Source organism: Chamaea fasciata, unplaced genomic scaffold (genome assembly GCF_029207755.1).
Source record: "Chamaea fasciata isolate MVZ Bird 193981 ecotype frontalis unplaced genomic scaffold, bChaFas1.0.hap1 SCAF_7, whole genome shotgun sequence".
Lineage (NCBI taxonomy): Eukaryota > Metazoa > Chordata > Aves > Passeriformes > Sylviidae > Chamaea > Chamaea fasciata.
Window position 1 is genome coordinate 57581601 of NW_027094092.1, and position 71877 is coordinate 57653477.

General features: G+C 42.1%; 1 protein-coding gene and 1 long non-coding RNA gene across 5 annotated transcripts; both read right to left on the reverse strand.

The window, feature by feature from the left end:
• Positions 1-11675: 11675 nt before the first annotated feature.
• Positions 11676-13699, reverse strand: LOC136291845 (uncharacterized). Its single transcript, XR_010721772.1, has 2 exons — positions 13535-13699; positions 11676-13055 (listed from the first exon to the last, which is right to left on the reverse strand). It is a non-coding gene; the product is annotated as an uncharacterized lncRNA (long non-coding RNA).
• Positions 13700-29201: 15502 nt separating this feature from the next.
• PPM1A (protein phosphatase, Mg2+/Mn2+ dependent 1A) lies at positions 29202-59303 on the reverse strand. Of its 4 annotated transcripts, none has more exons than XM_066189021.1 (6): positions 59048-59300; positions 44118-44969; positions 42295-42412; positions 37187-37295; positions 34526-34583; positions 29202-32187 (listed from the first exon to the last, which is right to left on the reverse strand). In XM_066189021.1, the coding sequence occupies exons 2-6, from the start codon at positions 44949-44951 to the stop codon at positions 32158-32160; spliced, it is 1149 nt and encodes a 382-aa protein (XP_066045118.1). In that variant the 5' UTR covers positions 44952-44969; positions 59048-59300; the 3' UTR covers positions 29202-32157. The 4 variants fall into 4 exon arrangements, with proteins under 4 accessions (XP_066045118.1, XP_066045116.1, XP_066045117.1 ...); XM_066189019.1 differs by having other exon boundaries at positions 32170-32259; positions 59048-59301; XM_066189020.1 differs by lacking the exon at positions 59048-59300 and adding an exon at positions 58305-58833 and having other exon boundaries at positions 32170-32259.
• Positions 59304-71877: the final 12574 nt, after the last annotated feature.

Here is a 71877-nt window from a genome sequence, read left to right on the forward strand (position 1 = left end):
CACAGATGTAATCAAATAAACCCCAGGGTTGGACATCACCACCCTCCCAGAGCTCACTTTGGATAACCACCTTTCACACCCCAGCCCCTGGCAAATAAATGGCAAAGGAGCAGTTAGTAGATTTGCTGAAAGGTGCAATTAAAAGCAAATAGGGACATTCTGCCTGCTGAAGGCAGCGTATTCTTTACTGCTTGTTTGTGGAGAAGGGAAAAGAAAAAGAAAGGAAAAGATTCCTCCCTTCCCTGTAGACCACCCAGGGAACTTTTTGTCCCCTAATTCTGACACCAGAAGAAAAAGAGGTACTTGTTGCTCACAGCTCCTATGCACACTCCTCCCCATACAGTACTTTGGGAGGTAAATTGCATTAATGTGTTCCCTGGGTAAAAACAGGTGTTGTAACACCTGCATTTTCTAAAGCTGGATTTCACTAAGAATGTGAATTTTCAGAGGGTTGGAGCAGGTGGTTTATAGAGAGGTGATATTTAAGGGACTTGGGACAGCACAGAAGAACGAAATTGGGATGGTTCATAGCTTGTGCTAGGAAATCCTGCAAATTATTGATGACCAGAGCTAAGCCTGGACAATGCCGAGCTGTCTGCAGGAATTCAGCATGGGTGTGATTTTCAGGGAGTGGCACTGGAGCCCCTGTGTGTGATTCCCCTTTCGGCCCATGCTTCAGCCCCTGCCTGGACCTGACAAGGATGTTCAGCACTTTCCAGGATGCAGCTCCTTAGACAAAGCCCCCGAGCCCACGGGACTGAAGCCTGCAGGCTCCGTGCCACCATCTCCATTGAGGAGCCAGCCCAGAGTGGATGGGATGGAGCAGCTTTTAGGGAATTAGAGTTGTAAAGAACATGACAGCAACAGCACCACGGCTGGAAAGCCTCCTGGCACGGAGGATTTTCTAGGAACAGGGAGCAGCTTACAGGCTGCAAGAGCTGAAGTGGAAGATCTGCTTACTCACATGAGTAAGGGCTACTAGGAGTAGGAAGGATTGCAAGATTAAGCTCTTAAGGAATGAAGTGCTAATGGGTCTGACGCTGAAGTGGCCCTGCAGTTGCTTACACCGCTGAGGAGATGGCCTGTGACATAACACGCTCAGCCGTGCAAGCTTCATGTGTACATGTCCATGTCGTAACACCAGCAACCTGCTAAGTGCACATCATCCCTCCCACCAGGGACACGAGGGTTGCCTCCTTGTAAAAAGCATGTTAAAATCCCGAGGATACCCACTGCCTTGTGCCAACACTCATCCGAACATTGAATCATGGCAGGGGGATGCATCTGGGGTGAGAGGCCCTTCCCTCAGCCCTCCCCCCCACACTTCTCTGGGTTTTTCTGTGCACCAAAGGGTCAGAGCCACAGGAAAGGGTTTGGGAAGCTCTGTTAAGGGCAGGAAGATGATTCCTGCGGTGGAGACAGCAGAAGTGGCAGAGCTTTCACATTCCAGGGACAACTTCTGGTGCTGAGGGTGTGCAGAATACAGAACGTAAAGAGGCAAACCACTGAACAAAGCTGAGTGATAATTAAGACAACTTAGAGAGCTCATTCAAATACAAGTGGAATTGGGGCTTTCCTCATGGTTTAGAACATGCAGAAAGTATTCAAAATCTGCGCTGCCTCAAATGCAACAGTGAGCATGAGTCCAGCTCTGTGTCCTTCTAAGTACCACGGCCATGTTTCATGCAGTGCTTCAAATTAATAATTAATACCTAATTCTATTAGATATATTATCACGACTGCTACCATTATTATTATTATTATCCCTGCTCACATCCAGCTTTATCATACTCTCATGTTCTGTAAATAAAATGCTGTGTGATTTCATTCCAACTCACTACAGTTTTTAGTCCAATCAAACCTTCTGCAGATAACTGCTTGTTGCCTGCAAACACAGAGGGAAATGCTGCTTTTTTTTCCCCCACTGGGTGCACTGAGTTTCCCGGCTGGAACCCAGCACTTCCATAGGATGTTTTGTTGTCCTGGACACACAGGCTAGAAACACAACACAAGGGAAATAGTTTAAATGCTGGTGTCAATCAAAACATTTAGTTCAAATGTTTCAGAGCACAGAAAAGCAGGGAAGGCTCTAAGTATCTCCTCCAGAAGGCAGATTTGCCTTGTAATGAAGGTGGAACAAAATTTTCCATGGGGAAATGAGAGATGAGTAGCAGAAATGACTGACATCCGTTTCCTTCCTTCTGTTGTGGGCTATTTTCAGACACGGGTGACAATGCCTTTCCCTGCTTCTTCTGAAGTCCACTCTAGTAAATTCAGAGTCACAGAACTGCAGAATTGTTTTGGTTGATAAAGACCTCTAATACCACCGGGCCCAGCCATTAACGTGGCATTGCCGAGGCCACCATGTCCCCAAGTGTCACACCCACACAAGTTTTAGACCCCTCCAGGGAAGGAGACTCCACCACTGCCCTGGGCAGCCTGTGCCAGTGCTTGACAAACCCTTCAGTGAAAAAATTACTCCTAATATCCAAAGTAAAACTATCCTGGCACAGCTTGAGGCTGTTTTCTCCTGTCCTGTTGTTTGTTCCCTGCAAGCAGAGCCCGACTCCCAGGTGGCTGCACCCTCCTGTCAAGGGAGTTGTGGAGAGTGAGAAGGTGCCCCCTGAGTCTCCTTTTCTCCAGGCTCAGCTCCCCCCCCCCCCCCCCCCCCCCCATCCCTCAGCTGCTACTCGTTCTCCAGCCCCTTCCCCAGCTCCATTCCCTTCACTGGACACACTCCAGCCCCTCAATGTCCTTCTTGTCGCAAGGAGCCCCGAAGTGACCCCAGGATCTGAGGAACAGCCTCAGCCGTGCCCAGCACAGGGGGACAATGACTGCCCTGCTCCTGCTGCCACACCATTCCTGACCCAGCCCAGGTGCCAGTGCCCACCTGGGCTCACCTTCAGCCACTGCTGAGCAGCACCCCCGCTTTGACGGAGGGATTCTGTGTCTTCCTGAGCTGGGAGCCTGCTCCCAGACAGCCTCAAAGCCACCTGCTGTCCTGTTTTGGGACAGGGCTGCTGGCAGCACACCACGGCTGGGGCCGGTGTGTGGGGAGCACACGGGGCTGGGTCGGGCTGGAGCAGCCCGGGCGAGCTCCTCCTGGCCTCTGCGGTGTTGGAGCACAAAAGCCGAGGCTCTCGCAGGCTTTCATTCACCCTCACGGATGCTTTCACGCTGCGGTTGTTCCAGGTGTTCCTGCTGCCATCCCCCGGGGAGCCGGGCACCGGCACGGCATCTCCTGCCAGCTCCTCCTCACCGCGCTCCGGCGCTGCCCGCCAAGGATGCTCCTCTCAGCCTCGCTGCGCTCTTTTCACCAGCTGGGATTGGGTTTATTTTTTTTTTTTCCCCCCTGACAAGAGGAGCTGGAGCCCTCTTGTGTTGAGTTGTGCAGCGTGCAACGATCCCTTCGGAAATCCCTTCGGATGAAGCCGGCCCGGCTTCACCGGGATGCTGCAGGCGAGCTGCTATTAATAGGAGCCCATCTGCACTGCTTGTCTTTGCTTCTGTAGCAACATTGCACGTAATAATGGCAGGAAATGGATTTCAGCTTCGAAAGCCACGTGTTTAATTGTAAAAGATAAATAATCTTATTTTTCAAAGCCCTTCTACTCTAATCTCAGCTTCTGAAAATTATGGCTTTTACATAGACTCAGAGAATCACAGAATGGTTTGGGTTGGAAGAAATATTAAACACCATCCAGTTCCACCCCTGCCATTTAGAGGAACCTTTCACTATCCCAGGTTGCTCCAAATCTCATCCAATGTGGCCTTGAACACTGCCAGGGATGGGGCAGCCACAGCTCCTCCAGGCAACCTGTGTCAGAGGGCCTCACCACCCTCACAGAGAAAAATTTCTTCCACAAATCTAATCTAACCCTTCCCTCAGCCAGTTTGAAGCCATTCCCCCTTGTCCTGCCACTCCATGCCCTTGTCCAAAGTCCCTCCAGCTCTCCTGGAGCCCCTTTAGGCACTGGAAGGGGCTTTAAGGTCTCCCCAGAGCCTTCTTTTCCCCAGGCTGAACACCCCCAGCTCTCTCAGCCTATCTGCAGAGCAGAGGAGCTCCAACCCTCTGTGAATCTTCTTGTCCTCCTCTGGATTTGCTCCGACAGGTCCACTTTTTTAATCCCTGCTGTTTAATTAGTAGGATACAGTATGTACCATATAGGTAAGCAACATAAGTTAGAAAGACAACTGCAGGATTTGCAATTTCACTCGGATTTCGAAGATGCATGGGATAAATCAATCTGCTCACATCTGCTGCAGAGGTGTGCAATATGACTGATTTCCACTGATTTCCACTCAGTTTGTCTAAACCTGATCTTCCAGTTTGTGGCTATGGTAAAAACAGCACACACTTGGGAAGGGGCAGCACTTTGATGGCTGAGAATTCCCAAGATTATTGGAATCTGATGCAAATTTGGTGCTACTTTTCATCATTTTTATGTACAAATAATGCTTTGCCCCCTCATTTAGTAATATCAGCTTGACAGTGAAAGCTGATGTTGAAACCACTTCAAAGAGAAGCATCAGGATTTTATTTTGAGAAGCTATTACTTAAGCAACCACAATCATGTCATTTGTTCAAAGCTGGGGAAAACCTGGGATGATTTTTGCTTTATGTTAGCATGTTTGGAGATACTTGTATATGTTGTAATTCCCTTCTGATAAAAGATTCTCTGCAGCAGTTGGAGCTTTCTGAGCTGATAAGGCAACACAGTGACCACCCCTCCCAAAATTCGGGTCCTTTAAGATGCTTCAAGCTGTTTATTCATGAAAAAAAATAAATCATAAAAAAAAAAAAATTAAAATGCCCCCAAACATTAATCACTAAAACAAAATCCATCTGCAGTTGGTTGAAAACATAGATAAATTCAGTACAGGTGTAGGTCATATTTGATCTTTCTCCATTTTGCCTCCTGGTTCTCACCGCATGTCAAAGCCCTTGATTACAATCTGCCACAAAAGCGTCATTGGCAGGTGATGCATTTCCTCTGCTTCTGGTTAAGCACAGCCCCTACAGGCAAAATGATCTTTTGCAGTTCAGGACTGCCGTGGCAACAGCTGGAAGAGGTGACTGGTTGGTATTTCAGCTTTTCTGGTCTGGGTTTCAGAGCCATCAGGGCCTGAACTGCAGTGAGCAGTGGCTGGGTCCCACCCCGGCACAGCTGAAATGGAAATAATTGATGCTGATGGTACCTTTAACTGAGAGAGAGTCCTTAATACCTCCTGCCAACAGCAGCTGAGTGTCTGAGCCAAGGCGAGGAGGGAAGGCTCTGACAGAAGACATTATGGTAATGTACTCTAATGGGACTTGCTGATTTGAATAAAGTAGCATGTTAAACACTCCACAGTCTCCTTGCTGCGTGCCATGACCCTATTTACAACTCTGTATTTAAGATATTTGCACTCAATACAACCTGAGACAAGCCAACACGCCCACATTACAGTATTTTTCCATTTCTTTTATTCTTGAAAATTTAAAAAGGGTGCATAGAAACTTTGTCCCTTGGTGGAAACCCGACAGCTCAGAACAAGCTTTGCAGCAGCGTTCCCTTCGTTTACCTCTTGGATGCATCTTCTGCAGTGAAATGCTTGTCCCAAGCCCAAGGTCAGCACAAGGTCACCTGTCACTTGTAGGCAGCACTGCTGATCTCAGGGAAGAGCAAACACTTGGGTTTGTAGTTGTTGGAGCAATAAACATGCTTTATTATCCATTCATAATGGAAAAAAAAGAGGTAATATTAATAACTGTACATACGAATGGCTGCAGAGCACCATAACCTGTGTTGCACACAGACCCTGGAGAGCACAGCCGAGTCAGAACAGCAGCCTGGGATGGATGTGATGATAATGTACACATTAAATGTACACATTAAATGAACATATTAAATGTGCACATTATTAAATGTTGTGCTCTCCTGCTGCTCCGCCGACCTCTGCAGCACTCTGTCCTTCAAACACCCTTTGCAATCCAGCCTCTCCTTTCACATCCAGATGAGAGCATCCATTCCCCCTTCTGCTGCTGCACAACCCCTGTCCCAAATACCTCCCTCCACCACTTTCACTTTCTTAAATCATGGCTGACTCCATCACCAATGGGCCAGGGGCTGTAGGTGTCTGTCCTGTGCTAAGCTGATGGAGCTGCTCCTGCTCAGCCTCTGCCTTGCTGGTCTTGGATCACAGGAGAATTAGGGCCTGATCCTCTTCCCATCCCTTCCATCTTCTCAGATTGCAGCCTGCATTTATAAAAAGTCAGGGTTTCTTTAAGCTGCAAATGTCATTTGTAGTTTTAATTTTATCTTGTGTTTAACTTGAAATGGGAAGTCTTTGTTTTCTTGGAAGTTCCTTGATGCAATTTTCCTTAAAATTAAGGAATCATAAAATGAAAAATTCTCACAGAAATCAAAATGTTCAGTATTATTTCGGCAAAATGGCTTTTATGAACAGCTTAATTGCATCCATATGATTCACAACTTTCTGAAATATTTGGACCAGTGATTATTTGTTTACTCATTAGACATTCACCTCGGCCAAGATATTTTGAAGCTAAATCTTTCTCCTTCTTTTACCTACAGATAAACAGCTGCTGAGTTCTGCTGCTCAGAGCTGTGTGCCACACAATGATGGAATGATTTGGGTTGGAAGGAACCTTAAAGATCATCTCCTTCCAACCCCTGTCAAGGGCAGGGACACCTTCCACCAGGCTGTCCACAGAGGTTGTGGCTGCTCCATTCTTGGGAGCATTCAAGGCCAGTTTGGATGGGACTTGGAGCAACCTGGGATAGTGGAAGGCGTCCCTGCCCAAGGCAGGGGGGTTGGAACAAGATGATCTTTAAAATCCTTTCCAACCCAAACCCTTGGAGTCTGTGATCCTAATTTAATGGCCGAGGATTGTCTCTGGTGACTGCAAATGGGTAGCTCTTGTCTTGAGAAGATCAGTGTTGATGAACAAATTGTTGAAACCTGCTGACTGTGGCAAAGCAAGAGGAGCTCTGTGTGCAATTTTTCTGCCCCTTTTGAGGGGTGCAGAGGTTTTACAAACCAACACCACCCATCACAGGATGCCATGCCATGGGATGTGAAGCTGAAAAGGACAACCACCCCCAGAGCCCACGGTGGGGCAGTGCCCAGCTTCTCCCAGCCTTCTGCTGCTCCAGGAGCCCTCTGCAACGGGAATGGTGGGATGGGAAGGCAGGCAGGGGCTGGCGTGGGGGCAAGGGCAGCTGTGACACCACGCTGCAATGTCACAGGCTGCTTCTGCTGCTCGTGGGGCCCTGGAGAATTCATGAAACTTGACAGTGAGGTCAGGGAGATAATCTGAAGGAGCTAAAGCAGCTGGAAACCTGGAGAGAAAAATGACAAGTTCTTTTGCACTTTTTGAAGCTGAACATTATTTACTTCTGGGGACAGATCATCAGAAGGACCGATACACACCAGAGGCTAAGGTAGATATTCCAGGAGAGTAAGAGAGCATCCCTTTAGAAACATGAGGGTAAGGAGTAGTAGAGGTATAAGAGGCAAGGATAATTTTGGATCTGAGATCAATGTTACTGGAATTTTTTTTCTTTTGATTGAAGAAAATTTGCAGATTAAAAAATAAATAAATAATTTTTTCAAAAACCCCAACAATACAGCCAGATGCATTCAAGCATGACTAGATGTGAAGTGTAATTCTCTCAGTGGCACGACTGTCACCCTGGGATTTTTTTAGCATATGTGGGGCAGGAAGGAGACAGCAGTCAGGAAGCAGCTTCCCTGAAAAGGCAAATCTTTCATTTTGCATAAGCCTAAAGTAATTCCTTTCTTGTCGCTGAATTCCTGGTTCATAGCCCTCTGTGAGAAGGTGTTTTAGGGCACAGGTTAGTTCAACACAGAGAGGACTTGCTGAGTGTCCCAAGTTTAAGTGCATCATGTTTTAGGTTCTGTAAACACAGGAATACAAACAGGCCGACAAAGTTTTGTGAATCGGACCATGAGTCATGATTAATTTATCAAGCTGCTCTAAATGCATCAACTAAAATAACAGAAATATAAACAGAAGTTATGTAATTCCTCCTTGCCTGTGCTTGGACCTTGCTTGCGATGGTGGGAATATAAACTGAACTAGAGCGTATTAAAAGATTTCCAAGAAAAAGCCTTTGTTTAATGTTTCCTATGCATCAGATATTCCACTTGCCTCCCAGATGCATATATTCCAAATCATGCTTTTGCTGTCCACAAAAAATTCCTCCATCTATTTATACTTTCAAATCTATGATCCTACACATTAATAAATAGTAATGAAGTCCCGCAGTAAATACCAATGTGACGGTTTCACTGGAGATCTCACTGACATTTATAAATATCTGCAGCTTTCATGGTTCAGGACACTGGCAGAGCTCACAGATTCTGTTAAACTTTATCATATAATTGTACATATGGCCCCTCTTTTGAAAGTATAATGCAGGGGGTTGATGGAATATTTCTCTTAGGCAGCACTGCGTGTGTTTCCCTGCTTTATGAAAAGCCAGGTTCCTGTGCAGATGTATTTTAGCTAAACCCACCATTTTTCATCTCAGCTGACACCAAACGGCACACACAGTCTGGACTTCCCCAAGCTATGGAAATGTTGCTATCTTGTGCTTACTCACTGCTCTGACTGAGTCATCCGTTTATATGTCTGTGCATTTATACTCCAGGAGATAATCCAAGGAGACTAAAAGCCATTGCACCCCTTGTGTGTGTCTTTGTCTGTCAAAGGGATTACAGGACTTGGGTCCCCATGGCGGAAAGTTTAGCTCAGTGACCCAAGAAATACTTTCCAATTGAATTCCGTCATTGCCCTGCTCCAAAAGGTAAGACAGAGGAATTTCACAGGACAGCCCAGAACTGAACCTTGCCCAGGACAGTCCTGGGCCAGGGATTTTGTTGCTGGGATAAGGCCAAGGTGAAGAGCTGTAAAGCATCAATAGCAATGAGTTTGAGTCCAACTTTTCCAGGAGATGTTTAGGTGGCCAAGAGCAAAGGACTTGAGATGGAAATTCATTTCAGCCTCAGATTCAGGGGTGGCACAGGGATTTCCAAGCCAGTTTCTTGCTGGCAACCTTCAGTACTCCCTAACTGTGCAAAAATACAAATTTCTCAATAGACAGAGCCCTACATACTCAGTATCTCTCAATTATACCACGAGATGGGGAAGTGGGAGGGAATTCTCCACTCCAGAGAACTCTGTCAAAGTAGGACTTTGGTCCTCATACAGTAGGGAAGTTCCTCACTGGCTTTAGTCTTCCAAAGGTCCTGTCATCTGAGCAGGAATCAAATAGCTGCCATGCCTGATGTCTGCTACAACTGGGAGGAAATTGATAACTTCCAGATAAAACAATGTCTGAAACCCCCTTTTTGCACAGTTTTTCACACTCTGAGAGAGTTCCATGCTCAGTCTACCCCCATCTGACACTGGATGGAGGCCTTAGCACAGCCAGAATGAGGGGAACTGTTCAGAAAAAACTCCCTCAATTCGTTTGCAGATGAGACACAGAGAGGGCTGCTCCCAGTAACTCTGCACTGGGATGGTGAAAGGAACTTCCCTCACCTCCTAGATGGATTCTGCCAGCACTTCTGTAGCCCCAGCACTGCTCACATTTATGGCCAGTTAAAAGTGCCATGTGCTGCCTCTCTGGGAAACTTCTTAGAAATGAACTTCTGGGAACAGTTGCTTTAATCCTCTGTCTGGTCCGTAGGGACATGAGACCTGTGTTTGCCACTGCTGCTGCTGAGGATGAGACTGGAAGAGAGCAGCCAAGGCAAATGGGGTGGGCTGCTGTTGAAGCAAACACTAAATCCCAGATGAGGTGGGATTTCTGCTTGCAGGCTGCAGGATGGCAGCTCTGAGCACACTGCACAAACCCAGCTTTTTCAGACGATCCACAAAGCACCTTCAGACTGTCTCCAGATTTCCAGAGATGTATTTATACTGGCCTAAAATAAATGTAACACAGAGGAAGGGAGAAGGGCTTGCTGCATATGCCACAATACAGATCAAGTCAAGCGAAAAAGCCAGTGTTGGTGGCACATGAAAAATTAGCTCCCTGGAGCAAAGTAGGCAATGACTTATTTATGCTGGCTGGAAAAACTGCTTGTTCTACACACTTGCTTTCCTCTTACCTACAGCTCTTCCCAGGTAGGAGTAACCAGTCTGGTAATTTTGCATATCAGATCTTTTAGCTGGTAATGTTTGTAGATGCAGGATGTGTGAGTTAACCAATGGTTCACTGCCAAGTGATTTAAGACATGTAACCCATCCCCAGTTATCATTCTGATAAAGGGAGGAAAGGCAGTGGTGAAAGTGTGTGCCTAAAGAAAGGTTGTGAAGTTGTGTCCTGATCCACATCCCATAGAGTCACAGAATCAGAGTATCCTGAATTGGAGGGGACCCACAAGGATCACCCAAAGTCCAGCTCCTGGCCTTGCCTCTGCTTTGCCTCCTCTGTGGCTCAAGACTCTGTCCAACTTGCAGATGTGTGTGTGACCCCAACAAATGTTTCGTGTCACCACTTGAGACCCAGGGGCTGTGCAGGGCAGGCACAGCCCTTGCTGTGAGCACCAGCTGGGTGGTTTAAAACCTGCAGAACTGAAGTGTAGGAGAAAAGGGAGAGGGCAGCTGGATGTGCCACCTCTGTATCCTACGAAGGGAAAGGTGACCAGGGGCAGGAGGAAAGGAAGAGGCTTCAATTTGCACCAGGGGAGGTTTGAAACACGTTAGGAAAAAATTCATGACTGAAAAGGAAGTTGGGCATTGGAACAGGCTTCTCAGGACAGTGGTAGAATCACCATCACTGGAAAGGCTCAAAAAAATGTGTGGATGTGGCACCTGGGGCCATGGTTTTATGGTGAACACGGCGGTGTTGTATTAATGGTTGGATTCAATAATTTTAATGGTCTTTTCCAACCTTAATTACTCCATGATTCTAAGAACGTTGCTAAAAATGACCACTGGAAAAATGAAGTTTAAAGATCCTCAGGTGAACTCACCAAATTAGTGCCCTGGTTGCCTCATTGGATGGATCATGCAATTTCTCAAGCTGCTCTCTTGCTAACGTGGATAATTATCCCAGCTCAGATAAGCCCAGACATACCAAAATAACATCCTTCCCACTTTTTTTTTTCTTTCTTTTTTAATTTTGATTCCCCGAAGACGAGGTCTTTTAAAGGTCACATCTTGACAGAAATTCCCCTTCTTACCCCCCTGTTGTGCTAAAATAGATCAGTATTATTGACCTTGACAACAACGCCTGAAAGGTTTAGTGACAATCCGTTCTGTATCAACGAGCACAGAAAACTGCTGTTTATGGGCTGGGGCGTTCTCCGCGCAGAGAGATCGGCTTCTCCTGACAAGGCACGGAGTAAAGAGATTTAATGTACCCATCTGAATGTGAATTGGATCGTAGCCTCCTGACATGAGATCCCCTGCCCCAGGCAGAGCCCTGCCCGGCGCTGTGGTGCCGCATTAGTGGCTCGTAATGGCCACGAGAAGAAACAGAGCATGACAAGAGCTAAATAACATCAGAGCGGGGAAATGGGCAGGTTTCCCCCAGCCCCTCTGCTCTCCCAGACTTCTTAAAACGTGGAAAGCAACGAAATGCTTTTAAAGGGGGCTCATTTTGCCTTTGAAACCGCTTTTTTTTTTTTTTAAATAAGCATTTTTTAGAGGTGGATGTGTCACGATGAAAAAAAGCATCCACGGGTGGCTCACGTTTAGCTGCTCTCCCACGTTTAACTCCAGCCCTCAGCCTGTGTATGCTCTTACACCTGCTCTGGGGCAAGAGGTCCCTGTTAATTGAATTCTTCTTTTCCTCTTTTCTTCCCTGATGCCCTCCGCAAAATGATCAACAGAAATAGGAGTTGAAACTCTGGCCTCAACAAGGGCAAATGGAATGTGCCCGTGGTGTCAGTGGGGGCAGGATTTCACTTGTTCAGTCAGAAACAGGTTTTGCCAGAATCCTGACTCTTTCCCCTCGAGTTATGGTGATTACTGGGGGAGAGGGGAAGGGGGAGGGAAGAACTGTAATAGATAAAGAGGTGGATAAAAAAAAAAGAAAAATCACGCACAGTGGTAAAATGTACCCTGACTATTGTTATTCTGGTGCTTTATAATAAAATTTGGAAAACGAGGCACATGAAGAAGACAAGATAAAAATTTAAGGGGTTTGTTTCAGAGTTTCCCTTTCTCTGGTTTAAAGGAGTTGTAAATAATCCCTCCTAAAGGGCTGAGTTACCTCCCGTCATTAATCTTATCTCCACAATGCCTTTCCTCTCATGTTCATTTCAGGGTCAAAAAATTCACCTTGAAAAGCCAGCAGCACACAGCAGATTTCCCTGAGATCCAAGCAGGGAGGCTTGTTTACCAGCCCTTCCACTATCCCAGCGCTGGGAAACCAACGGAGGCTTTGTGTGTTTGGCCTCAGGGTGTCTTTCTCTCCATGGTCTCTTCTGGAGATGCAGGATTGCTGCCCAAGGATCAATAGTTTGTGTTTCAGTCCATAGGTTATTGAATTGCTATGACTGAAAACAACATTTGGGAAGAAGAAGGGTTTCTCACTTCACCATTCCCAGGACTGGAGAACCGTACAGGGATATCATTGTCCAGAGAGGCCACAAAGGTGATCCAAGCAAAGCTCCCAGGGAGACCTTAAAGCCCCTTCCAGTGCCTAAACAGGCTCCAGGAGAGCTGGAGAGGGACTGTTTACAAAGGCATGGAGGGATAGGACAAGGGGGAATGGCTTCAAACTGACAGGGAACAGGGTTAGATGGGATGTCAGGAAAAAATTCTTCCCTGTGAGGGTGGTGAGGCCCTGGCACAGGTTGCACAGAGAAGTTGTGGATGATTCCATCATGTTGTTCCAACTCCCCTGCCATGTACAGGGACACCTTCCACTAGAGCAGGCCCCATCCGACCTGGCCTGGAACACTCCCAAGGATGGGGCAGCCACAGCTTCCCTGGAAAGTGAAGTGCCAGTGCAGCTTTAAGGTTCCTTCCAACCCGAATCATTCCCTGATTCTGTGATTCTTCTCACCTGTGTGGGGAAGAGACCAAATTCGGATGAACATCTGTCTGCACACACATTTCCAAGCCCCAGTGTTTATGCAGAGACCCCTGGAAATCCCACCCTCCTTTCCTTCTCGAAAGGAAGAGTACAGTGTTACTCTCCCAGCTAAAGATGTTTCTCTCTTTCGTATTTCGTCCACATGAGCTCGTTTGATTCCTGCTGTGGCAGAAAGTGCAAAGAATTGCCAAAAGAGAGTTTGACCATGGTAAGCTCAGCAGCATTGCACATCTCTGGTAAGCAGAGAATCACCACCATCGCTTGCAGCATTAGTTTAGTGCCCCACAGCTGCTGCAGGTCCATGAAATCCAGCTTGGGTGGCTGGTGAAGCAAATTTCTGCTTCAGTCATGCAGTCAGTTTGCAGATCAAAGGGGTCTTGGTGCAAACTGAGGCACAGGTTACTTGAAATACAGTCTTGGTTGGAATAAGCCACTGTGGGGTTCCCTACCTCCAGTTGTTGCTCTGGGAATGCAAACAGAAGGGGGAGGTAGCAGAGGATGAACAAAAACCCCCGAAAGTCAAGGAAAGAACAAGGAGCATGAGAGAAAAGATTAATCATTCCATCACCGACTCCCGAGCGATCCATTTGCTCCTTCCTTTGCCATCCACAACAACCACCTGACCTCCTGCTTGCCTTCGGCGCTTTCCCCGCATTTCAAGCCCGTAATTACCGGCACCAGGTGCATCGCTCCAGCCCATCCCTGGTGCCGTTCCCATTCACAAGCGAAGGATTGCAATTTGCCAGCCTCCCCTGAAGGGCTTTGTCCCAGCCTCCTGCCCCGGGGGTAAGCGCTACAAGACACAAAGAGGAGGGAAATGGAATTTGCCGGGGGAACAAAGGGCATTAGTGCCGCCCGCCTCCGGCCCAGGTGACCTGCAGAGCTGCCTGCAGGCTCATGACGCCCTAAGTTTCAGCTTTCATGTTTTTCAGATTCTCTGCTGCCTAAGTGTGCAGTTCTCAGCCTCACATTCAATGTCAGCCAGCTCTCTTCACAGAGTAGGGAGACAAAACAAATCCTTTTCCTGCTGAAGACCAAGGACACTTTCAGGCCCAGAAGCACAAACAACGGTGGACTGAAGGGAGGAACAAGAAGGATGGGACTTCACAACCTGAAGTTGTAATTGGACAATTAAATGGACCAATATGCAAATGAGCCAAAACTTATACAAGTGTGAGACCTCATGATGGATCAGTTATTTTGAGACCATTTCAAATCCACCTTGGGCGTAGCCCTGGCCAGGCTCTTGCACTGCCCGAGGTGTACCCTTGAAGGCCTTTCAATAAATACCTACTTTATTCTCTAGCTCTGTCCAGTCTCTGTTCCAGGCCAGCTTTCCCAAGGCATCAGTTTCTGGTTTTAGGGACAGGAAGGCATCAGCTGGGGCACGTAAAACCCTGAGCATGGCAGCAGGGCTGGCAGGCAGCTACACCTGCAGCCACAGCCCTTGGTGCCCTTACTCTGGACAAACACTGCCAGTCCTATTTCACGTTTTAAGTGCTAAAGTATTTCGGCTGGTGGGATCCTCGGTGCTGATGGAGGGCGTTCAGCTCAGGCATCGTCCACCCCCTCCCTCCCCAGCCCCTGCCAGCAGGGTTTCCCATCTCTGCATGCCTCACACCGTGTGGCTCTGCTGATGGCTGCATTTGGGAGCAGGTGCAGGAGCAGAAATGCTGTGAACACACGGAGCTGGTGGAACCCGTGATGCTGCCTCTTTGTCTCGCTGAAGCTCCTGGAATTTGCCTGTTATACTCACAAGAGCAGGATCCATCCCTTTGTCTGTGGCAGGGACTCTCCTCAGCCAGGGCTGCTCCATGACTGGTGTCCCTGGTCTCTGCTCTGAAACAAATTAACAATGATATTTCCAGGAAAGTGAGAACTGAGGTGATTTAGGCTTGCAGCTCCGTCCTTTGGTTTGGTTTGATGCAGCAAGCCCAGGCATGGATGAACCAGGGATGAAGGGATGAAGTGCTACCCTCCTAGCCCTGGCTTTGTGGCACACATAGAATCATAAGTGGTTTAAGTGGAAAGAACCTTAAAGATCATCTCCAAACCCCTGCCATGGGTAGGGACGTCTTCCACTAGATCAGGTTGCCCAGGGCCCCATCCAGCCTGGCCATTCCACTCCGTGTGAGATTTCTTGCAAAATTCTTACAATCCCTTTGCACCTACATGAATCAAAGGTAAAAATCAAAATCCTGTTTTTCCCTCCCAGAAAAATCCCAACAAAAATCCCAATGCCTTTAAGCCGAAAGAGAGTAGGTTTTGATGAGATATTAGGATGAAATTCTTCCCTGTGAGGGTGCTGAGGCCCTGGCACAGGTTGCCCGGAGAAGCTGTGGCTGCCCCATCCCTGGCAGTGTTCCAGGCCAGGTTGTTTGGGGCTTGGAGCAACCCGGGATAGTGGAAGGTGTCCCTGCCTGTGGCAGGAAGGTTAGAACGAGGTGATTTTTAAGGCGCCTTCCAAGCCAAATCATTTGATAATTCCATGGCTCTGTGATCCAGGGGAGGGCAGCAGTACTGAAGTTGCTTCCTCTGAGCATCCCTAAGGCAGCAGCTCACAGCAGACGAGGAGAGCAGCAGGGCAGCAGCTCTGCTGAGCTCAGCACAGCCTCCTCCTAAAGCCCCTGCTGCTGCCTGAGTTACCCCCGCCAGAGCTCTGCTCCCCCTGACAGGACCATGCCCGCTGCTGGCTCTGGAAAACTCAGCTCAGGCACCTTCCTGCTCTTCCTGCAGATGCTTCTGACTCATGCTGATCTCCCAAAGATTAGGGAATCCAGCTTTTGAAGTGCTCTGAAACATGTGTTACAAAAGAAAATAAATTAATTGAAGCAACATTGGTCTGAGCCCTATCAAGGCTGAAATCAGACAGACGCAGGAGGAATGTCCTTTTTTCCATGGCTCCCTCTGACCCATGGGCTGGAGGAGGAAGTGGGCAGATATTTTTAACGGAGACGTTACATCACTATTTTTTTATAATCTCCATCTGTATGAACTGTAAGACAAAGTGGAGCCAAGTGTAATTATTCCTAAAGAAATTAAGGTACGAGCACATGCACAGCATCAAGGTGGAGATCCCAATACAGAAATCTTCCCAGTTTGGCTTCTCTCTGGGCCAAATGAAGATCTGTCCCTCCTTCCTACCACCTCCACCTCCTCCCTATAAACCTGCAGCTACCTGTAAGGCTCCCAGGACACTTGGCCATGCCCAGGACCATCTGTGCACTCCCTGAGACTGGCGTGACTTAAAACCAGGAGCACTGGGAAATAAATCTCTTGAGGGACACATCTTTTCTTGGGTATTTGAAACATCAGCCTCAGCCTTGCCATTTGATGCAGTAAATATTTTTCCCATGTGAAAGTTATTCTAAATTGGAAAGGAACAGTATATATATTAAAAAAAAAAAAGTAAGGAACCTGCCTATCTCCAAATTGGACTTTATCTCAAGCACTGTAGGAAATGGGCTCACCAGTGGGATGAGGATCCTATTCCATATGAAGCCCTCACCAGGTTTTTGTCTGTTTCTCCACGGTTTGCCCAGGTGACCCCACAATTACCCTCAGAGGTTTCCCTCAGCTGCTGAAAAGAGGAGCAAAGAAATGGGTAAGAGGCTGCACTGCAGCATTCTTGGAGTTTTCAGGTTCACCTGGACCCCAGACATGACAACAGCCTGTCTGCTTGTCCCACCCCACTCCCTCACTCTGCCTGGCTCTCCCAGAAGAGGATTTTTCCAGCCCAGGAGCAGAATTGGAGACATTGTTCCCATGGAAAGGCTTTGACATCTCTATGTGATGGAATTTGGCCAGTAAGAAGCATTGCAGACCACAGGTGTGGGTTTACCATATTGCAACACCCTGGTTTTTGGAGCACACTGAAAATGCAAGGGTTTTTTAATCAGAGACTACAGGTTTTGCCTGTATAAAAATAGGAGATCACCAACTTCGGATTGTCTATTCATTTTCTATTTATTTCTTTTGATTTTCTATTAACTTTTTACTAATTCTATTTGTTTTTCCATAATCTTTCTATTAGTTTTTCTATTTTGATTTTCTGTTTCATTTCCTCTGCTACTTTTTCATCATTCCACTTACAATCAGCTGAGATAAACAGTTCTGGCCTCGTCCCATTGATTACACGGGAACTATTTTGGGTTTCATTACCTTGTTTCTCTGGTTTTGTTCTGGAAATCATACCCTGTCTGCAAAGAGAAAGAGAAGGCAAGAACAGCACTCTGACCCTCAGATTTTTCTCCAGTTTTCTACTGCTGAGATGCCTGGAGCGTGTCTTCACATCGGCTGCTTTTTCTATTGCTCAGCTCAGCAGCAGCCAGACTTTGTGGTAACATCCCAGATCCAGCATTCCCCACTAACCAGGAGAATGAGGCCATCCTATTCTAGGACATCTCCCTGAGAACATGCAGACAATTATTTGAAGCACAGGAGGGAAAGGGGTGAGAAAACTTCAGTAGTGAGAGAGAAGCTGTTCCAGAAGCATTTACAAGTCTCGTTTATAAACAGGAGATTACTGCAGGAAAGTTCAGCATCCAGAGCTGGCTGGAAAAACCCCTTAAATACAGTTTCCTTTGACTCTCCTTCCTGCAACAGTTGGGACTCAGTCTGAAATTCAAATTAACTTTCATACCCGGCCTACAATTCCATTTTGTGCCCCAAAGCAAAATCTCCTGCATAATTGTGTGTATTTAGGTCACTTCTCCATTGTTTGCTTCTGCAAAGAAAATCGCTGATTTGCCAGTGGAGAAAATTCCTAATACAGTTTTCAAAAGCACTTTTGCAATTAGAGATTGTGCTCCTAAAACGAGACTGGAATGTAGGCATGGATTTGCTTGGGTAATGTCTTGAGACCTTTTATGTCTGTTTTTGACAGCAGTGACTTCATTTAAACACAGACTGCATTTGACATTTATACAGGGCTGAGCTTGTTTGCCAAACTTTATTAAAAGAAGTATTTATCCTACTTTCATACTTTAATCAAATATTAGCCATAAGTATGCAATATGTGCAAATATTAATCTAACTAATTAACATCTAATCTAGAGAAACAACATCATCTTTTGCTGTTCTAAGGTTCTTTTCACTGTAAGTTTTCCTCGACACTTAACGCTGAGTGAAGTTCTTTTGTTTCTAAATTTCTGCTGTAAGAAGTACCGGGTTAGTATCTCCCGTTTGTGTCTGACTGTACAGCACCAGCCACATGTATGGGCAGATCCATACAAACATTTTAACTCCTCCAGGTATCAAATTAAAATATTCTGAGCTGACTGCAATGATGAAGAAAGCTCTCCTGGAGGCTCAGTTAATTGGCTGCGACCTAGGACCTACACAAAGCAAAGCTGTATCTCTGGGTCTTGCAATGAACTAAGGAGCATGACTCAAATTTTTTTTTTTTTTTTTTTTACATCTTGAAACCCATGGCTTGTGGCTTCATAAATATTTTTGGTGAATGTGCTCCAGAACAGGTCCAAACACCGAGCAAAAGGCCCCACCAGGGCTGCACTTCAGGGCAATGACACCAAAGCTTGGGCGGTGGAAAGTCAAAAGCTGATGCTGCACGTACATTTCTAGGCATTAATTAAAAAATCAAGTCAAATCACTGCCACTCCACCCCCTCCAGACGCGTGCTAGGGACAACAAAGCATGGCAGATCCACCTCAGGATGCTGGGAGAGAAGGGAAAAAGAATCAGGTCAAAGCACACAATACACAAATCCTTGCAGCGCCGTAGGGCACAGTATGCAACGACCTCAGACTGTTTTGAAAATCGATTACAGAAGGCCTTCAGCTGAATGGAGTCAATGACCCTCTCCCTGCACGGGAACAGAAAACAGCCACATCTTCTCTGAGCTCATACACACGAGGGGTCCCAGCCCAAGATCCTCATGGTGGCAAGGACAACGATGGGAAAAGCCCCTCCCAGCTACTCTTCCTCAGACCAGGTGATGAAAACATGGGCTTTCTTTTCAAAAAGATTTGATTTCCACGAGATCAAAATAGATGAGCCCCAGTTTTCCTGTTCCCCTTCGGAGAAACATCACCAGCTGTGCTGGGGGTCAGGATGTAATAGACAAAGAACGTGTGTAATTCAGGAGCTACAACTGCCTGGTGAAATAAATGTCAAAAGAGACAGCTGGCCTGAAGGCTTGGGCTGCCCTGCGCCTTTGTCTTAAGGTTTTCTCTGGCTACAAGTACAGGGGAATTGGGACTGGTGAAATGGAGTGAGTTCTAGCTGCTATGTCTAATTGCCAAATTGCACTGACAGGATTTGTAACTCCTGCCCAGTTACAGCTGCTCTGCTCAGACAGTGAACGCTGTGACCAACACACAGAGTGACGAGATTTGGTGCCAGGGAGCAGAACAGACACAGGAGAGAACCACTGAGTCATTCTCTGGGGAGAACAGAATGGTGATTTGGGTAGCAACGAATTGGCAACTCTTAGACTCTTGATGCTCCCAACAGACATTGAAAAATGAGTTTGGTTGTGTCACTGGTGGGCAGATAACTGATTCTGATAACTGTTTTCATCATCCTCATTAGAGTAGGACTGGTGAAGTTTTTGGTTCAGTGACGTACATTGAGGCTTTTCTCTCCATCAGTGCCACATCTCGAATCCCGGGGGTCAGTTGTGGGCCCCTCAGGACAAGAAGGACATTGAGGGGCTGGAGTTTGCCCAGGGAAGAGCAACAGAGCTGGGGAAGGGCCTGGAGAACAAGTCTGATCTGAGGAGCTGCTGAGGGAGCTGGGAAAGGGGCTCATCCTGGAGAAAAGGAGGCTCAGGGGGGACCTTCTCGCTCTCTACAAATCCCTGACAGGAGGGGACAGCCACGCGGGGGTCAGGATCTGCTCCCAGGGAACCACAGACAGGACAAGAGGAAATGGCCTCAAGTTGTGTCAGGTGAGATTTAGATTGGGTTTTAAAGAAAAATTTCATGGGAAGGGTTGTCAAGCACTGGAACAGGCTTCCCAGGGAACGGGTGGAGTCACCAACACTGGGTGTGTTTAAAAGATGTGTGAATGTGGCACTTGGGGACATGGGTTAGTGGTGGCCTTGGCAGTGCTGGGTTAACAGCTGGACTTTATAATCTTTTCCAGTGTAAACGATTCTATGATCCAAAGAACTGGGAATCAGGTTGGAGAGCATTACTTCCACAGAACTCGTAAATTGGAGCACAGGGATTACATCACTTCAAAACACACACTCTTCAAACACTGAAGGACATGATACAGCAGCACCAGTTCACCAGACTAAACACATTTTCCAGGAAATGGTGCAAAAATCTTTTTGAAGTCAAGCAGTACTGACATAAAAAAAAAATCAAAAAGGGTCAGAAGTAGCTCCACTTTTTTTTTTCTTTTTTTTTGCGTCAGCTAACACAGACTGTGCAACTGTGTCTTCTGTTGTTTCTTCTCTCAGAAACTCCCCCACAGCAGCAGAAGCGGCAAAGGAAATGAATTGTGAGTGCTGTGCCACACAAACATCTGAACGGGCTTACTCCTGAGCACGCAAGGAGCTGCCTGGCCTCAGCTGGGAATGGATGTTCAGCACATGCCGCCAGGCTCTGCCAGCGTGGGATGGGGAATGGACACATGACACGAGGTGTTCACACCACAGCACGAGTCACCTGCCTGCAGGAAGTGTTTGGCTCTTTACCAGTGCCTCAAACCCTGGGAGAGGGTCCAGCCTGCAGAAAAGTAGGGGACAACCTTATCACCCTCCACAGCTACCTGAGGGAGGGTGCAGCCGGGGGGGGGAGAGGGGCATGTAGAATGATGCCATCCCTAGTTTGAGAAAACCTAGAAAATGCAGAGAAGATGCAAGAGGGAACACAGTTCCCAACACTGAGGGGATTTTCAGACTTTTACAGAATAGTCTGGTAGCTTTGGGCCGAAAAGAGGTGGACAAGGGAGAAGAATCAAAGGGATCAGGGGCACGGGAGAGGTGGCAGAAGGAATGGGCTCCACTGCATGCAGAGCAAGAGGCAGCCACAGGACAAGACCCAGCTGATCCCTGGGTAAAGGGAATGTAAAAATCAGGCTAAAGGCTACAGTCTATCTAGAAACCAGGTGATAAGGTGAGTACAGCCCCTTATCAAATGCTAATATGAAAGCTCCGTATTAGTTACTGGACAATAAAAGTTGGGCTGTGGCCTGGGGCAGGTTTATTCTGGCACTGAACTCATGCCCATGCTGAGGTTTCTGCATGAGGGCAAACTGAGACCCTCAGCCTAATATCTGAAACAGGGAAAGCTTCAGCCCTTCAGGCTGGCACCTATTAATATTTCCTGACACAACAATAAAGTTTTCATACTGAAATTCCCATGAGCTTTAAGAGTGTAGAAGCATTAAGTTAATATATTTCTGCAATTAAATATTTAATTATTTTAATTCATGCTGCACCTTCAATTGATATTACTATCACTAAAAGCCTTCTATATCAGCCTTCTGGGTTTTTTTTTGTTTGTTTTTTTTTTTTTTTTTGTCTGTTTGTTTGTTTGTTTTCCCTTAAACTGATTCTTGACATCTGACCAGTCTCCAGTTCTTTACAGGGAGTTAACAACAACCAACTGGGGGTTGACTTAGCTGCTTTCCTATTCCAGTTGTATATAGTCTGCTAAGACAGCTGTAGGTGCACATTAAAATCCCCCAAATAAAAAAACCCCAACAAACAAACAAAAAAAACCCCAAAACTTTGTAACTTTGCAAATACAAAGATCCAAAAACCACTCTGAAGTGCACACTTCCAGATACTTACAAGATGAACTAAAACATTCTAAGGATTAAGACTGATTTAAGTTGATGGTGTCATTTCATATTCTTCAGGTAAGAGATTCCTACTGTACCCCTGACAGGGATGATCACCAGAAGAATAAATTACTCTTCTGAAAGAATACTTCAAAAGGCATTTCGGAAAAGGTAATTTGGATAACCAGGAAATGCAAGGAAAAAAAAGCACAGCTCAAAAAACTTGGAGGACAGGCTTGTCCAAATAATCCTATTCCTCTTGGCCCAGAGACTCCCAGGTTGTTTTAAAAACAGACCAGAAAATGCTTTGTTTGCTTAAAAGCCTTTTTAAAAAATGTTTTATTGCATGCTTGTAACATACCCTGAATAGTTTTGTTACCTTCTTATAGTATGGGACAGGATTCAAATTTCAGAGGAAGGTGAGTATTCTCACCGAGTTCCACTCGGTGTTCACGAGCCAGAAGAAATTCTGATGTTCTGTTCAGAGTAAGAGGGAAGAGCCATGATGCAGCTTCAGCAAGATGATTCCTACTAAAGAGAATCAGCAGGACACTGGACAGGGTCACAAACACTTCTATTGCTAAGGAGGAGAGGTAAAGACAAGAAAACACAGAGCTAATTGTATTTTCTTCATATCTGCTCTACTGTAAAAATAAACTCCCTGCTTCAAATGTCTGTTCAGCAAACTTTAGACAAAGACAAGTCTAAGTTGTAGGTCACAAAGTTTTCAGTCCTGTTTATTAGGATTAAAAACCTGTAGCAAGCATTTTCTTCAAGTAGAGCATGCACCCCAGAAAAACCTGCTAACTGGGAAAAGAGAATAAATCTCTCCCACAGCTGTGGCTAAGTAGGACCTTTGAAAGGCTACAGATAATTTTAAGCTCTCCCACTTCCAGTAAAAACACTGGAAAGTTTGCACTAAAATTGGTACATATGAATTAACTTCATCAATATAGGAATTCTCATTGTGTTGGTGAACTTCCAGCCCTGCAAGCTCACAAATAAGAGCCAAGCACCACGTTCACCCAAGTCCCAGAGCCCCTCCTGTGTATGTGTATTTGCAGGGATAATTCTTAGTTATTTCTATCACAGAATCATGAAGGTTGGAAAAGACCTCGGAGATGGAGTCAGATCTTCAGTAAACGTAAGATCTTCTTTCTATTTTTTGCCAGATTCACCTCTGTTTCTTCAGAACTTGTTAAAATCACCTCCTATATTCTTAAAAATTGCTGAAAACTAAACCTGAAATGAGTTAAATGACTTAACCAGGCTTCAGGGTTCTGCCTCTTTTAAATTAGCTCACATAAATGCAGTCTCATGAAATTCAGCCACGATGAACATCTGCAGTTGGCTTAATATTTCTATCTAAACAGCTTGGATGGCATTCAAATTTATTATTACATGTCAGGATTGAAAAAACCCACTTAAACAAACCAACAATGCTATTCAGAGGTATATTATTCTTTGGCTTTGAGGAAAATACATTAAAATGCATATTTTCCAGTTAGATAGGATAAAACAGTCGTTTTATACACTCCGAGCTGGAAAACAAAGGGATATATTTTGTCTCCCATGTCTGCTCCATTAATGTGCACCAAGGCTAACAGTCAATCTGATCATAGCAGTTCCATTTTTTTAATCCACAGAAAATATTATTTTGCTACACAATTCACTGGTTCCGAGTTTTAATCCTTAAAGGGATGGGCCTGAAATCTTTTAAATTCTTTTAATACACAAGTTTGCTCCAGGTCTCAGGTGACAGCAGAATCCCCTCCTGCCCCCACCCCAGGTTTAATTTATTTAGACCATGTCAGAATCCTTCCAGCTCTGTCTGTAAAGATTTCCACAGATGACAAACGTGAGCTGGTAACATACAAGGCTCATTTTTGCTTCAAATCATAAGGGCTAAACTCATATTTATTTTAGCCTTTAGCATCCTAAAGTTCTTAGAAGTTATATTACAAAGGTCTAGCTTTCATTTTACAGTACTGAATCTGAATCAGGGCAAAAGATTCAAATGTATTTTGCTCCTGTGTGATGTAGTATTCCAGAACTTGGGCATCCTAATCCATCCCCAGTTCTCTTGAAAGCCCCAGACCAGGCGGCCTCTGGGGAATGCTGGGGCTGGAGCCAAGCACATTCAGCTTTATCTTGGAATTTTAACATGAAAGGGAAAAACCAGCAAAATGGAGGGAGTTTTATAATTGCAACTAAAAATGATCACGATAAGCCCTCAGTATTGCATTTTAATCTAATTCCCTTGAGCCAGAAAACTGAAGGAAGCCTGGAAAGCTTGTAAACCAGGGACAATAAAAGAGATGTGAGGACGGTGTAGCATTGCACTCAAATACACACACACGATGTAATTGCCTGTTTTATTTAGTGGAATCATTTTTGTAGATTAGAAATATTTCCAATTCCCGTTTACTCCAATGCAAGCCTCCACCATCGACAGGCATAACGCAGTTTGTTCAACTGATTCCGAACAAAAAAAAAAAAAAAAAAAAAAAAAAAAAAGGCAAAAAAAAAAAAAGGCAAAAAAAAAAAGAAAATTAAAAAAAAAGTACAATCTCAAAAGTTAAGTTAGAAACTAAGTTCACACATTTTCTTTGGGACCAGGAATCTGTACATAGTACAAAATATACATTTATTGAACTTTCTGTAAACACACAGTTTGAATTGTGTAAAACTGTAAATAGTGGGTGAACTACGTGGAGAATAATTTATTATATATTGTTATACATTCTACTTAAGGAAAATAGTTATGCTCTTGTATATTACTCTGTTAAATTTATAAATTCCATAATGAAGCTGTGTAATCTGCAAACATGCTTTTCAAGCTTAAATCTCTCCATTCGTAACACACATTTATACAGGTCATCAATGAAAAAAGTTACACTTTCCACAAAATAGATATAAAGAGGTCATGAATTTTCTAAAAAGACAGGCACAGCATGTCACTACAAACGAGACTCTCATGGTACGGTGTGGAGTCAATTCTGTGAGAAGACAGGTGAAAACTCTCTAATTCAGCATGTTTGTACGTGGTCTTAGGAACAAGACAGATGCTAGAACCCAAAATCTCTGCTCATAAAGATTTATAAAATAGCTGGTCCTGGAAGTCAAAGCTCACACTTTTCAGAAATCCAGCACTCCCTGGCTGGGAGAACCTCGGCTTTTTTGTCTCCTATCAGCTCCTGGTCACGAATAATTGACTTTTCTGAGCTGTGAAATACCCGGCACCATTTGCCAAGAATATTTGCATAATTCAGCACTTAGTCCAAAAAGTGGATTCCTGGCACCAAAGAGTTAGATCAGGTTAATAAACACAATTTAACTCTTGGTGCCCAAGGTCATTAGCAAGAACAGGCTGGGAAACCCCAATTCCCAGCTCCCACAGGCTGCAGGGCATTAACCCACAGACCGTGGGGTATCAGCACCCCAGCACTGGGGACTCTGGTGTGCAATGCCCAGTTTCCAATATAAGAGGCTGGAAATTCCAAATTGCAGCAGACTTCTCAGTCTGGCATCACTCAGCAACATTAAAAAGCTCCCCTATAAACACTGTGAAAGATCCTTTCATAGAATGGTCCATAGAATGGTCTGGGTTGGAAAAGCCTTAAAGATCACCTAGCTCCAACCTTTCAGGAGTCCATCACTGGACATGGATATAATTCAATGTAAATTCAGGACATTTATTCCTACATTTTTAGGGTCCCATTGTCTTTCCATCCTGTATACGTCATTTTGGATTTCATTTATTTGCAGCTAAAAGCACTGCCTCAAAGACCAAACCTCTTAAAGTGTGCTCTTCTGAGGTTTTAAAAGCAAAAAAAAAAAATTTCTTAGATGTTTAAAGAATTAAGAAATTATCTCAGATTAATCAAACATTTTGCTCTAACATTACCACTGTCTTCCCTTTGGCTTTGAAAAGCTTCTTAAAAACCTAAACTGAATAAAGATTGCTTTAGTTTTTCATTTCAAGAGAAGTGGGACAGTTAAGGCTCCAACAACACGTGCAAAATTTATATGTTGTGAGCAAAAGCTTCATCAAAGTCAGCAGGATGTAAAGTTAAGTTTGTGCCTAATTTTCCCAAGCCTGACTCTAATTTTCCCCTCTAGTGTGAACGAAAATACTGTGATCCAGCCTGAAATCCCAACAGTGAAAATGAAATTGGCTACCAGCATTTGCACTGCTCAGACTGGCTGGAATTCTGTAACAGCTGAAATGAAACTCTGGACCTTAGTCTACAGGCATCGATAGAATAAAAGTATTGAATGTTTTAGGACCTGCGAGTCTGTTTTCTCATTTTTCTTAAAGGTATTTCTCAAAATAAATAACAATGGCAGCTCCTTCAACTCCAGAGGCCTCCTCACAACACACACATGGGGAGTCCCGTCCATGCGTAAGTACCCCACACTCCCACCAAGCTCTTCAGAGCCAACACTTCAAGGAAGCAAAAAGGAATTTCGGCTTTGCCCCAACGTTACTGAGCAAGCTGAGAAGTGCAGATGTCGTGCTCCTAAAGGAAAATGGCGCTGCCTGACAGAGCACCCACCCTTCAGATAAATGGCTGGTTACACAATAGTAAGGACCATTGGTTTCATTTTTCCCATTTTGGAAAAAAAAAAAAGAAAAAAAAAAAAAGGAAAAAGAAGAAAGCAGGTGGCTAGTGATATTTTAAAAAGCATTTGGGCAGGAATCAGTTCAAGTTATGTGTAAAAATCTGGCTATGCATAAACCACTCTAGGAATCTGACCTGTCATGCCACTTCTACCAAAGTTTTGACACTTTCAGGGTTTCTTGGTTCTATAAAAGGCATTTTTGAAGTTAAGCCCACTTCCCCAACTTTTGTGGTGCAAAAGTTGGGGGGTTTTGTAGTCACTGAATTTAAAGCAAGCCTCTCCCAAAACACTTTCCTAAGACATCATTATCACTCCTGTTCCCTTAGCCTGGAAGCAAAGACTTTAGAAGAATGTGTACAAGAGATGGGGAAAAGAAAGATCTGTTTTACTGCTACTCAAAAGGAACATCAAACAAAAACACAGAGAAAATGAGGAATACGCACAAAGCCTAAGTAACTACAGGTCAACAACTCTGACACAATCACGAGATTAAAGCTCCAGACATCTTTTTCATGTATTAAATAAATGGAAGAAAAATTTTCTAGTCATTTTTTTAGAAACAAATTGTCTGTCAACGGGAGACAATGTAAACTCAATTTTTAACTGGTCTATTTTTTTTCCTACTTGAATGCATTTAGTGGTCCATGATACTAAAGAGAAGCTTCAAGTTTTCCTACAGCTTCCTGACCTCCTGTGAACACATGCCACAGCCCAGGTGGCTGCTATCTCGTTCACAAAGCAACATTATTAGGCAAAATAAGGCCACAGAGTGCTTCAGGTGTGCACACCTGGGTCTGCAGAAAGCTGCAGACTGTGCAAGCACTCCACAGAAAAAGCTCACAAAAGACTGGATTCTCTGATCAGTATCTCAGACAGGTCAGTCAAAATTATTTAGCCACAGAGTGATACTTTAAAATTCTACTCCTTTTTTACAGCTTATAGTAGGAATCTCAGTAATTTTTTTTTGTGTTACAGCACCCTGGAAGTTCACATCTGGAGCCTCTTTTCATCACTTAAAGAGTTAAAAAGCCTCTGCAGCCAGGTGGAGAGTTTACAACCTGAACTGGTCTATAAAGGCTCAGGTATGATGACCCCAGACACAGGTAGGTGTAGTAACAAGGAGCCACACTCGTTATCTAGGAGACATTATTTTCCTATCTGGTGGAGCTTGGCACCAAGTAACAATTCAGATTCTACACAAGAATGTCAGGTACAGCCCTGTAGCTCTACGGTTTTGCTGTTTCTGAATCTATGCAAGGTACATCAGGTTTGTATCAAATACTGTATTTGCCAAAGGATGAGGAAAAGGGCACTGCTTTCCTAAAGGTTAACCCCTTTCAGACACGGCCAAGTTTAAATACCAAGGAATTGAAATACACCAAGTCATTTGTGCACAAAAACAGTTCAAGAAGGTGCAGGTAGAGATGGAGGTGAACATCTTGGCATGATGAAATCCTGATGTACATTGAACTAAGGTAAACTGTAACAGCCATATCATTAACCTAATTGTGGCAGCCGTGCTGTCTCTCCCACAGGACAGAGCTCCAAATCTCTAGAGAATGTGATCACAGAGGAAGGTTGTCAGCACAGAATTCCCACACAAGACACTGAGACCAAAGTTTGATGATTCCAGTTCAAAGAAAAGAAACGTTTATCAAAGCAAAATGTTTGTCTTAAGTGGGGAAAGATCTGCAAAGGCTTCAATGCTCCCTACACAGGCCATCATTTATCTGGGTGTGGTTTCCTAAACTGCGGCAGGAGGGGTGGGGCAACCATTCCTTTGCTCTCAGTCCTGTCTCCTCTCTCTCCATTTTCCCCTAACACCAGCACCCCACAGCTGGATTATCAATTTAGCCAGCTCAAGAGGACAGTTTTGTTCTTTCTCCTAACTGCACACCCATGTAAGGACATGCACTGGCACAAAAAAAGGCAGTAGGGGCAAACTAGGAGCAATGGTTTAATCCTGGTGTAAGATCATGAAACCATATCCTTAGACCATAAACTACTAAAAATGGAATGCAATAGGAAGTGTCTCCTATCCCAGTGTATAAAATTAAGGCGGGATTCTTATCAGGGAATCAACTGAAGCGAAAACTGATCCCTAATTTTGTTAAATCATCTTAAGCTGCCAACTCTTGAACTGAGCAAAATGGCTCAAACATGAACAGTGTTTGAGTCTACAGTGACAGCACCAGCTTTGCAATAAATAATGTAATGGACCCTGAAGTCAATTTGCTACAAGTCAACGTCGAAAAGATCAGCTTTGGCACCGGCAGGAGCTCTCAAGGTAAGCGCTACCGTGACTCATCTGCTGCTCAGTATTCACCAGGCACCTCGCTGACACAACCTACGACTGCGGCAGTGCAGAGCAGTTTAACAAGCTGATGAAACTCCTCTCTCCAATTCTGACTCCAGCTCAAAGTTTAACTGAATGATGGCCGTGCCTCAAGGTAGTGGTGGTGGGGCAGCTCCTGGGCCAGCTGAGAGCAAGCCCAGCTGAAAGGCTCACGCTCTGTTTCTGCCCCAGCGCGAGTACCGGGGACTCAATGGATACAAAGGATTTACAGAGCCTTGCAAACCCAGGATCCTACTCAATGCCACTGCATTTACTTCATCCAACATTGGTTTAAAGCACATTTTAGAAGCCTCTGTCTTGAACATATTTTCAATGCTGAATTAGCGAGAATTATTTGGAACAGTTGTCTATAAAGCAGTTACAGGTATTCTCCCAGAACGATCAGCAAAACATTTAATCTGACTATAACAAAACTCACAGAAACTGTAGCCAGTGAAGCTGTCAAATGTAGAAGGAAAACAAAGTTGCATGGCATACGAAGCAAAGTAGCTTTACAAATGTCATTTCCTTTTAAAAACAAGCAAATCGGGACCATCCTATTTGAACATGTATTTAAAAATACATCTGTTAACATCACACAATTTTCATTTTTGTCACACAGGAATCTTTTTCCAAGAGGGAAATAAATAGCACACAATATTTCAAAATAAAAATTGCTGCCTTGCCCCTGAGGTGCTAATGTTTTTAGCATTAAAAAAAAAAAAAAGAGTTTCTGGTGCAAGAAGGAGATGCACAAAGGTGCAAAAGTGCCTTTTTCTTTACAGAGCAGTGAAAAAAGTACAGCTTGCCTCTTTTCTAGGATGCTTTATACACTTCACCTGTTTATTCTGTAATCAAAGTCTGTATCTAAAATGGCAGTGTTTATGCATACATCATAATTCAGTGCTCTGAGCTCATCGAAACGCTGAACGTAGGCGGGAGAAAGGCCTGAAATGGCCTTTCTGCCACTACCCTCAAACCTACTCACATCGCCTGTAGCAACAGCAGAATTATTTTCTTTCTAAACCTTCAGGAGACCTCGTCAGAAGAGGCTTCAAAAAAATCTCCTTTGTCACTGAGACAGTTTAAGTGATTATGGTTTGAAGTATGGCTTTTCACAACCACAGTTTTGCTTCCGATTTTTTAAAGTTTAAAACTCAAAGGTTCCACAGTCCAGTTCAAGGTTTTGCAGTTTCCAAAACTAAACTTCAGTCTCTATGAAAAAAAAAAGGACAGAACTTCATCTGCCTAGTCCTAAATTAAGTTTAGCTTTTCGCACTAATACACCATGTATTATTAAATATGCTCATTAATTAGGTGCCTGTGAAGCTATAACTTAAACATCATTATAGTTTTGCACTCTACAACAAAATTAGACATTTTAAGCATTTATTCATAGGTAGGTAAGGAACTGGTTGTTTAAGCAAAAATTGCTATAAATTTATAAATACAAATAGTGCTTATGTTTTCTTCATTCATGCTTGAACAGATTACAAACTGAATACAATGAAGTTACGTTTAAGCACCCCACATAGACAAGAGGGATAAAAGAAAAGTTTGCTGGTATATACTATACTTAGTTCCAAGACACTATAAGTTACTTTTTCACTGTTCAGTGTTCCCTAACTCTGCATTAGTTTTAAGGCTATATATACAAATATGTATATGTCAAAGTTAGGGAAAGACAAATATAGCAAAATGCATTGTACTACATTTTCCTATCAAAAAGTAATTATACACCAAGTTCTGATTCTGTTTAACTGCAGTAAATGTTACAATCTACTTGTTTTACTGATTTTCCTTTTGAGGAATCTGCCTACTAAATGAGTAAACTACATATTAAATACAATATTTTCAACCAAAAAGACAATACAAGGTGCACAAAACAGCAGTTTTGCAAACACGACTGACTTGAAAACTTAATTTTCGTATGCTCAATGGGAGAAAGCTAAGCTTAAATCAAATTAGTTTATTATCTTATAAAATTTTAAATTAGAATTTTAAACAACAAACAGTTAAATATTGTCAACATGCTATACCTCAAATCACAAGTACTGTTTAACCACTAGTCTCTCATTCTAAGTAAGTGGGTCAATTAAAAACACACACCATAAAATGTTAAAGATTGTCAGGCTTTGACAAATGTATTTTTATCAAACAGTAGGCAAATTCAAACCAATGCACATCTTCAGTAGGGGGGGGGGGGGGGGGAAAGCAACACCAAAAAGCCTGAAAAAACCCACATTTGTAAAAAATAGGGTAACGGATAAATCCCACATCATCCTCTAGCATATGGCTATGTCTTGGGCAATAATCAAAATCCTTCCCATTTTAAAAATGGGCTACCAATTAAGAAAAATATTCTTCCACAAGTAAAATATAATTTACAATGGCACTGACATTTTAAAAGGCAGGAAAAGAAGGAATTACACATTTATGGGTAAATGTCTTGTTTGTTAAATCAAGCTTTATTGATAAAATGGAATTCAGAGTATTTTACTTGGAACAGCAGCAGACCCAGCCAATCAGGATTGTAAAAATGCTGCAGACTCCTACTTTATGTAGAAAGTTGTCTTCGTGCTCAGTGATTAGTAGCTTCAGGTAAGGGTTAATGAAAAAAGAGGTGCAAAGAACCAAGGCATTCTAATCCCAAGATTGGTACATGTACGAACAGGATACTGTTAATAGGGCATGATTTAACTCCCACTGAACTCAAAATCACAAATCCCTTCGACTCAATGTGAGAGCAGGAGTGCATCCAAGAAAATGATATATGTTTGTTGAAGAATGTGCACTACTCCTAAGTTATTTTTCCATTGCCAAGCGAGATTCACACACTGTAATTTCTGGTAGGCTGCCCATGAGTTCAGCTTTCATTTAAACCAAAAAGTTATCTTTAACAGTTTTGTGCACCTCTTGAGCACCTAGCTGGCTAGGCTGCTGCTCCTTGCAATCCAAAACCACAACATGATTTTTAAAAGGGATATATATTGTTGCATCACACAAGCCAAAACATTTCTTCTAACCTTTAGTGATTTAAAGCGGTTCATAATTAAATATGAGCATTTTGTACAAAGACAATTGCACTTTACAAAAACAAAATCATACAACATAAATTGCTGGAGTCTGATTTACAACATGAATTTATGGTTTGAAATCACGTTTACAGAAGTCTGTTTTACAAAAAAGATCAGTTCCTGGGCTAGATGTCGTACTGCTGTAGTCACTCTCACCAACACACCATTTTCCCTTCTTTAATTAAGGTTGAGGATGGATGTTAAGAAGGGTCACTGAGGTTGGGCTGCACTTTCATTTGCAGGATGAAACGTGAACTCCACAGCTAGATGAGCAGTTTTACCACATATCATCAGTTGAGGCAGAATCCTTAAAGAAAAAAGAAGGAACCCTTTAAAGTCTGGAGTGCCCATCCTTGCGGCAGTTTCTGGATAATCCAGACTGAAAAGGGTAAAGACTTAAATCATTTCAGGAGTCTGTTTTCTCTCCCCTTTCAGAAACAGCTTTTAAAAAGTGTCTAAACCCCACACATTCTTCATTAATGAAACATTAGAACCAAGAAATTTCAAAATATGACCAAGTTTCATCGACCCTGAAAATAAGATCGTAGGAATGTTACTCAAAAGCATTCCCAGAGGCTTTCCAGCTATTTCCTACGTAGTTACAAGTAACACAAAATGGATACACTCAGCTCACAGGTGTGAGAAAAGAGCAGGGTGTGCTCACGCCACGTGTTATCATCATTATCATCTTTTGTGTTCTCAGCCCTCCCTCGCTGCATGGGAAGATACAGACATCAACTGACACCCTGTTATAACTCAGAGCTATTTTAACACTTTTAATTTAAGGTTACAGAAGTGTAGTTTAGGCAACTCAAGGAAATTGTAATTTTGGATGGCAATAAAACTGCAAGGGGAAGAAATGTACATAACAACAAAAAAAATTGAAAATAAATTCATGCTGTGCTCCAAATCATAACTGTATGGCCACACTACTTGGTATTTCAACATATCCAATACCTGAGTGTCCCAAATATTCTTTCCATTTAGGCCCACAGGCAAGAGCAGATTTTGGATAACTACCACAAGCCTGACAAATGTTTAACCAATTCCTGGTTTAACCAGTGTTTAATTTCACCAAGTGTTTTTTTAATCCATTTGCCTTTGTGTCAGGCCTGTTTCCTTTTCCCTTGCTTAGACTGTTCTACATTCGGCTTTCTCTACCAGCCTCATCGGGTGGGCTCACAGGTTAACCACGAGCAACGGGGCCTCAGTAGCACAGAAATCAGAGCAAACTGCTCCTGTGCACCACCTTTACGGTTTCAGCATCACCTACTTCTTTTCCCTAAGCAATTAAGGGGTAGGATGGGCTTTTACAAGAGCACACCCTGGTGCTTCCACAGCTACACCTCCCCATCATTACTGAGGCTGCAGGAGGTAGAAATATTACACTCCCCTTCAAAAGCACTGCCTTAGTGATTCCTTGGAGAGGAAAAAAGCTAATTAACTCTCTAGCAATGCCACACATGATAATTTCTTAGCACTGAAGTTCTGCACCCTTCATTCAAACCTGCACACAGAATCCATTACAAACCAGAGAGGAACAGTTGGCACGGAGGTGTAGTTAAAAAAACACAAACTGAAATTGCCCTTTGCAAAAGTACCACCTCCAGCTTTTCCTTCAAGACCAGAAGTAGCAAAGGAGAGCAATTATATGAAAGAGCAAAATGGTTGTTTCAAGAATGAAGAATAAAAGCAGCATGAGTACAAATGCAGGAGCTGCTTGCCAACTATTCCATATGCAGATTTCTGTATCCCAGTTGCCAACATGATCACAAAGTTTGTGTACCGTACATTTGTAGAACAGCAACATACTACAGAATGTATTTTGAAGGTAAAGCATCCTCCTTCAGCCCCGATTTAGGATTTTTTCTGCTAAAAATAGAATGAAGGCTGCCAAATAAAACTAGTGTAGAGTTGTAAAGCCAACGCACAATCTTTATGTCTGGCTGCATTTCACTTATGTCACATCCAAGCATGTAAGTAATTTCTGCTGATAGTTAAAGGATCAGTTTAACGGCTCTGTGAGATACTGCACTTTCAGTGACAGAATGTTGTTTCTGCTGATCAAACTGCCACTGGAATCATGCTCATGTTCACTGTTTGGTTTTTCTTCCCCCCATCCTGACAGTGGATTTACGTCTCTCTCAGCACTGACACATAAGAACTCAAAGTGTCTGTTTGCTGTAAGATGCTCTATGCTCCAGAATAAAAGTGTTTATTTAGTCCATTTGGTAAACTAATTTATTCTTAACACATCTGTTTAACCTTTAGATATAACATTTTTCTTCTTGATATTTAGGGAAAAATCTCTCCTATAAAGAAGGGGGGGAAAAAGTCCCCCATGACTCTTTCCACCATTTGGCAGCACTTGGAAAACCAAGAAGGACTGAAAGAATGAAATTCCAGAGGACAAATGGAACAACCCTATTGGAGTTTTGAGATGATGATCAGCAGAAGGCAGCAGAAAACAATTACAAAACACAGTCCAAAGAACACAAGAGTGTTACTCCTTTCTTGGGGGGAAGGGCTCTTTAACAGGAATTTGCAATATCCTTCTTCACAGCTAAAACAATTAAACAATTTAGCTGAAACAGCAAAAATAATTGGAGTGGGGAGAAAGAGAATGTAAGAGAAAAGATACTTACAGCATCATCGTTCCTGTAGGGGTTCAGTCTGTTATACACAGCTTCAATCACACTCCGTCTAGAGGGAAAAAAAAAAAAAAAAGAAAGAAAAACCCACAAGATTTTAAGGCTGTGTTCTTTTTTTTTCTTTTTTCCAAGTCAAATTCCCACTTTTAATTTAAATGAAAACCTTAGAAGATTCCAAATTCACAGAACCATGTTTACTGCAAATTAGCACTAAGTATCCTTAAACATTGCATATCCTTTAAAACCTTTAGGCTGAAGACAAGCAAGGCTGACCATCCCTGAGAGTTCAGCAGGAGAAGGGCACAACCTGACAGTCAGGTCTTCACTTTGAAAAAGGGCAGCAGAAACCTCAGTGGACATTGAATGGCCTGGTCATTTGTGTGCCCAAAAACCACTGCAGTAGTGCCTCAGGTATTATGTGTTACTTCCATAGGGGAACAGCCTTGTGTTATTTTTTGGACACACAAAAGTTAAATTCTGAAGTACATTTTTGTTTGTGTTACATCCTAAAATGTAATTTCTGTGTGCAAACATGAACAAATAGTTCTAGAACAGTACTCTCCTGCAATTTTTTCTTTAAAAAAAAAATAAAAAAACCCCAAAAAAACCAAACAAACAAAAAAAAAAAAACAAACAACAGCAAAATTGCAGTTTTGTGCATTGTATCTTCAGACTGAGATAAGTTTCATCTGGAAAAAAAATATATATAAAAAAATTAATTCAAGCATTTTGACAGTTATCTCCTTTTAAAAAGGCCTATGCTTAGCATATTTAAGATAGCTTGAAATGAAACTTCATTTCTGGGATTCTTGACTTTTCTAATACTGATAGAAAATTGGTAAGAAATAGATTGCCAAATATGAATAGAACATTTGCAATCAACGTGCAAATGAGCAACATGATTTTATTTCTTTTAACATAGGGTGAAAAACTGACAGTCAAAAAAACCCTTGAAAACTGGTAATAAAAAAAACCAAACAAAACACAATGCACTGTGAGGCTGAAGGAAGAAGCTGCCTTTGCCTTTCCCAGTACATAAGGAAAAAACTTTGGAGAGAGAACAGGAAGGAAAGAGGGGAGTAAAAACCAGAAATGACGGATTAGACTTTAAATGCAACTTTCTTTTGGATCCCCTTCTGCAGAACCAAGTAAGATGAGTGATATAAAACAAACTTCAAAAAACAACCTTTAAACTGCTGATGAATGCATGCAGAGCAATCACAAAGGAGTGCAAGAGAAGGCAAGAAAGCAGATGACACGTTTTGTAATCATCCTGCAACGCTGAAGAGTCAGGAACTACCATGCATCAACATCGTAGTGAATGATTATAGGGCATGAAAGAAGAGGCTGGATTTAAAGCAATAAAATCAAGCAATTACATGAAAAGTACACTGCATATATGGTTTGGAAAGCTTCCCATATCTTTCAAGAAATAGGTATCTTTGAGTCTAAATACAGGCAGGTTTCTTGGAAAGCATTATTTTCCTTCCAAACTGGCAATAGTGCTTTAAGTTACATCAACACCCAATTAAATCAATGTTTCTCTAAGTCCCTACTCAAACTAGCATCACTGAGACACAAAATCCCACTGAAGTCACATCATTTCAGCATTTCTTCACAACCATGATGCTCCTTCTAGCCAAAGGAGAAAAAGAAAAATCAATTTGTATGCTGCATTTCATGAGTAACTGACTCACTCATGCTTCAACACTACAGCAGCCCATCCTAAATAGATGCTACTATACTTTAAATTGCCATCTCTTCTTCTCCTAGTCAAACAGTTCCTATAGGAACAATATTGTTTTCTAGAAGCCATCTTTACAGCTATCACTTTACAATTTATTCAATTTAGTAATTTATAACTTATTCCATTACATGCCTGAAGACCTGATGTTTTGGTGTAACAATACAAAAATCGTATTTTGAAAGGTTAAAAATACTCTGGATCTTATGTGCCCAATCCATTCTAACACAGCACAGGCTCATGAAGAATCTTTTGAGCCAAAAAGCACTTGGTTTGGGGTGCAAACAAGCTAAGCACATTGCTTCCCTAAAGACTGAATATTTGAGAAACCACAGAGCATCACCACTGAACCCTTCAAGGACAAAGTCAGTTATATAAAGCTACAAACATCACTTCCACTTTTCTTTTTGGATAGACTTCTATCTCGCTTTCAGATTTGTCACAAGCAGAAAGGAACAAAAGCAAATTTTTAAGCAATTACAACATGGCTACAGACAAGAAAAGAAAGCTGCCAAGCAAAACATTTTATGCATATCACTTCTTGTTGAAGTGTATAACACTTCACTCTAAGTAATTAAAGTCAGGGCATTATTTTCACATGTTCAAATGTAACATCCCCCCAGAAACCCCAGTTAATTACATAAAACAGACACTCAGGCCACCCTTAAAATCCCCTCACTCATTCCCAAAACTATGGTTTGACATTTAATTTTCTCAATGATTCATAGCCAACTCCATTCTTAAGCTTGTCCTTTTCACCCAGAACAACTGAGTAATAAAAACTGCAGAACAGATCATCACCTTTTGTCCTGTGCCCTTCCTCCCCTCCCTGCCCCCCAACTTTTAAGAGTGGCCTTGCTGTTAAAATGTGATTTAAATCAAACCCCACACGGACACTGATGTGAACTCACTTGCTTGCCAACTCCCCCCCCGGCGGGAGGTTTGGGATGCTCTCAGTTGCTAACGTACGCATCACGTGGACTAAGTCTGGCACTCCTTCACCCTGCTTCTTTATGATCTCTGGGAATCAGAAGTACTTTTTTTGTAAGTGCAGTCCAAATTTAACTTAAAAAAGATTGAAACACTCAGTTTTATAAAATGGCAGCTTAACATTAAAAAAAAAAATTAAAAAAAAAATAAAGCGACAGACCGTATTCGACATGGTAATTGTTAACTTTGGTTCCATAAGGAAAAAGCTGTAACAGATTTGACACAGATTTACTGCTGTTAACATGCTGACTTGGTTTTAGAAATACACAGCTACCTAGTAACAGTGGGGAAAAAAATCTTTTAATGGCCTTCCTGCTATACATTAGATAGAAGATGTAATATCTTCCCACAATATGCCCAAGGCATGGGGCAGATATTAACATCAGCTTTATCACTGCAACACAAGATAAAGTATTATTGCCATCACAGAAAACATAATATTTTCAAGAAATAAATGGTTAGACATGTCAGAAATAATTCCCATGGCTGTATGTGTATTTACCAATACTTGTACCTCATTGCTTTACGGCAAGATGCAAATTTTAAGAACTATTACACATAAATTAAAAGCCAGGGACATCACATCTAATTGACAGTTTCAGTCTCAACTCAGGAGATATTGAAATACAGGTCAGAAACTTTAAGCTGATCCACTCCAGCTTCTGGGTGAAGAGAATCTGTATTGTAGCCACAGTCACGTTTGCAAGACATTCATTCTTTAAGTTTATTCTTAGGCCTGGTTGGTTTGGGGGTTTTTTGGGAGGGGTTTTTTTTTGTGTGTGTTTGCTTTTTTCACTTTTCTCCTCAAGTCAAAAGCACACAATTTTATTTGAATTCAAGACATTTCAGACCATACCACCTGTGAAGAGTCACTCTTAAAATAGCGATTTTATGAAGTTAAGGAACAAGAACATTTTTAAAAATGCATCTCATTCATTTCTCTGTAAACATGAGCTCTCAGAAATTGCAAAACACATGAATTATTAAGACCTGGTGCTGTTCATCTTCAAGTGAATACTGCAACATGCATACAATAATGTGTACATAAGTGCACATCTAGACATGCATGTATGTACATGCACACTACTCTTCGTGTAACAAAGCATTTACACAGTTTGAAAGTAGTTGGAATTCATCAGTACCACTTTTGAAAAATACTCAAGCATTCAGATTTTGCCCTAAATTTCCAGAAGAACATACCAAGTTTCCATTTTATAATTTGTGAGATAAGGCACATTGAAATCTTTTAAAACCAACATGTATCCAGTCTTTTTTCATTAAAACAAAACAAAACCTAAAAAACAACAATTGTGAATTACTTTTTGTGTATGAAATGGTTTTCAGGGCTGTGTGTGTTTACAAAAACCATCAGCTCTGTTTTGCAGTCAGGCTGTGTAAATTATTTGCAAGGTATAGTGGAAACACTGCCTACTCCTCAACCAGCATCAAACTGCAGCACAAAGCTTTAAGCTGTTTACTTCAAAACCTAAATTTTAGATACATGACACCACACACCAGAGACACCTCAAAAAACTTGCCATTTCCTTCAAATCTACAGCCAAAGTTCATTTTACCATCTAACATTTAGCAAAGAAATAATCTATGAATCTTCAATCTGAATAAGAAGCCAAGATCTCAGATTTGGTTTGCCAAGTTCCTTTATTGTGCAATTTTGAACATCTAGAATATGCTACATTGTGCTAGTGCTAAAGTTCTGCTGTACAAAAATAAGGAATTTATAGTTGACCTATACTACACAGTTTCACAACCTGTAACTGCAGTACATTTAACATACAGTCTCCACTAAATGAATACATTTATATTTTGATAAAACTAGAGATACAGACTGAATGAACACTGAAGACACAACAAATGGAGTCGGTCTGCTAGCTGTATTTAATTTATTTGAATTATCTTGTTTCAATACACCTTCAACCCTCCCCCCAGTCTTTAATTTGCTTTTAAACCTTCTACACATTGTCATGGCATCAAGTACTGGAAAAATGTACTTACAACCCTAAAATAAAGGATTCAAAAATGGGAATTCCATACAAAGTTTAAGAAAAAGTCAGAACTTTGTTTACGTGAAAATTAGGGGAGGAACATAAAACAGCTAACTTAAAATTATTTATCTCTACATAGGTATAAATATTGCAGAGATTATCTATTACGGAATGGTTTTATGTAAAAAAAGGAGAACAAGAAAAAAAAAACCTTAGACAAGTTTCTTTTTAGAGTCAACACATCAATAACACATATTAGTGCAAATCATAGCAACACATTTTGGAATGACTGATTACTTCTACCATGAAGCTCACATGATACTTTAGGAGTAACATTGATTTATTGCAAGTAATGGCACAAGGATGCTCCTCCACACTTGCTGCTTCTTCCCTTATTTATTGCAGCTACAAATCTGGACCACAAACACATCAGGAGAGTCTTCAGTGACATAGTAAGTAGAAAAGTTTCTACATTTTTAAAAATCTGAATCATCTCTCCTTATTCAAGATGACCATCTTAATTAAATCCTATTCAGTCTTAAAATTTGCACTAGTTTTTAGCAGTATAAAGGTATATTCTGGGCCAAGGGGATAAAAATACAACCAGAAAAAAATGCACATTAGAAAGGATTGACTCCCATTACTTGTTGGACTTCACTGAGTACTGAAGTGCATAAAAATATGTAATATGCATTTTGACCAAGTTTCCATTTTAATGAATTTTAAATTTAAATCGATATTACAGATTAGTAAGATCATTCTAAAAGTACTCTTTATATTTTTTTGTTCCTTCAGCCAAAAATCAGACTTTTAAAGTTAAGCACTTCCACTCTTATAGTACCCTAAGACAAGAGCAAGATTATTCACTGTAGTGTATAATGTTTTAGATGCTGCAGCAGCCCTACCTTACTAGTCAATAAGGCATTATCCATTTACTTCACAAACAATGCAATGGCACAGCAATTAAGTTAAATATAACAAAGTTATCAACTCCTATTCTTGAAATTCTGCTTCACTTCAGGCCTTTCAATTTTCCTCATGCATAAGTCCTAAAAGGCCAAATTCTGCAAACAGCTAATACAAATCACTGCTGGGTTGAGTAGTGTTTACTAAATAATCATTAATATAAATAATATTTTTGTGCAACAATACACAAAAGATTGAAGATAACTCTAAAAATTAAGCAGAGACCCTTGAGGGGAAGTACAATATATTTCCTCAAGTTGTTCAGACATCATCCCATTAAATTAATATTAAAGTGCTTTATAACTACATACAGAATCCTTCTGCCTCTATGCAATTATCACACTTTGCTCATTCCTGCAAATTTCCTGTTTGTATAAATGCAAAGTACCAGCAGCCAAATTCCTTGTATGTACCATAATCACATGCAGGTCCAGTGTTTAGGCTCTTCCTTTATAAAATGAAGCAGCTGTACAAAAATGCCAGCTCTCCTCACCACAATATTCCTGGGGTAGGATGAGGCCAGCTGAAGATGCAGCCTTGGCTTCATCGTATTTTCATATTCTAGGTCACGGGTTTGTCTGAACTCAGACACAATATCTAAGATAAGGAGGCAGCACTTGCCCAGATGAGGAGAGTCACTAGGCTGTGAATCAATGTGTGAATGTACAGCACACTTGTTCTTCACCCAGTCTGTGGGTGGGCACACACAGTGAGCTCCTGACATGCCTGGTGCAAACGCGCTCCCTGCACCGCACAGGGGGAGCCATCTGACACTTCCCTCCCGCAGAGGGACTGCACTGGGATATTCCTGCCAGGCTGTCAGGGAGATTCACACCAGCACTGACTCTGCACCAACCTCTCCTCTCAGGCAAGGGTGGAGATTAAAACACAGAAATGTCTGCCTGGCCATTTGTTCAGGGGCAGAACAGATGCAGTTTGTCAAGACCTTTGCGAAACGTAGCACCTTCTGCAGGAGCACCTACACAGGTTGCAAGTGCTGTAAAAATGGCGCATGGATTTGTCTGAGCCCAAAAATCCCATGCAGGCAAGTTCTCTGGGAAATTTCTGCAGCTGCACTGTGTTACCTTCACGCAAGTTAAGGAGGAAAAAAGTGCATCATGTACTCCTCTAACTTACTAATGACTGCTACCATAGTTGTGGAGAGCTCTGCCTATCGTGCCCTGTGTGCTGTTAAGGATTCTTGGGAGTATACACACACATAACTAGACTTGGAACATATAGAGGAGTCCACTTCAAAAATAGACTTAACCTATGCAAATAATGCATACAGCATGTCTTACATTTCAGAAACAAACTCCAAGCTGTAGTTGGTTTTAAATATCAAAAGGCACTATAAATGCAGTTTTAATCAGAAATTATTTGAATCAAATTGATTTCAAATATTTTTATGTGATTCAAAAAGCCCCAGACTCACAATTTCAGTTTAAAGTTTTAAGAACTCCTGAAATACAAATTTAAAGAAAAAATTTTAAGTTACTATGAGAGTAAGATGAGTTCCCAGATTTTGTCATGAATGCTTAAAGATTAGCTTTGACAAACTTCTGACATACTTTCAAATAAGTAAATATGTAAGCAGTTGTTAAAGATTACAGTAATCAAGTCGTAATCCTACTATTACTGGATAATAAAGTATTACAGCTAACTGATTTGTACTTAACTATATGGAAAAATGGCACTCAAATTGCCATCTCCACAGACACTTCGTAAGATATTCTGATCATTTCATTTAACTCCATGTAACAGGAACCAGGAGTCACTGGTCTGAAGTTAGTGCTGTCAACAGACTCAGGAAGAACACTGAGCATAAATGAATTCTCTGCCATCCTGAGTAATTTTCAGGGCTACAGGCTGCTGCACTTTCATGGCAGAACTTTTTCAGGACATATATGAGTGCCTTTTTCAGAGGTACACAGGATGGCCAATGGCACTTGAAGGTCTATTAAAAAGCCTGTAGTGTTAAGGGTTTAGTTGTTGGAAGGGGAAGGGGGCCAGGGGTCTGTTTAGAAACAAAGTTACTTATTTTTTTTTAAATGATCCACCTTCTACTCTGCTTTCCAGGTACTTGTCCAACTCTGCCTCTCTTTTCACCGCCTCTGGTGATACCTTTGGTGCATTCGGAAAACAGATCAATATCACACTCATGTTGTCTCGACTTCCCTGGTGGAAAAGAAAAAATGATTTGAGAAATGTATACACACCAGGCTAAACACACATCAAAGCATTTTAAACACAGAAATTCACAAATCATACGGTATCAGGATCCAACTTACACTATTATGGATTAATATTATCATTAGAATTAATCTCCCTGTACCCCTTGCAGAATTCCAGGCCCATTCATTCAGTACAACACTTAAGTAATTGTTTTTTCCTCTTTTATGGTCTGAAGACTACCTGGAGCCAGTTACAGACACCCCATTGACATCTAAAAACTGACATTAGTAATGAGTGCTGTATAATTACAAAGTTGTATTCTATGTTGTTTTAAGTACCATCCAATCATTCTGGGAGAACAGCTGAATGGGTGAACAAAACCATTACTGCTCAAAAGCACTAATCAGGAAGGTGGTGAATTCAGACAGTGCTTCCACCAAAAATCACACCTATTAGGCTTTTTCTTCTCCTTTTCATTTAAAACAAGAAATGTAGCAAGTGAGAGAATTTGTCAGAAAACCAGCTGTAAGATACCCAGTGCAAAAAGTGTTTACATTTAAAACTCCAAATAAAGGAACCCCGACACTTCAATATTTAAAAATACAAACACATTGTGCAAAGTAACTGCTTGGTTTACTTTCAATACCCCTGTGCTTTGGCCTACAAACATGCATCCACAGGCTTAATTTTTAACACTAATTAACTCCACTGATGTCAGCAAGATCAAGAACAAGCCAGTGTGCAGAACAACAGTAGATGGGTATGAGGAGGTGCTGACAGTTGCCTCCTGCAAAGTTTACAGCACCCACGAGCCACTGTTCCTCTACTGGTATTTGTTTTTAGCATTACCAAACAAAAATATAACCATTATCAATCTGCCAAGGTGTTGGAAAGCAATTACAATTTTCCAGATGGGAAACAATGATCCTGTTAGCCATGTGGGAAGAGCAGGGATGTTGTCTTGTTTCTTTAGAAAAAAAAGTCTTTTTTACTCTATGACTTCCAGTTTGCCTTTGCAAAATAAGTATCAAGCTATGACACTCAGTAACTGCATCACAGTGCAACTTATTAATACAAAGTAGAAGTTAATGCAGACAAAGTTACAGAGTTTTGTTAAACCAAATTGTCTTATCTTCTACTTGAGGTGGTTTCAGAGCTGTATCACACAACAGTGAATAAGAAATACAGTAATTAAACCAAAATTAAAACTATTTAGGAAGCTAGGTCTTCAAAATATGAAGTCAAGGTTCATTGATTCTGCATTTATCTTGATGTAAATATGACAGTAATGTTATTACTATGTGTACAAGAAAGCAGAGGGAGGTTAGGAAGGGGAAAAATACTCTCTAGCCTGATTAAGTCTTAAGAGTTAAGGTTTTGTAATGCATGTTATGAAATAGAAAAGAGCAGTTATTGTCTTTAGCCTGCCCATAAATTCCTATCACCTTCTAATTTTCCACTGATCACAGTGGATCTGTACACGATTATGACCTCTTAATGAACCAAAACCACCCAGAGAAACATTGTTTCTGTTGTGTGTTTTCCCCACTCTATCACTATATCTCTAGGAAACATGGTCATCACTATCAAAGTCATGTTACCATAAACCACTGAATGTTTATAAGACTGGAAGCAAAGTTATTAATAACTTGTTCATCAACTTCTAACAGTGAAAACACAGTAAACTCCTTCTCTCAAGTCTGGCTACCTTGTACAAGCAGGTGTCAACTATCTCATTGCAAACTTTCTCAAGGTCATCAGTGACTTCAAGTCTGGATCTTACAAAGTCACACAGCTCTTCATTTCCCATAACATCCCAGATACCGTCGCAAGCCAGGATGATGAACTGATCATCTTCTTCTGATCTCTCAATTTCATAAACTTCAGGCTCGGGTGAGACCAGCTGTTCTGTAGGACCTTTCCCATGGACACATTTGTAATCAAAGTCCCCGAGTGCCCTTGAAACAGCGAGGGAGCCATTCACACGTTGAATCATTACGGAGCCACCTGCATTCTGTATTCGCTCCTTCTCCAGCGGGTTACTTGGTTTGTGATCCTGTGTGAAGAAGTGAACCTTCCTGTTTCGACAGAGCAAACCTCTCGAGTCTCCACAGTTGATGAAGTACGTGTGTTGGGGAGAAATCATGACACCCACAGCTGTTGACCCACTTCTGTCTGCGCCATGCTTCTTCTCAGAGATGACTCTCATGTGTTCATCAATTTGCAGAAAACCTGTTCTGATGCCGCTCTTTACACTTTCCACAGATGGTGGCCCATCTGGCCCTTTAAAATCCTGGTTGCTCGTGATGTGATCTAATAAATGCTCACAGCAGTACTTGGCAACCTGTGATCCAGCGTGCCCATCATATACAGCAAAAAAGGACCATCCATCAAGTCCATTTGGCAAACCAATCACGGCCGTGTGTGCGTCCTCCATCTCCACGCGCCAGCCTTGCATACTGCTCAGCCCGTAACGCAGCCCGTTCCCCTGCCCCTGGGCATTATGCTTCTCCATCTTTGGCTTGTCTAAAAATGCTCCCATGGTGACCTTTCTTCAGTTCTATGAAGGGGAAAAAAAAAAAAGGATTATTAAGATGTTTCTTAAACGTCTCGTTTATAAATCCTTTTGGAAGATATTAAATAATGGTACAAGTCATGTTAAGATGACCAAAATACACAGATATAAAGCTGATTTTTCTATGTCTCCAGTTGAATTTGCATTGCTTTCATCTAATTTAAACAAGGACACTATTACTAGCTGAACTGCACTTTTCATATTTTTGTATTTTCAGCTGTTTTACTTGAAAAATTTATATTCACTGTAATTCATGGTTCTGACAAAAGCCTCTAATAGAACTATGTATGAAATCAGTTTCAAAGAGGACTTGTTAACTGGCACACATCTGAATGGCTGCTCTCTGCAACTACTGAGCCATGAAAGAGTTCAATGTTTCCAGGACACTGGCATTCCCTAGATCCCTACCTGCTGGCCACAAATTCCTGCTAACACTGCTTTTCTGGCAGTGATGGGAAAATGAAAGCAAACTGATGAGGGTTTGTTTTTTTTTTTTCAAGTAGGTGGTATCAGGGTTTTGGGGGTTTGGTTGTTGTTTTGTTGTTTTTCGGGGGTTTTTTTAAGAGAGAAATGATGAGAATAACCAAGAGGATGCCAGAGTCTGCATAAAGGAAAAAGCAACACTGGATAAACTAGCAGCAGGACCGGGAAGGAACAGAGCAGCTGTCCCTTTAGGCAGCAGCAAGCCATTAGTTTGGCTCAGCCATCTTGTGAAAGCTCATCCTTAGATTTTCGGTTAAATTACGCAGCAGCTTCTCAGATGTCTGTGCTGCAGATTTACTTAAAACCCTCATGGATTCATGCTTCACTGAAAGACAACTGCCCCTGACAAGTCTGAGAAAATCTGTTTGGAAATAAAATCACATGTATTGTATATTCTTGTGTGAATCAAGATTCAAGCCAGACCCATACACTGCACACCCTCTCCTCCTTCAGCTCCTCCTTGAGATGTGATGCAGCAAATACTCACGCTTAAGAGAACATGAGTTGTATTTGCAGGCAGTGTAAACTGACTGGTTTATCTTCATGGTTTTCACACCCTAACCATCCAACCCACCCTTCTAATCCACATTGCTTTATTTGTGCATTCATTATTAAAAAATCGTACAAAATAGGTCAAACATTTTACATACTTGCAAATTATGCCTAGGGAAGCATCAAAGAGTCTGCAAATCACTGTTATACAATACAAGGTAATAGAACAAAACCATGAGCTTTTCTCTTAGAAGACTGTGGACAAAAATCAGCTGTGAAAAGAATCTCAGATTTTACCTGAGGCCCCAACTAACAGCTGCACTAGCAGAAAAATCAGTACATCAGGGGTTTTAGAAATGTTTAACTTGACCATGGAATATATTTGACCCGTTTTCTAAGTGACAACATCACGTTTTTATAACATGCTTTTATCACAACACAGCACCAGCCATTAGCGACACCATGTATCCAACAAAGCTCTTCACACTGGCTCTTCCAGCCACTGTCAACCTTTCTGAAACATCTGTGTTAGAATAAACAGTCAAGAAATGTTTATATTTGATCTCACCACAACAGTGATTCAAATGTGAGGCACGGGGACTGGTTATGCACTCTTTGGCTCACATGCTTTGTTAACAAAAACAAAACACATGCTTCAGCTGGATGGGGATGGCAGCAGCAATTCACCTCTGCTTCCCCTCACCTCAAACCCTGCTCTGGGGTTCTGTCTCTTCTCAAGTGAACACAAAAATATTGATACCCAAGCAAGCTGTAACTAACCAACAAAACAGAGCGTGCATGGTGTGTGTCTTGTGTCCCAAGCACATGCAGGAGGTTCACATTACTGCAGTTGCTAGGAAAAAAATATGACTTAAGACTTTTTTATCTTCACATGCAACTCTAGTGAAGTCAGAGTGATCAAAATAATTCCAGAATGCTGCTATAAGTCCCATGGGAAAGTATTTTGCTGAATAATACTTTTTATTCATTCTATGATAGGAGCAAGAGTCTAACACTGAATGTTCTCTTTGCTGAGGAGATCATTAAACAGAATGCAGATATTCAACTTTTTCACCTTAACTTAGACCTCAAAAAGCAGAAACCACCCTGACAAATATACTTTTGTGAGGTATTTGACATTATTGCTATTTAAAATAACACAGAAAAACATTAAGAACAGGGTCCAGTTCCACTGACCACAAACACTGTTGAAATCTGGACTAATAAAGGCCGTTTTTCTTCCAATCTCTCACCTTAATATGTACACAACATTCAGAGCTGTACTTTGTAAACTGTTTGTCCTGCTCAGTAGTTTATCACGTAAATTAGAAATACATATGGACAGTCTGAGTGAAGTTTTAGCAACTACAGAACTGCTAGCACACCTCATAAGTTAACAAATCACTCTCCACTTAAATACCGAATTGCCTTGTCCCTCCCCAGAAAGGCAACCTGAAAGCTGGTGGTCTTTAAGCTCAACTTTGTAGGTGAGATGTTGATCCAGGATTCCTCAGGGGTGAGAGCTTCCCACCATGGATGAGAATAGAGCAGGGCAAAAGGAAAACCACAATGTGGCCATGGAACAACTCCTTCAGGAATTGCCCACAGCCCACAGGATGAAGCGATCCTCCTCTGAAAACTGCAATAACAGACTGCAGTTGTCTTCCCTGCCACACTCCAGCTAACCAGCCTTTCAAGAGAATCTAAACCTGCAGGAGAATAGGGCAGGTTTTCAAAATCCTCCCTGTATCTGCAGAAAAAGCATTGTTTATTTGTGGATAGGATGAATGTGCTGGACCTTTAGGTTTTTCCCAGAATTTCAATTCTCATTCGGAAAAATTTCAGTTAAAACTGACCAGTCTGTGAATTCTGATGAACTGGAGACTACCTGCTACTTCTCCCCCCCTACACTTAATGTAGAGTTAAAACCTGAAGAATCTCCAGAGTCTTAGCAGTGAACAAAAAGATTCTTAGTTTTACAAGAAGGGATGGACACACACAGAGAAATGCTGACACAGGAAAGCCACGCCTCCTTCCTACTAAAAATACCTTTTAGACCTGTTTTGAGTCCATATCTATGGAAACATCTTTCAAACACCGGTGTCTACCTCAATTATGAGCACATTTGTCATTCTTTGATGAGGTGCTTTATGCACTACAGTGACTGAGTTGGGATGACACCTTTGGTTAAGCACATAACTCTGTATGCAAATCTGATTAACCTATAGCAGTGCAAGTGCCCAAGTTACAGCATGACTTTGTTATGTAAAAACACAGACCCAGAACAGACTGCATGCAATGTGTGCAATACAAAAAACAGATCCTGAACATGGCTTAACTCGGCTTCTCTTTATGTCTTTAGTCATCTTTCTTAAGAGGAGTCTTTATTTAATGATCTTTATTCTCCAAATAATTTTACTATCTTAATCCAGTCACACATTTCTACAATCATGTCGGAAAACCACAGTCTCATGGCAGGAGACAGAACCAGTCCTTTACTCTGGAAGCCTCAACTTTTGGGATGCTTGAATGTTGTACTTGTGTACTGAAGGAGACAGACATTCTTATTATTATTATTATTAAAGGCAAAGTAAGAGAAAAGGCACTTTAATCATGAAGTTTAGTGGCAAACATACACCACTTTTTTTTTTTTTTCTCCTTAAAGAAGGACCATTCTGAACAGTACTGTAAGGGTGGTGCCTTGTAAAAAGGTCAGAGGTGCAATATTTTCTTCATAATTGTGACTCTTGCACATCATCTGGTGCTACAACTGCACAGTCATCAGTCAAGCAAGCTTCAATTTTAATCTAAGATGATTCTTGGATCACCATTTCCATATCAGTGACTTCCATCAGCTTTAGGTCCTAAAAGAGAAGAGCTTTCTGCAGTCCAAGTTTCTGGATTTTGGCTCTGAAGAGCAGAGAGGCAACTGAACAGAATCAGATGTGAAAACGGACCCCTGTGAACAGAAATGAATGTGCAGGGTGTGCATCTCTGCATCTACAAGTGCATTTTAACCACGATTTCTGAAGCACTGATTTTGTGGAGGTCAAACTGAAGGACAGCCTCTCCAGCAAGGGCACAGAAAAACTCCAGTTGCAGTTTGCAGACAGAAAAGTAAGAGTACTGTACACGGCCTAGAAAGATCAACACAAATAACAAGATCTTGGATAAAACACAAGAGTGCCAAAATTCAAAGGACTGCAGCATTAGAAACAAAACTGAAATAATGAATGGAGCATGCCAAAGAGTCAGTAGCTAAACTCCTTGAAAGTAGATGCAACTGGAGAACAGAGTGGCAAAGAAAAAAGGAGGGTAATTAGTATACCAGGCCATGGACAACCACGGACAACCACAGATACATCACTGGAATGCATAAAATCTCTTTGCCCCTTCATTTGTTCCTCAAACTGTGCTATCCAAGCAGCACAACTGTAATGCTTTCTGCTACACAGGAAAATAAATTTTACTGTTTTGCTATCTGCTTGTTCATTTGCCTGAAGGTTCAAATGAAGATAAGCCCTAAATTGTTCACAAAGGATAGTTAATGCAACTCCACATACCCCTACAGAAATACAAATTTATTTTTCCAAGGAATTTGGACAAAGGTTTCATCGTTTTGTTCAAGAAAACTAACCACCTCCATCTGAAACTTTCACTTGAACAATATGTAAATTAATAATCCTTTCTAAACAATGCTCAAGTTGTATTCATTCCACTAGGATAAGCTGCTTACATGAACCACACTGAAGTCACAGGCACTTGTTCTAACTAAGCTGAGAAATACCCCCACACTCCAATTTCCTGGAACAATTCTCTCAGTGACATTACACCCCGGGTGTTGTAATGAGGACCACAGAGAAAGATTACAACCTTTACTTGAACTACAGGACACACAGCAAGTCACCAAATTATACAGACTGCTACTGACTAGAAAAAGGGTGTTTGTTCACTTCAACTCCAGCCTGATCTGCAGGACTTTTCCCCCTCTGCCTTAAGCAGGCTGGATGCAGTAGCAGACAGCATGGAATTGTGCAAACGTGGAAACATTTTCAGAAGTTACAGCCTCTTGAATGAAAAACTGACAGCACATACTGGATGCCCCAAATCAATTAATTTGAACAAACAACATGTCAGAGAACATCCCAGGGATCGGAAGAATGACTAAAATAAAACAGAACACGCAGATGAGGAGACATAATTACACCACAGTCATGGGCTGAATGAAGTCATGAAAAAGCTCCTTGCCAATGAAACTATTTAAAAACTATTGGAGGCTATATGACTGAGTTCTGGCACTCAGGGCTCAAAACATCAATAAAACACCAAAAAATTACAGTTGATGTTTCTGAATGTGTACTTTCAGACACAGGAATACATGGCCAGCTACGAGACGTGAACTGTTTATGAAAAACAAGTAAAAAATAAAATACAAAAGTGGGGCTCTTTCAATAAACACAGACTAACCCACCACTTCCCCACCAGAACATTTGTTTCTTGGGGATGCAACTGTAGTCGTTGTTATATTTCAGCAGGACAACTGCAAAAGGAAGAACATAAACTACCCATATGGGTAAGAAAATTTCTAATAACATTAAGAACTTTTGGGTTAGGACAGATGTAGGAGGTATGGCTTGCAGCAGACCAAAAAAACAACAAAAAAAAACAAAACAAAAAAAACAGAGGAAGCAAGTTAACAACTGTGTGTATGAAGGAAAGGATGAACTGTTCCAAACTTCCCCAACTTACCCTCCCTCTCTCCCAGTAATTAGTAATTAATATGCAACAGTGATGCCTATTACAACTTCACAGCACAGCAGAAAATGCTAAATCACTGCACCTCTGATACAAACACCTATGAGCTCTGAGCTCTTTACAGCTGGTCCACAGGCACTGCCATTTCACTGAGTTGAGTTGTTCAGAGAGTTGTTATTTTTTGTAACATAACTTCTGCTTAAAATCCCTTCTCCTTGCTAGGAGCTGACAGCCTTTCCAAATTCCTCCCTGTACTAAGCAGTAAAATATTTTATCCCACGTGGTGTGTATGGCAGGGCAGGTAGGATTTAGGAGAGGATTATTAAAGCCTTCTGGAACACAGAAGGTAACCATTTCTTAAGTTAACACCCTCCCTCCAACATGTTTCAGCTTCTTCTTAAAACATTATTTTCTGCTGCTACCTACCTTTCCTGCAGACAACTAAACCTGTTCCAAGGTTAAATGAGAAGGTTCTCAATATGAGTGAGTTTTGGCTGAGGTTCAGTCTCTCTCCAGCAGAGATTGAGTAATCTGATTTGTGCAAAAGGAAGCCCTGGACATCGAAATAGGTAATTCACCTCTAACAAACTGTTCCTTCAGAAGTTTGAAAGATGGTGATGTAGTTTCCAGAATTCTTTATGGAGTTAATTTTGCAATCTGGTCAGTTATGGAAGAAACCAAGTTCTTTCCAGAATCACCAAGACTCCTGCTGGGAATGAAAAATCACTACATTGATTCTGAGAGGAAATACAACTTGCATCCACAAGTCACTCATCAGGATCCTAACATGACTGGCACCCTCAGAACACGATTAAGTGAGTATTTCTTGGCCCAGACAGAATTCTTGCTTCTTTCTAAATATCTGTACTACATATCAGAAGTGGGAAGGCATAAGAGAAAAAACCACAGCAGCATCAAAGTATGAGCAGCCCAAATCACTATGAAAAACTATGCAGACAACCGAAATGGCACCACCAACAACGATGAAAATCAGTGAGGTGGCTCTGCATAATATCATGTGCTGTTGTCTGAACAGCATGAGAATGGAAACACCAAGGTCCTTGCTTGAAAGCATTAATAAGCAGAAAACATGTCCATGCTGGTGCTGAGTTCAGCACCTCTCTGGTTATACCTCATTTTCCAAAGACTTCTTACTTAGAAGTGTTGGAAGATAAACAAAAGACACCCATTTTAGACAAAAAGCTTAGACAACTGCTTTGTTAACAGTGCAGAAATTCCGGCAGGCTCCAGCCAAAATTCTGAGCCCCACTGAAACAACAGAAAAAAAAGAACTGGAAGATCCAAGCAAGCTGCAGTCTGTGTAGACAGAATTTGGGAGAAAAGAAAGGCCTTGCTTCAGTTTATATATCAATGAGATGTAATGAAATTCAAATTTTTTGAAAGAGCAAGGCAAACAAGTGAATTTAAGGATTCCAACCAAGCTGCTCATGACAGAAGGAGTACACAGTGCTACACAGCCATTCCAACAGAACCCCACACAGCAACAGTTTCACCACAAAGAAAACATGGGCGAAAAGGAAACAGAAAGAGACAACCCAGAAGAATGGAGCTATAGTAAGTCATAAAAGTTGAATTACAGATTTTTCCAGTGTTTGTAATACCACAAGTGCTCTGCCACTGTCATTTCTCATCATAGCTGATCATTTCCCCACTCCTAAACATTGTGGGCCTAAATGAAAATTCCTACTTGAGTACAAGGCACTTAGAGTGCAAGAATTCAACAAATCTGAACATATCAAATAATTCAAATAATAGCTTCAACCCCCTTTTTCTCTAAATTTCTTTTTTTTTAATCTCTTATTTACAGCTTGAAGCCTCAATATCTTCGTTCACTGTCAATTTTACCAATCAAACAATACCTGCCACAAAAAAAAAAGTCAAAGATTCACAGAGGAATGTTTTCTTTAGAGAAAGGCTCACATAATTCCACTGCCATTTCTGTGTCAAAGGAAAAAACCCAAACCTAACCAAACAAAAAGCATTTACTTTTTAAATCAAGTTCAGCTAAACCTATTCAGAAAAATCAACACAACTGGGGAGTCCTAGCCCACGCTGCCCCTACCCAAAAGAGTGAAGATATTAGGTAAAGAGCCTCTAGACCAGAATGGCTTTTGTCCACAACTGTCCTGGTTGTTCAAATGCAACTGAAGTCCAGCTACTGCCAATTTGTCAGTGTTTTAGCTAAGTGTTAAAATAAACCAGGAAAAAGATGCTCCATGGAAGAAGGTCCCGATGGGATTATTTGCTGAGACTCCAAAAACAAAGGGAGGCTCAAATGACAATTTTAAAATTAACAAAACAGCAACTGTATTAACTGAACTATTCCTGAAATATGGGGGGAATTTACACTCACACAGTCACTCTCAATTCAGGAAACTGCCATTTTTTTTACAGTTGATATTGTCTGTTACCTGTGGTAATGTGTACAAATTCTTACAGAACCCCACCATCCCTCTGCTGTATTGTTTCACAGAGAACCTCACCATAAACATCTTAAAAATTTAGTTAATACAGTCCTATATATTTCAGTAAAACTGAACACATGGAATCATCCCTCTATCTGCTCTTTAATTTCTCCTCTCTATATTTCTAGTTGCTCACCAATGTCACAGCTCCTTTTAAAAACTAATTATTTAAAGCTTTCAAACTTCAGATCTTCCTAACTTCAACAAGAAGCACCAGCCAGCTGTTTATGGTTTGTCTTATGAGCAATTTATTTTAACAATATGGCAGAATGAAACCCCAGTGAAAATAAAGTTTATACACATAGAGCCAGGGAGTAAAATAAAAATAAACTATTTTGAGAAAACACAACCAGTATGCGTGTGCCCAATAATTAGAAGATGATGTTTGCATGAAGGCCCCAAAACTTCCTGTTCAGTCAAGCACTCAATATTATGAAATAATACGAAAGCAATTTCCCAGACCCTTCACTTTACATGAAAGCATTTGTGGGGTTCTAATCTCAGCAACATTAACACTGTTCTGGGGAGGATATAGGAAAAGCAGCATACAGGGGAGACTTGAAACCTGATGACTACACACGGGAATAAAATGGCAATAAAATAGGAAATGTTCTGAACTTACAGCTGTAACCTGGCTTTGCTTGCAAGGAAATGACATCAAAACTATGCCAGAAGCACATTAAGACCTGGAAGTCAAATCCTCAAAGCTTAGGAAAAGCTGGAGTTTGCTCATTTGTACACACACAGTGCTGTTATTTACAAAGCTATTTTGCCCTCATGTCCCCAGCATTCCTATCTCATTAAAAGAACAAGGACAGACGATGACTGCTGCAATAAAACAGATTTTTCACCCTACACAAGACTACATAAAAAATATAAAAAAGAAACCAATGAGAAAAACAACTCCATTGTTCTCAGCCTTTTATGCAGACAGAAGCTTTCAGGACAGAAGGCTTTCCTCTGAGGGGCACACTGATTGCCAAGTTCACTTCTATCACTACCAGCAAAGAGGTGATTTCCCCGTGATAAACAAGGCAGTAAAGGTGCTCCTCTCACTCCAAACCAGAGTTCATGACAGCTCTAAACATTCTGGTCACTTAATGAGGACACTGGCAATTCACAAATTCACCTGTTCTTCCAAAATCACAGCACTGCTAATGCCAGCATCTCCTGAGCTTACAGGGCCTTGCTCTGCAGCCTCACAATGGTTTTTTACAGAGAGCAGCAGCAGTTGATTTTTAACAAGGGTCTGTCCAAATACTTGCTGTAATTGACTGAGGGAACTAGAAAATTATTTACTGACAGCAACTGAGTCTTTCTTCATTAAATTTTCCTACAATTTAATGCTAGCTGCCTAACCGCCCACATTTTTCCACATTCTGCACTCCTTTCCAAAGATTGGGTTTTACTTAACAGCTGGAGAATTCCTTAAACTCATCTCCGAACACAAAGAGCTCAGGCACAGTTTACACAGTTCTCGTGGCTACTGCATTTTAGGGCATTTCTAAGGAAAAAAATACCACAGAACTTAATGGACAAATAGCTCTGACATACGGAAGAAGAATACAGACTACCATTCGAATTTCAGATGACAAGGACTGTTGGCAGTAAAAATGAATTGCACACATAGATACAGAAAATCCTTCAGGTTACAGCTGAGACCCAAACATGAGAGCACATTTCATTCTCTAGGTCGCAATCCAGCAAGGCATTTAAGATGAGAGCAACATCACAAATCTGAGTAGTCCCACATAATTCAGCTGCACGTGGCGTATCACCATAAGCACACTGAAGTGCTTTGCTTTATTTAAACTGCAGCTATCAAAATACAAGTCATGTTACACTTGAGTTTGTTGGGTTTGTAAATTGTTATATTCTTACTTTTGAGAATTAACCTGTTAGCAATAAAGAGGCTAATGTACTTTTTCCTCTCTCTGTAAACTGCATTTCTCTACATTTCAACACTGAAACGTGGTTGTCCAGTTTTGCTTTTTCCTTTGCAGCGCTCTTGGATGCTCTTTTGATACACATAAATATATACTGCTATAAAGTTTACACTCTAAACAGTACAAGTGTACTTCATTGGAACTGTCAGTGAAAGAAGTTTTTATTCTGTTGTTTCAGTCACATATAAACACCTTTTGAGAAGAGCCGTTAAAAAAATCTCAGCAACTGTTTCATGTATTTACAAACACACTCTGTTCTGTAGACTCCAACAGGCAGCTGAAATGTCCATTAGTGAACTGTACTGGTATTTGTGTCGAAACACAAACAAAATAAATAAGAGAAAAGATAGCAACTTGACAAATGTGTAACTCAGTATGTGGTTTAACACAGAGCAGAGCTCAGCAGACAAATACAGAAAAGGAGACCTTGCAGCAGTGGTTTAACACCAGTAATACCCAGTGGTTACTGCCTCTACCCAGGAACAAAGATCAGCCTATTCACTCCCATGGTATCAAACTTGCTTTCTCCTCCTTCCCTGATTACAGTTCTCTCGGTTTAAACATTCTTCCCAGTCTTAAGAGTCAAGTGATTTACTCTAGAAATATTAAATCTTAATAAACGCTAAATTGTTCCTTCACAGGCAGAGAGCAACATAAAGAAGCTACAAGTAGAAAATGTTATCTCCACTGTGATCTACACCACATCGTGGTTCAATACATGAATCCTCCTTTAAAAATATCTTTTAGCTCTGGTGAATGGAATGTACATAAAATGCCATAAAATGTACATTTATGCACATTCCCAGGATCTTCTAAATATCCTAAGAACGCTGTCATTTTTTCAGGGATTACACACTGTATACACAGACTTGATACTTTGCATTTGCCATTCATTCAATGAAGAGGATTGTAGTTAAGCATGTGTAAATGTTATCGAAGTTTATTTCTTATCCCAGTATTCTAAACCGAAATTTGGATCATGTGATTAAAACTACAGAGATCAGTAAGAGTTCAGCAACCACGTATTATCCAAAAAGAGATTAATTTCCAAAAGAACAAATGAGACTACAAGTTGCAGCATTTAGAAAGAAATAGATGATACATCAATTTTTTTTTTTACATAAAAAACTACAACTCAAGTATGATTTATGAGAAAAGAGGAGCAAAAATTACAAAAGGTCCACATGCCATGCTAAGAATAAATGCAGTTTGGCTCAGGTTTAACTATGATAAACCACTATTGTCTTGACTTCAAACATTACTACTGTTCACTGTATAACACTTCAAAATGTCCCTGGTTTGCAGAGGCAAAATGAAAACAGTTTTCTCACAGTACTTCCCATTCTAAAGCTTGTTTATTTATTAGCACAACCTGCATCATTCCATCACTTAATTGCAATGCCATTCAGCTCAGCCAATTACGTAAGTATTTTGTACATCAGAACAGACCTGAACACGTGAAAATTAGGCCAACAGCAATGTCCACATTTTAGTAAGAAATATGCTATTCTTAAATTATTTATATTTAGGTCATCTTGTAAAAAGCAGCTGCTTTGCATTCCCTAGTTCCACTAAAAACGAAAAGTGCAAGAAGATCTCTTATTGACAGCTGCATTCAAAAACATACCAGTTACATAAGTTTGCAAATTATACTGTGCCAGAGTTAAATATCTAAGCATTTTAACAACAGTTCTCAAAATGCTATCTCAGCAAGAATGACTCAACTCCACTGTATAAGCTGCACTCCAGATAAGAAACAACCAGCTCGATTTTATAGAAAAAAAAAAAAAAAAAAACAACCAAAAAAAACCCACCCAACTTTTTAGTATTCTGCTTTAATTCAAATTGCTCTGAGTTGAGTTCTGCTTGTTTGAACCTGCAAGCTTCACCAGTCATTTGGCATTTCCAACTCTCCTTGCTCTCAACAAAAGTATCCCAAGCATACCCAGAGACAGTTAGGAAAATACTTGGAAAACAGGTATAGATTTCTGCTGTACCTCCAGGGGAGAGATTTACCTGACAACCACCAAGCAGAGGACCAAAGCCGTAAACTAGAGCTAGGCCCTGCCTATGAGAAAAACGTGGCTTATGCCAGGAGAGAGTGTGAGATCAGACAAATTCTCCCCGTGTTTATCTGAGGATTTTATCAGGGATCTCTGTGAGGAAGACTGGCAGGATGCATCAGCAAGTCTTTTAGCCCAGTCTCATAGACAAAAGGGAGACCCAGAAAGGCCTGGGAGGGAAAACTTTAGGAGCAGCCAATGCTGGTGCCCCAGCCCAAGCTGCTGTCCTTTAACACCTTCCCTCTGAACACTACTGGGATTGGACAGGTAGAGTGCAAAACTTCCCTGGCCCACGTTCTCTCTGATGTCATTCGTAGAAGAAACTATGAATAGCAACAGATGGGAAGCTATCAGAGGAGAAACGTGGCTGGAAATTGCACAATTCTTGGTCATTTGGCAACTCACTCAGGGTCCTGAGTAGCAGCAGCCATCCAGCCCCAGTTCCACCAGTACTTCACAAAACCTGCTTCAGCCACCTAATCACTGAAACTGGTCAGGAAAGTGCTACAAGGGCTCCTATTTGGAAATGCATTTCCTAGAATCACAAGAGTTAGAACTTCTACTTTATTAATTGATTCTGCTTACTCTGATGCTAAATATCACAATCTAAGGAAAACACATCACGTACCTTCTTTCCAGCTCCTGCTCTTGTGATCTAAAACTGTCTTCTGCTTAAAAAAATAAACATTTTCTTTGGATTAAATACCTTAAGGATCTTAAACCTTAAGGTTATCACAGAGACCACCCCAATGCACAGCACTTTCCCATTTGACAGAAGGTACAGCTCAAAAAAATTTAGCTCTTCCCAAGTGCTGCTGTAAACTTAATCATCAGTTCTATAACCACAAAAATTTGCTATCCACGCGGCAACGCTAAGAAATATTTCAATCGTACCAAATAAATACAAACACACATCGAACAGATGTCTGCAAAATCAATCCTGCTGAAACTGTCAACCTCCAGCCTGTCTTAACGTTGTGTCACAGCTACCAGAACACAATCTAATGTAACAAAAAGGTTAAACACACGCTCGGAACCTCTGGCATTTCACACGCTAGCCCAATTACCCGGCACATCACCGCACAACTTTCTCACCGAGGACAGCATTTTCTTCCCCGGACTTTTAGCACGCACGCCGTGACAGATCGCAGATCGTCAGCGCAACCTTTGCTCGCGACATTGTTTTCAAAGGCACCGAAATCTCTCACAAACTTTCAACGCCCGAAAGGCGTTGGCGAGGGAAAGCCGTCCGCCGCATCACAGTGACACTATTTGGGGAGAGCTTGATGCTCCGACCCTCGCCAGGGTGGGGTGCTTTATAAATAGATATGTGTTGGGTTGTTGTTTTTTGTTGGTTTTTTTTTTTTTTTCCCCAGTCGGTGCCGTGCCCAGAGCGTTTGGGTGGCGATGGGAGAGAAGGCTGTTTATAGCCTTTATTAAATGAACTCTGGGCGAGGAAAGGAGGGGGCAGGGAGAAAGGGAAAGCTGCTGCTCCTACCTGAGCCAGGCCCAGACCCCGCTGCTCGCCCTCCTCCCGCCGTGCCCGGGGGGCTGCGGGGACACCCCCACCCTCAGCAGGCGTCTGCAATGCAGGGGCTGCGCAGGGGGCTCCCGGCAGCCGCATCCCAGCGGGATCGCTCCCCCCTTCCCCATCCATCTCCCTCCCTCCCTCCGGCCGCCCGACCCGCTCCCAGCCGTGCCGCCGGGGATGGCGCCGAGCTCCCGCGCTCTCCGCGCTCCGCCGCCCGCGGTTGTTTACAGGCCCCGGGGCCCCGCAGCGCCCCGGCCCCGCCGCCCCCTCACCCCGCCCCGGCCCCGCACTGCGCAGCGCCACTTACCCCCCCGGCCGCGGCGTCGGCGCCGGCTGTGCGGGCAGGGCCGCGCTCCCGGCGGTGCGCGGGGGAGAAGGGGAAGGAGGGGGGGACGAGGAGGAGGAGGAGGAGGAGGAGGAGGAGGAGGAGAAGGAGGGGGGCACCCGGCTGGCGGCCTCGCCTCAGCTCATTCACAGGGCGGCTCTGTGCCCAGGGGGAGCCCAGCGCTCATCTCGCCCCCGCCGCCGCCGCCGGCCCCCCCCCCCCGTCCCGTCCCCGTCCCCCGCCCGAACTGCTCCGCGCCCACCCGCGCAGCGCCGCGCGGAGCGCCGGCCGCGGACGGACGGACGGACGGACGGGCGGACACACGGACACACTCGCACTGCGCTGCCGCCGCCGCCCCCTCTGCGCAGGCGCGCACGCCGCAGGGGAGGGGAGGCGGGAGCGCGCGCGCGCGCCCCCGCGCCCTTTCCCTCCTGGCCGTCTCCCTCCCCCAGTTTTGGGGAAAAAAAAAAAAAAAGAAAAAAAAACCAAAAAACCCAACGTAATTAAAACACCCAAAAAAGGGACAAGTGGGGCTTGACGGATGAAAAAAAGAAAGAGTGTTAAAAAAAAAAAAAAAAGGCGGAAAAAAAAAAAGCAGCACCCCGGCAGGGTACCCGGATGTCGCACGGAGCGGGGCCGTTACGGGTATTACATCACCCTCCGCCCCGGGCCCCGCGCCGCGCGGGGCGGTGACGTCATCGGCCCCGCCCCTGCCCCTGAGGGGGAGCGGCTGGCGCGAGCGGTGGCGGTGGGTGTTCCCCATCCCGATCCAAATCGCCATCCCAGTCTCGGTCCAAATCTCGAATCCGAATCGCCGTCCCGGTCCTGTTCCGGTTCCAATCCGGATCCCGGTCCCGGTGCGGTGGCGGCAGCGGCTCAGCCCACCCGAGCACGATGGAGCGCACAGCGGGTCCCGAGGCGCTGGCAGGATCAGCCTCATCTCCCTTAATGGCAGAATCGTTTAGATTGGAAAAGATCTCTGGGATCATCGAGTCCAACCTGTCACCCAACACCACCGTGTCAACCAGACCAAGGCGCTGACTGCCATGTCCAGTCATTCCCTAAACATCTCCGGGGATGGTGATTCCATCACCTCCCCGGGCAGCCCGTTCCAATGTCTAATCACCCTTTATGTGGAGAAATTCCTCCTGATGTCCAACCTGGACGTCCCCTGGCACAGCTTGTGACTATGTCCTCTGCTCCTGAGGGACTCCTGCTCGCCTGAATTGGAGCTCCGCAGGATTTCCCGTTGGAAGCACAACCGCTGGCAAAATCAGCAGCAGATTACCAGTAATGAACGCATAATGGGTTTAATAATCCCACGGGTTTCAGCCCCCTTTGATGAAGGCTGGCCTGTGGACAAAAGACGTGGGATCTGCGGGGAACAAATTGAGATGAGGAACTTTTAGACAAACCTCTCTTTTGTCTCAAGGAGGGGAGGAGGATGCTCTAGGAGGCTGTGATGGGAGAGGGGTGATTCTGGGAGGAATGGCTTATTCCAACAAGCCAGGGTTAAACCTCGTGGCTGGGGATTTCTGAGGTGGAGTGTGTGCCAGGAGGGAGGATTAGGAATCCACGGTAGCTCTGAGGTTGTGAAGAAGGAATTGAATACAGAGGGAGAGATGCTGAGGACTGGAAAAGGTGGACGCTTGGCAAGGCTGTCTAGATAGTTTCCTTCTTTGACAGTAATCGCAGCAAACAGCTGCATGTTAATGGCTTTAAACTGAGAGTAGCTTTAGATTGGAAATTATGAAGAAGTTCTTTACTGTGAGGGTGGTGAGGCCCTGGCACAGGTTGCCCACATAAGCTGTGGCTGCCTCATCCCTGCAAGTGTCCAAGGCTAGGTTGGATGGGGCTTGAAGCAACCTGGTGTAGTGGAAGGTATCCCTGCCCAGGGCAAGAGGTTGGAACTGGACGTTCTTTAAGGTCCTTTCCAAACCAAAGCATTCCCTAAACTGAATGTTTAGGAGAGGCCTCCAATTGCAGTTTATGTTCCCACTGTTGACAACCATTAGTGCAATTCATCGGTGACTGAGGGCAGTTTACAGCAAAACCCTGCCAGAGAGAGCTAAAAGGGCTGTGAAAAATAGAAAGAAACCTCATGGCTGTATAGTTTTCCTGTGATGGATGAACTGACCACGTTTCTGTTCGATTGCAGAATCTCCATTTCCCGTTGCTGCCTGTGGCTGGATTGAATGTTTGGACCCGATCTCCCTGTATTCACCCTAATTGTGATCCTTATCACCATACTGAGCACTGCTCAGTCATGCTCAGTGTTCTGGTAACTTTTAAGGGGCTTTAGTTTAGAAATTTTGAGCCTTTGTAGTTAAATGCAGTGAAATCTGTTGGTAGAAACAGACCTTTTGAGAGATTTAAATGCAGGCCCTAAGCCTTCCCTTCCCAAAATTACACAGAATTGTTCCTGCAGGCACGTGCCATGTTTCTTTATCCTCTCCATTTAAAAATAAATTTAATTTTTCACCCCCCTTTTCCACTTTAATAAAACTCTCCTAGCACTTCAAATTATATACAGTCATGGATTTCATTTAGATTCCATGTTACCTACATCTGCCTTTTGAGTGTTTTTTTTGGGTGTTGTTTTTTTTTTTTTTTTTTTTTTTTTTTTTTTTTTTAATAAAACTGAACGAAAACATGGCCCTGTATCTTTTTGGAGATGCCCTCATTTTAAGCTGCAAGAATGTAATGACAGCAGACTTTGCTGCTCTCATTTGCTATTTATACATTTTTCAGGGGAAATTGGACTAAGTCAAATTACTACAATATTTTCTTAAAGCGTTACTTTTATTTAGTTCCCTAGATTTGCTTGGCCTGTTGCACTGACAATAGAAATAAATATTTACAAGAAATTCAAGCATCACTTTTAATTCGGATAAAGCAGCTGTGTAGATCATATCCCTCTACTAAATGTATTTGTAGTTGATGAGACTACATCTCCCAGTGTACAACTCTTTATTTTCTCTTTAGCTGTACATCAAGTTGTGATACGGATGGTTGGGACCTGTAGTCACCACACTCATTAGCACCACAGTAACAGGAACCATTGTGAAACTCAACTCTGTATCATAAATAATTTATGAGTTATTGAGAAGGATCATATTTCACTGTTTGGAACAAGAAAATTCTTTTAGCATTATGGTCATATTTAAAATGATGTGCTGCTCCCCAGCCTATTTTTAGAAATTATTATTTTAGACAGTTTTAATTCTGTTTCCTGTTACAGCTTGTTGAAAGTCTTTAGATGGATGGTAATTGCCAGGAGTATTTAAAAAAAAAAAAAAAAAAAAAAAAAAAGTAAAAACCTGTGTATCTAAATAAACAGCTTTTTGTCACCAATGCACACTCAGTTATAGCAGGCAGGAGCATGACTTTGTCCAGTCTATTCATTAAAACTCAATTTAGAAAATTCCACACTTAGCCTGATGAAGCTGTTCCCAATGACATCATTTCCCATAAAAAGAGAAAATGAGACCGCAGTTGCTACTGGGATCACATGGCAACTTAACTGCACTTTGGAATCAGCTTCCATTGCAATGGCCATATTCTGTATGAGCCTGCTGTAATCTCTGCACTCTCTATTGCCCAACACCCCTTTTAACTCTTTCTGATTTAATACCAGTGATTAAACTTCTTTTATTATAAGGTATATCATGAAGTATTGGAGTTTTGTCTGTGTTTTCCTCAAACAAGGGACTTTTAGTACCAAGACCGCAGAATCACAGGGTCACAGAATCACGGAACAGCCAGGTTGGGAAGAAGCTCTGGAGATCACCCAGTCCAACCCCCTGCCAAGGCAGGGTCACCTGGTGCAATGACACAGGAATGCTTCCAGGTGGGTTGGGAATGTCTCCAGAGAGGGAGACTCCACAGCCTTCCTGGGCAGCCTGTTCCAGTGCTCTGCCACTGTCAATATAAGAAGTTCTTCCTCGTGTGGTGGTGAACCTTCTTGTGTTTTATTTAGTTCATGGTCTTTTCTCCTCATCCTGTCTCTGGGAAACACCAAAAAGCATCTGGTACCATCCTCATGGCATCCACCTTTGTATGCATTGATGAGATCAATCTCCTCCTCTCAGTCTCCTCTGGACTAAACAGGCCCAGCTCCCTCACCTCTCCTCAAAAGAGGGATGCTTCAGATTCCTGATCATCTCTGTGGCCTCTGCTGGACCCTCTCCAGTAGCTCTTTATCCTTCTTGAACTGAGGACACCAGAATTGAACACAGGATCTCACTAGGGCAGAGTAGATGTGGAGGATCACTGTTGTAACTGTGAACTGCTGTATTGCACCATTTAAAATTCTTGACTTCTCAGAGAAAAAAACTGAACTTCTCTCATCTGAAACCTTAGTTTCAGCTTCCCTTACTTACTGTCCCTCCTCTCTTTTATGGTCTGTCATGAATATCTGATGTAAGTGGGACATAATACATTTCAAGTTACTCTGCAGCCTAAAAAGTTGGTAAACTGCGGGGTTTTGTTTTGTTTGGAAAAGGATTTGCATCACCTGGTAATACTCATCTAAATATTAGATGCATAATCAAGTTGTTGTCCAGGCTGCCTTGGTTTGGTGGAAGGATACATTTGGTGGAAGGTGATCATTACTGTCGTGTTTTTGCTGGTGTCTAGAGCAGGTTGGGTGAGTCCTTTGAAGGTAACTTTTTTATTTTCTGTAGTTTCTGTGAGTTCAGAAGAAGCTGAGATGACTACTTAGACTAGATCCTTAATTTTTAGAGAGCTAAAATTAAGAGATGCTTAGAGGTTATCTACAGAAATCTTCATATTAATGTTGTGAGACCTGTAATGGTGGGATGTTGCCGCAACTTCATCTTTGGCTTGGGATGTACTGATGCCCTGCCCCATCCCTTCTCCATGGGGTTGCACCTATTTTTGGAATCCTAAAGGCAGATGGATGATTACCCTGCAGGCTTTCCATCTTCCTGGTGCTATTCCTGCAGCACCCTGGTGTGATGACACCTGTAGGGATCTGCTCAGGCAGCTGTGCCATTAGGAACCCCATAAAATGCCGGTACTGTAGCGATGATTAATAAATCACATGATGTTGAAATCATCCAAAGCACACACCTAGGGTGTATCCTGCATCCAAACTGAATTTATCTGAAGGATGTCACAAAGATTTTGGTCATCACGTGCAAACATCCTGCATTCTTGAAATGCAGCACTTTTGATTTAATTCCCTTTTTGCTGGACTCTTGAAAAGTGCTTCCCAACCTGCCATACTTTGCTGCCTCTGAGACTAGATCCATGCTCTGCTAATCACTTTAAAAAACAACAGTTATGACCTCATTAAAAAACCAAGTGCTGGTAATTTTCAAACTACAAAATTAGGTACAAAATCATTAGGGCATCACTATGTGGTTTTCTTATTTTAGCTGTAAGAGAAAGCAAGTGATGCTCAGTCATGAGTTTTATTTTTCCAGGGAGAATTTGCTGATGGAAGTAACCTATAATTCAAGAAAATCAGCAAAAGCAAAGTACAGTAAAGACCAAAATATCAACAGAAGCAAAATCCTTTTATGCTGAAAATTAATATAAAACATATTCAGTAAAGAAACATAATAAAAATAGAAAAAATGCTTGTAAAAATAAGCACAATAAAAATCAAAGCATAATAAATATGAGCATAAAACAAAATAAAGCATATAAAATGCAAGCATATAAAAGATATTATAAATTAAAAAATATTAAAAGTAGAATAAATTTAATATATTTACCATTAATGTAAATTAGTATATAAAACTATTATTAATATTCTAAAATATTGGGGAGGGGTCATCCCTCCATTTTTCTCTTTTTTTTTGTATATGAAATATGGGAAAAGCATGGCATTTCCCAATTTCTCCAAAGGGCCAAACATGACAAAAGATCCAGGCAGCTCAGGAAGAGAAATGCAGTTTATTGAGGTTTTCAGACCTCATCTGCAAAGCACCTGCATTTCACATGGTTCCTTCTATCTGTAGCAAAATGCCACCGAAGACCCAGTGGCTAGGAAAATTTGCTTTTCCTGTGACATGGGGAAACTAAAAAAGAATGTCAGTATAGTCTACAGGAATTTTAAAGAAAATGAAAAATGAAGGGAATGAAGAAAACCATTTAAACAGTGACTTTTCCCCCCTCCCTTTAGAATCTCTGCTGCCTCAGTAGTTGAAATGGGAAAGTCTTGCTAGAAAGCCTGTGTGTCCTGAACTCGTTATGGAAAAAGGGACAAAATAACCATGTTTGAGGTCTGAAGAAGCGCTGGCATGGCTTGCCTGGCTATGCCAATTCATTTTGGCCCCTGTCCCTGAGCTCTCCACCAGTTTCTCAGCAGTACAATGCATATGGTCTCTTTGGGACCATCTGTGCTTCTCCGCAGCACAGAAACCATCAATCAGCTTAAAGCCACAGTAGGAGACAACATAAGTTGATTTGAAGTATTTAAAAGGCTGGGGCAGATTAATACACAGCAGGACTCCAAGAGGGATCCCTTACACAGTTCTTTCCAGCACGGAGGGGTACACTTCCTTTCCTCTTCATCACTGGACACCAAAAATGCCAATGTCTCGGTATTCAGTATCTCACAGTCTGATTCTCTTGACAAGATTTTCTTTTGCTAAAAGACAAGCTGTGAGAGAACTCCCAGAATATTTTATCAGGCAGGCTTTCACCTATTCTGTTCATTGGACACTCCTCTCTTTACAAAATGTGAGGGCACCGGGATGAGGGCAGGTGGAAGTTGCTGATTTTGTTTGCTCTTGGTCCGTGCGAGAAGACCTCACCGTGTCCTCACTGAGGACAAAGCTGCCGGTGACAAAGCTGCCACTGACCTCAGCGCGGCAGGATCAATCCCCCGGTCATTAGCGCGCTGTAAAAACCTCTCTTACCCGGCCAATTGTAATGGGCCTGCCCACAATTGCAGGCTGTTGAACCTAAGAATTAACTTAGCCATCACAGCTGAAATTAACATGAGAGAGTGACCATGCGTAAGAATCCTTCATCCTGACTCATCAAGAGTCTTATGATGCTCCTAAAGGGTTTATTAATTATTAACATCCAGGCAAGAGACTCTGAAATTTGATAAAGATTGGAATTTCCAAATGTGAGGGAGATAAGTTTGGATGAGAGATTTATATTCTGTAAACTCCCTTTTTTTTCCTTTTGTTTTACCAGTCCTTTTCTTCTTTCAATAGTCGTATGAAGTCATCTTCTCTGTACAACTACACACAACTTATGCTTTGCTACATTCATTCACATAAATGTGTTTAATCAGTTGTCTCTTTTAACAAGCTGTGAGCTGGGACACAACTGAGCAGGTGAATTTTTTGTGTGTGTCAATTAAACAGTTAAATTAAGCTAAAAGCAACATGTCAAAATCAAATAACCAAGGCATGGAGATATTTAAAATCTAAACATTACTCAGTATTTTGCAACATAAGTTTTCCACAGTACCAAGGTTTCTGGGGAGTCCTGGATTTACGGGTAATCCTGGTCTGGAGCTGGATTTTTGCCACTTATGCCTTTTTGTATTTGATAGCATAACCAAAGTTTAAATTTAATTTCATTACATAGGTGCTGATGGAGTATGACTAAGAAGTAAAGACATTGTTTCATGTTTGCTGGCATAAGGGACATGGTAAAAATGGATATGAGATCACAAGTTCCATGTGTTGGCTTTCTTAGGAAAACAAAACAGGCAGCAATTTGGATTTTCAGCATTTTATGACAACCCTCACCCTGCAATGACAGTGTTCTCTTTTGTTGGGGATGGTGCAGAACAAAATATTAGGAAAACAACAGGGGCCATTATGAAAAGAAAGTGCTTGTTGTGCCCAAAGTTCAAGCCCAGACTCTGCAGAGAAGGAAGCATCAGGAAAGGAAAATCTCATATTGCAGGTGACATTAGCATATGTTCTTTTGGAGAACATTTAAGTGCAAGTAACATAGGTGCAGCTTCATAGCAGAGGATTACTCAAAACATGGATGCTACTTGGAGATAATCCAAGTCTCCACCCTAAACAGAAAGGTATCCTTCCTTCTCAGGAAATTTCAGTTAATCCAAGGGACTAGGACAGCTACTTCTTGAGGGATTGTGGATGTGATTTCTTTTAAGGATTTGAAACATGTTTGTTTCCTTGCTTGTTTTCTTTCTTTGTAGTATATTACTCCCATATTTATTAAGATAAATCTATGTTTCCATTCTCTTTGTGCGTGTAAAGGCAGTTCACGATGTTTTTACAAATGCATGGGCTCTTTTTCATTTTTTAACCTTCATAGGAATAATCAAAATAATTGGCTAGTACTTGACATTTATTGTGTTGTAATTGCTCCCTTGTGTTGTTTTACTGTTTCATGTTGAAGATTAATAATAGGATCCCTTGTAAGAGACAAGATAAGGAAGAGGGAAAAAGCTTGTCTTCCAAAGAAAAATGATGAGGTGAAAAAGGGAAAGCAGTGGCCGTGTTAATTCACAGCAGTCTGCTGAAAACAGGATTGGAACCATTAGCTCACTCTACAGAGGTCGCAGGATTGCCATTCTATGACATAAATTTCAATTATTATAGACAGTGTCTCAACACAAAAGCAGCAGTTGACCTGAGCTGAACCCACGTTAGACAAGAGGCTCATTACCAATAACACTTGGCAAATGGGAATTTTCCTGCAAGTGCAAACTGAAAAGTGGAGTTACAACCCCCTAGAGCAAACTCCTGCTCTGCTGGTGACTCTCTGGGCAGGATTTGTGACTACTCAAAAGCAAGCAGTTCTCATCAAACTGCAGAGACAACCTATTGAGATACTCAAAAGAAAAAAAAAAAGCAATTTCTAGTGTCACCTACAAAACTAAAGTTTATTATCTTTTCTGAACACGAATCCTAAAAGCATTGAAGTTGATCCAAGCCTTTCAAGTTAAGCTCAAGATTCCCACTGACTTCAGCAAGTCTGGATTGGGTTTAAATTTCTTATTTGCTTGGGGAAGCATTAGAACTGTCAAAGTAACTTCCATCAGGTTAAGTTGGATTAATGATCCAGTAGTCACTTACCATAAAATCATGGAATAATTTTGGTTGGAAGGAACTTCTGGAGGTAACCTCGTTCAATTCCTGGCTCAGAGCAGGTCCAATGAGGAGTTGCTTAGGTTTTTGTCCAGCTGAGCCATAGAATCATGGAGTATCCTGTGTTGGAAGGATCATGGAATCCAGATCCTGACCCTGCATAGAACAAGCCCAGGAATCCCACCCTGTGCCTGAGAACATTGTCCAAACACTCCCTGAGCTCTGTCAGGTTTGGTGCTGTGCCCACTGCCCTGGGGAGCCTGTTCCAGTACCAACCACACTCTGGGTGAAAAACCTTTTCCTAACATCCAACCCAAATATGTTTGAGAAGGGAAATCTCACCTGACTGGGCACTCGTTTTTGTGCTTCCCATCAGAATTTATACAATGTGTTATAGTTTATGTTGTCTCTTACCACTGTGTATCTCTGGAAAGAGTCTGTGATTGAAGGCAGCAATAAACCCTTCCCTTATCCTTCTGCCTTTACAGCTGAGCAAAGAGAGTTCTCTAAGACTCTCTCCACCTTGGCTGGCCTCCACTGCACTTTCTCCAGTACGTTCAAGAATTTACTTACCCAGGGTGGGTAAGAGGAGGCTGCTTACAGAGCTTTGATTTAAATACCCATGGCCAGGATCTTGCCTGTGCCTGGGACATGTGAAATGCTTTTTAACATCACTAAAAATCCCACCCATGCAAAATAAACCGATATTGTCTTTTGTGACTCTGCTGAACATCTTTGGGTTGACACCTGTGCTGCCACCCTTTTCTGCCTGATCCTGGGCAATGCAGGAAACGTTTTTAGGTGTTGGTGTTAGTTAGAGCAGATTTGGAGCTTCTTTTTCTTAGCTTTGGATATCAGAAAGGAACTCCTGGAGTACTAGGTTCATCAAACTTCCCTTCTCCCAATGCCAGTGTGTCCTTCACCTGGTTAAGAAACCACTGTGCTAGAATTCACTTCTCTGACATCCAGGGATTTTCCCAGATAATTAGATCTCTGTTTTACATTGTTGCTGGAATGGGTGCTAATATTTAGCCACTGTACTTCCTTACCTGTTTATCTCCTTCAAATATGTGTTGTCTGAGCAGGACTGCTGCCTCTGGATTTTGTTGGCTGAGATACACAGAAAAACCCCATCCCCAGCAGCCTATGCTTCTCGAGCTCCTTACATAATATCTTCATTAAAATGCCAATCACAGGGTGCTGCTAAGAGCCAGATCAGGCTGGGATCAGCTTTTTAGGCCATGTTCACTTTTGGACTTTTTGCCTGAGAAATTCCACAGGTTCACATGCTTGATTATGCAATTATTTTCTTGAATTAATTTTAAAAACTGTCCTTATGCTGAGTTCACAGCCCAAAGCTGATCCGTGATTTATATTCTGATAGTAAAAGTTTAAGAAGGAGAAATCTGGATTTTTCTCTTAAAAAGGTTCATTAGTAATGAAAAATCCCTGGTATTTTATGTTTTGCTTTGGGAAGACCAGCAGAGGGGGCCTAAGCCAGAGAGCAAACCCCGTCCCAGATTTGTGCTGGAGTTGTGAACAGTATCAGTGTAAAAAATCCAAAACACTCCCACTTTATTTTAGTTCTCTATTAAAACCAAAGAAGAATACATCTATGAAAAGGAAGGGAAAGTAGCTGTCTTAGGAAAACTGCACTATTGAGAACCTGTCCAAAAAGTAGTACTAATTATTAAGGGAAAAAAAAAAATTGGCAATTAGGAAAGAAATTTTAATTTCATGATTCTGTCATTGGCTAACAGCTACTAAAGGACCAATTCCTTGAAGTATCTTTTCATGGGTTTTGGAAGACATTTCCTCCACAAGCTTACTCCTTAAGTTACTCTGTGTCAGTAGATGGAGGAAGAAAAGTTCTTCCAGTGCAGGCTCCTAGCTTATGTCCCCTGGCCATCCCTACGGTGGAGTTTGTTTCTGCTGACTATTGCAGGTGTCCAGTGAGGCAAAACTCTGCAGAATCAGCCTTTGGAAATACTCCTTTTCCTCCTCCTGCCCCTCACTCACAATATTCAATGTTGCAAGAGAGAAAGTTTCCCTGTTCCCTTTGAGTAACTATTTCCGTTCCAGTGCACTGAGAGAGCCCAAATGGAAAGAAACCCTCCTAGATTCACCACAGCAGATTGAAATGGAATAAATATTGTATATATACACATATGTAGAGATAAATACATATATAAAATTCCAGATGTGGAAAGGGAGTGCAAATCTTTCCATTGAATTTGGTGACCTTGGAAAAACCACCCCAAGGTGATAGACACAAAACAGGGATCTAAGAATCAGAATGTAAATAACAATTCTATAGTTTGCCTCTTCACCATGAGAAGATGGTTTGTTCTGTCGCAAGAAAGCAAGAAAGCTGTTCCTTTAAAGCAAAACAGAGTAAACAACTTCTATCTTGAGTTCTTCTAATGTTTCACGTGAATAATCATAAAGAATTATGTAGAAGTAATGTCACAGAAACAAAATGCCATTATCATCAAATGGGATTTTCTTCGATTTACCTGAACATGTTCTCTGTTTCTGTTATTTAAATAAACACAGGTGATTTAGTCACACCCCTAATGTAAACTAAAAAAAGTATGTTATGAAAAGGAAATGGATAATATGACTCAAGGACTCTGGGTTCCATCACTGTCCCATCATAATAAACAAACCTTATCTTCATATAGATGGCCCATTGCCTGCCAAAAAGGTTGAAGTTTTTCTGGATTTCTCTTTTTATTTCTCCAAGTATAAGTGCTTTTAATGTCAATAAACAGGAAGAGAAGTCAAAATAGAGTGGTCTGGAGAAATGTGCAGGTCTCAGGCAGACCTGACTAGAGTTCACTCTTACGTGAAGGATACATCTGGATCACTTCAGTCACAATAAAATATCCGGTTAGGTTGGTGTGGGGGAGACTTGATGTGCAGGAGTTCTTTGTCTGGAGGCAAACGTTGTCCTTTAAAAGTAATGTAAAGCCTCTTTTAAACAAATACAGTTAATGCAGGTGTCAGTGAATGCTCACAGAGCACTTTGCAAACAAAACCCTAGGCCAAGCAGTTTATAATCAAATTGAAAAGTCATGGATGTGAAATTGGGAAGAAGGGCAGGGCCAAGCGGAGCTGCAGGTGGCTGGGATCACTGCAGAGTTTTACTGCTTCAAACACAAATGTCACACCCGGTACAAGGTGGAAAATGGCTCTTGCTTCTTATACTGAGGAAATCCTGCCCAGGGTATGCCACAAAAAGTCACTGACCAACAATCAGGAATCATCTTCTGTGCCTGAAGATGCTCCTATTTTTGTCCTGGCTGTCTGAATAAGAATTGTCTTACTCCTGTGTATTTTATACTGCTATTTTGCATTTTTCTGTGATGCTCTGTTGTTATAAGACATTTTTCTATATATTTTTCTATTTTTTTTTCTGAGGGAGCAAATAATGAGGTGCAAGGAGGGGAGAGGAGGAGAGAATGATTTACTCAAAGTTACACTTCACTGAACAGTTGCAAAGACTTGTGTAATCATTTTTTCTCCGTCTTTGCTAGCAAGTAAAGCAATCTTTGAGCTTTCTAGTGCTGTGACCAACTGGACTGATATGGCTTGTGTGTGTAGCTGATGTTCCTCAGACATGCCCCACATTCCTGGGGACAGTGTTTGTGTGCAAAGCCATATCAGGAACCCCAGTCACAGATTGAAAGTGTGAATGACCAGACACCAGTGTATGACTCCACACCCTGGCCCTGTTTGACTGACTGGTAC

Coding starts and splice junctions, on each gene's coding strand:
- PPM1A (XM_066189019.1), bottom strand. CDS start 44,951: ATGGGAGCATTTTTAGACAAGCCAAAGATGGAGAAGCATAATGCCCAG. Junction 42,413..44,117: donor TTGACACCTGCTTGTACAAG/GTAGCCAGACTT, acceptor CTTTTCCACCAG/GGAAGTCGAGACAACATGAG. Junction 37,296..42,294: donor CCTGGAAAGCAGAGTAGAAG/GTGGATCATTTA, acceptor TCTGATTCCCAG/AGATCATAAAGAAGCAGGGT.